Source organism: Megalobrama amblycephala, linkage group LG4 (genome assembly GCF_018812025.1).
Source record: "Megalobrama amblycephala isolate DHTTF-2021 linkage group LG4, ASM1881202v1, whole genome shotgun sequence".
Classification (NCBI taxonomy): Eukaryota; Metazoa; Chordata; class Actinopteri; order Cypriniformes; family Xenocyprididae; genus Megalobrama; species Megalobrama amblycephala.
In genome coordinates this window covers 44,483,706-44,555,794 of record NC_063047.1, presented here as the reverse complement: position 1 = coordinate 44,555,794, position 72,089 = coordinate 44,483,706, and the positions used below count along the sequence as shown (strand labels likewise).

Here is a 72,089-nt window from a genome sequence, read left to right as displayed (position 1 = left end):
GGAGAAGCAGCGGTGATGGTGGATGCGGAAGCAGCCGCGGCGGTGGATACAATGTGACGGTGACGGTGACGGTGGTTGTGGAGTGAGTGCTCGTCGCAATGCGTCCACGAGCTCTTGGAACGGGTCGTGATGGCTCATGCTGATCGATAGCTGTTAGGGTCCGGTCTTCTGTTATGACAGAGACACCGGAGGCAGAGATAAAAGCAATGATGCAGTTTATTGAAAGGATCAGCAGAGAAACAGGTGAGTAGACTGGTGAATACGATGATCTTGAAGGTGAATGAGAGGTAATACTGTCCTTTTCTTTATGATGCAGATGATACTGGAAGGAGACGCTGGAGCTGGCAGACGAACACACTCACACACAGGCAGGTAAGCACACGAGGAGGTCAGGATACGATGGAGACGAAGGAGACAATGGAGACAGGTAAGTATCACTTTGGAATCCTTGAAGGTAAGCGTACAACAGGTTGTATCACAAACGAGACCGGACAATGAGTGTGTGTGAGTGTGTGGTATTTATCCTGGTGCTGATGACTGCGGTGATGATGTGCAGGTGGCGGTGATTAGTAGGCTGGTGATTGAGTGCGTGGGTAAGGGAGTGAGGTGGAACCTGATGTGTCTGTGACATATATATATATATATTATATATATATATATATATATATATATATATATATATATATATATATATATATATATATATATATATATATATATATATATATATATATATATATATATATATATATATATATATATATATATATATATAAATAACTATCTTGTTAGGAAAATATATTTTTTTGTTATCATATTTTGTTTGTATCATTTTTAAATCTGGACATTTTTTTTCAAATGACTCATATATATATATATAAGTCAATTAATATTATTATTAATAATAATTAATAATTATTAATTAATTAATAAATCTTGCCTTGAATATAGCAGGCCTAAATACTTACAATTGTCCAGTACACAGAGTATGGCACATAATCGCTACACTGATCTGGGCCACACACCTCACATCCACAATCGGCCCAAATGTTGTCTGCCATCACGCATGCAGTAGACAGAGTATGGCCCATAATCGTTACACTGATCTGGGCCACACACCTCACATCCACAATTGGCCCAAATGTTGTCTGCCGTCACGCATGCAGTACACAGAGTATGGCCCATAATCGTTACACTGATCTGGGCCACACACCTCACATCCACAATCGGCCCAAATGTTGTCTGCCGTCATGCATGCAGTGCCATCATTGCCACACATGGCCCATGGTTGGCTGACATGATGCATGCCAATGCCGGCAACACGCCAGCATTGCCATTATGAGGCCACATTTGGGCCAAGTCTGTTTGCTATGTGGGTAGTTACTGACTGATACAGACACATATGTGAAACGGACTGATGTTGTCTTGACCTGGAGCGAGGTTTACGTGACATAACGTCACTTGGAAGTAAGCGGGGCAGTCAGAAATCTGCTCAAATGGCTGCTCAAATTGGTGCTGCAGTTCCATTTTTCACCACAGGTTTACATCATAGGTTTACATTGGAAATTTGTGGGTCGCTGTAGAGCTGGGAGGGCTCTGAGACAGGCTGCCCCGCTTATCATGATTCATGCCTGCCGAATCCTTGCGCTATATTTTAATATACCCTGCTCACTTTACGACTAGAAAATCTGAAAAATATTTGTTGCAGAATGCTGGACACATTTACAATATATTATTATTTCAGTCTGGATGAATATTTTGTTGGGCTATGCCCCACCCAGACGAGCCGCGGCTGAATACTGCAGTAAAAATTTAAAGTTTTTATATTTATGACATATGATACAGTTAAGCAACATCACACGACCAAGAGTGCCGAATAATACCATCACGACTGAAAATGTGACACTGATTTCATATGGCAGTTCTATCAACAAGTAATTAATATGAATTTACTTACATTTTAGACGCAATATTGACTGTTTTTGTTCTGTTTTAGCAGCGAAAATAGTTCAGACAAATATCACAGCAGAAGCGCGTCAGTCTCTGCGGCTGCAGTTCTGAAACTGTGGTGCTGCGGGTCTGCAGCTGGATATGTCTCAGTCTCACAGCAACACTCGGGCTTTTGCCTAGCATTACCTCGCTGATCTCTCCTGCAAACTTTGGTGGTCTTTGATTAAAGAAACGCCGTATATCCTCAGACACTGTCACACGAGATAGTTCAGCAGTTGTTTAAAAAATGACCGCTGACATTAAGCGGCAGCACTATGCTTAGCACACAACCAAACATTTCCGCGCTCAATATTTACAAACCAATCAAATCCGTTTATTTTATTTTATTTTATTTTTTTAAATCAGATCAAACACATTTTTATCCAGTAGTTATGATACAAAACTATAACTTTTGATGACAGTAGCCTATTGATAAAAAAAGCAAGGACTGGTGGATGGTGGGATGTGGAGTTGTTGACTCGTCCAGGGTGGGCACTAGTGACTCACAGGGCAGGCCAGGCCCCCCAGTGCCCGCCCATGTCGCCGGGACTGGACTCACTTCCTGCACTCCTTGTCTGATTTATTGTTAGTTTATGTGTGATTGTTATATCTTTACTCCTTCGTTGATTAAAATACCCGTTATTGTGGAAGTCCGTGTTTGCCTCGTCTCTTCAGCAAGGGGCGGGGGCGGGGGGGGGGGGGGGGGGGGGGTATGTACCCGTGGGTGGGGAACTCATGTACCTGTGGGTGGGGAACTCATGGACCCGTGGGTGGGGAACGTCTCGGTTACAGAGGTAACCCTCGTTCCCTGAAGGAGGGAACGGAGACGTACGTCGGACAGACCGACGAATAGGAATCTTGCTAGAGAGGCCAATCTACTTCGAGTGTAACTAAAACGAGCCAATGCACATTGGCATGCAATCATATGCATCAGCTGCTCGCCTCGCAGCGCGGGTATATAATGAGCAGGAGGTGCGTTGCATCTTCAGGTTTTCGCTGAGGAGCCGAACCGGATAGGCAGCAGCATCAGCGGGGTACAGCGACTGTGGCGACGGGACGTACGTCTCCGTTCCCTGAAGGAGGGAACGGAGACGTACGTCCCGTCGCCACAGTCGCTGTACCCCGCTGATGAGGGTTACCTCTGTAACCGAGACGTTCCCATTCAGTCGGTCACGTTCGACGTACGTCGGACAGACCGACGAATAGGAATCCCTACCAAAGCGCCACAGGAGCTGCCCCCTTCCAGCGCTCTGTAGTAAGCCACCTGAACCCCCTTGCCTGAGGATGGTGGGACAGGGCTAACACAGAGAGAGTCGATCACTGCTGTTCCCCAAAACCCATTCAGTGAGACTATTGGATAACGCTGGGAAAGCGTACCCTTTCGCTGGGAAAGGAACGCTGCGGAAGCCACATCCTTCCCCGAAGGAGTTATGTGGAGAAGTACATATGGACTAACCCTGTAGGGCTGTGCTACATATGGAAGAGCTGGGGTGACTCCAACCCGATGAAGGGTAGGTTCTCCCAGAGGGAAAGACACGGGCTTCGTTTAGGAGCAACCGTGGAACCAACCATATGGGATCCCCGTAGGGTCACACATATGGGACCCAGCCTAAACCCGGTTCTCAAGGATACAACGGAGTATAGGCCTGGCGCCAGACGCTCCGCCACGTCGGCTGCCGAAGGGATATCGGAGGACTCGACAGGGTCTGCCTTGTAGGGACTCTCTGGAGAAAAGAAGCGCATGTAGCGCAGCAAGCCGACACTAAGCCGGGGCCTCTCCATGCCTCTGACCTGTGGCGAGAACACGGGAGGAGACCGGCTCGACACGAAGGCTATAGTATCTAGCGAACGTGTAGGTGTCGCCCAGCCCGCAGCTCTACAAATGTCTGTCAGCGAGGCGCCACGAGCCAGCGCCCAGGAGGATGCGACACCTCTCGTGGAGTGAGCATGCAACCTGAGCGGGCAGGGCACGCCCTGAGCTTGGTAAGCCAGGGCGATGGCATCCACTATCCAGTGGGCCATCCTCTGCTTGGAGACAGCCTTTCCCTTCTGCTGGCCTCCATAACAGACAAAGAGCTGGTCTGAGGTCCTGAGGCTTTGGTTTTGTCTATGTACTGTCGCAAAGCGCGAACTGGACAGAGCAAAGCCAGGGCTGGGTCTGCCTCCTCCGAGGGCAGCGCTTGCAGGCTCACCACCTGGTCCCTGAAGGGAGTGGTAGGAACCTTGGGCACATAGCCAGGCCGGGGTCTTAGTACCACGTGGCTATCACCCGGCCCGAACTCCAGGCACGATACGTCGACCGAAAATGACTGCAGGTCCCCTACCCTCTTGATGGAGGCCAATGCAACCAGCAGCAAAGTCTTCATAGACAGAATCTTTAAGTCTGCCGATTGCAAAGGCTCAAAGGGAGCAATCTGAAGTGCTCTTAGCACCAGAGTGAGGTCCCAAGAGGGTATGGAGGGGGGACGAGGAGGATTTAACCGTCTCGCCCCCCTAAGGAACCTGACGACCAGGTCGTGCTGACCAACAGATTTGCCATCTATGTGGTCGTGGTAAGCGGAGATAGCAGCAGTATGGACTTTGAGGGTGGAGGGGGACAGCCTACGCTCTAACCCTTGCTGCAAGAAGGAAAGCACGACTCCGATCGAGCATCCTCGGGGGTCTTCTCGGCGAGAAGAGCACCACTCGACGAACAGGTTCCAGTTCGAGGCGTAAGCACGTCTCGTAGACAGTGCAAGTGCCGAAGTGATGGTGTTAAGTACCTCAGGGGGTAAGTCACCTAGAACCTCCGCGTCCCGTCCAGGGACCAGACATGGAGTTTCCAGAGGTCTGGATGCGGGTGCCAAAGAGTGCCCCGTCTCTGAGAAGAAGGTCCTTCCTCAGAGGAATGGGCCAGGGAGGGCTGTCGCAAGGAGTGAAAGTTCTGGGAACCAGGTCTGGTCGGGCCAATAGGGCGCAACTAAGAGGACCTGCTCCTCGTCCTCCCTGACTTTGCACAGGGTCTGTGCAAGTAGGCTCACTGGGGGAAACGCATATTTGCGAAGGCCCCGGGGCCAGCTGAGTGCCAGTGCGTCTGTCCCGAGTGTTCCCTCGGACAGGGGGTAAAACAACTGGCAGTGGGAGGTTTCCGGTGAGGCAAACAGGTCTACCTGAGCCTCTCCAAACTCTCTCCAGATCAGCTGGACCACCTGGGGGTGGAGTCGCCACTCTCCTGGCAGCTCAGCTCGTGATAGCTCGTCGGCCACATGGCTGAGCACACCAGGGACAAGAATGGCATGAAGCGACCTCAGACGCTTCTGACTCCAGAGGAGGAGATGGCGGGCGAGTTGCGACATGCGACGGGAGCGTAGACCACCTTGATGGTTGATGTACGCAACGGTCGCAGTGTTGTCCGTACGGACCAGTACATGCTTGCCCCGTAGCGGCCCTTTGAGGCGGCTCAGAGCAAGACGTACTGCTAGCAACTCGAGGCAATTGATGTGCCAATGCAGATGGGGTCCCGTCCAAACCCCTGACACTGCATGCCCGTTGTACGTGGCACCCCAGCCGGTGGCAGGAGCATCTGTGAATACCACAGCATGCCGGGACACTTGTTCTAGGGGCACTCCTGCCCGGAGAACAAAGGGTCCGACCACGGACTGAAGGCTTGGCGGCACTCCTGAGTGATTAGCACCCGGAACGTGCCGCGTTGCCACGCCCATCTCGGGACTCGGCCGTGAAGCCAGTGTTGAAGCAGTCTCATATGAAGCAGACCAAGCGGGGTTACTGCCGCCGCGGCCGCCATATGCCCCAGGAGCCTCTGAAAGAATTTCAGTGGGACCGCTGTCCTGCCATTGAACGTATTCAGGCAGTTCAACACCGACTGAGCACGTTCCTCTGTGAGGCGTGCTATCTGTTCGACCGAATCCAGCTCCATACCGAGAAAAGAGATCCTCTGCACAGGGGAGAGTTTGCTCTTTTCCCAGTTGACCTGAAGACCCAACTGGCTGAGGTGTCTGAGCACCAAATCCTTGTGTTCGCACAACTAACCCCGGGACTGTGCTAGAATGAGCCAGTCGAGGTAGTTGAGAATGCGAACACCCTGTTCTCTCATGGGAACAAGGGCTCCCCCTACGACTTTCGTAAAGACGCGGGGAGACAGGGCCAGCCCGAAGGGTAGGACTCTGTACTGATATGCTCGACCTTCGAACGCAAAGCGCAGGAATGGCCTGTGTTGCGGAAGAAACGAGACATGGAAGTACGCGTCCTTCAGGTCGATCGCTGCAAACCAATCTCGGGGACGGATGCACTCAAAAATGCGCTTCTGCGTCAGCATTTTGAACGGTAGCTTGTACAGGCTCCGATTCAAAACTCGCAGGTCCAAGATCGGTCGTAACCCACCGCTCTTTTTGGGTACAATGAAGTAGGGACTGTAGAACCCTGACCTCATATCGGCTGGAGGGGCCGGCTCCATCGCGTCCTCCGCCAGTAGGACTGCGATCTCCGCACGCAAGACAGGGGCAACGACATCTTTCACTGTAGTGAAGAGGACGTCCCTGAACTTGGGGGATGCCGGGCGAACTGAATCGCATAGCCGAGCCTGATGGTCCGAATGAGCCAGCGAGACGGACTGGGGAGCGCTAACCAGGCTCGCAGAGACCGTACAAGCGGGACCAAAGAGACCACCGGCGTACCCACAGCGGGGCAGCGAGGTGGAACACAGGGACACGGCTCGGGGGCTCTCTTTGTGAGGCGGCCCGAAGCGGCGTCACAGTGTGCTAGGCAACACTTACCTGGTTCCACGGATGGACAGAGGGAGCAGTCGAGGCTTTGGCTGCCCGCTGCTCACTGCTGTCCGCTGGCGACAGAAGAGGGGGATGAGAGTGGTGAGGTTTTTCTCCTCCCACTGCTCTCCAAACCCTCTTCAGACCTGGAAATGGAGGAACTGCTCTTTTAATTTTGGGTACCACTGCCTCTTGGGTCAGTGGCGGAACAGAAACAAACCCAATAAAAGGATTTACCACCCGGCCCTCCTCCAGGGGTGGAAGAGCAGCCCCACCCATCTCTGGGTCGCCCGTCTCAGGGGTGATTCTCACCAACCACTTAAACAGCTGCAGAGACGGGAGGCGTCATCTCCCCGCAATGGACACAGCAGAGCCTGCTGGGCCAGAGTTTCTTGCAGGGGACGACACCCTTGGCGACGAGCAGACCGAGGGGCGGCCCAAGAGGAACTCAATGGTTTGTCATGGGAAGCTCCCCGATCCGCTACTAACTGAGGAGAACCGCTGTGCTCAGTCCTCGACAGTGTCACCGAAAAGGCCACCTCGTAAGATAGGAGCATTGAGAAAGCATTTAGCTTGACAACCTCTCGCACCTCACAAGGTAAGCCAGGAGGCACTTCTGGACCACTGAGGTGGACATCGTCTGGCTGAGGGCCTGCGCCGTGACTTTGATCACGGTTAGTCAACAAGCGCAGCTCAACCCCAGCACAGAACTACCCTCATGCAAAAAGAGTGCCTTGGCCTCACATGCAGGGTGGGTGTGGTCTGTGTACAGCCACCCCAACCAAGAGGGTAGTGAGAGAGGAAAAACTTATGCAGATTTTGGCACTTTTGGCATTCCATATTTATGGCACCAACACACCCCCATACTGCCAAGTTTTCCATGCACATCTGGAAGACCCAGGAAAGCATGGCTGTAAACTCCGAATCTGAGTCAGCATAAGCACACACCATTACAGTGGGCAGCGTCACCCTCATTTCCAGAGCATAACAGCACTCTCTCCGATGCTGCAATCGACGTCTGTCCCTCAGCTGGAGCTCTGAATGAAATGCTAGGTTCCCCTATGAGAAGGACCAGCAATCCACTCCAGAAACTGCACAGCTTGCAATGCGCTAGAGGGAGGGGCCCTAGGGGGTTGGTTCCCCGAAGGAACCCCTCAACCTCATGTCACCCAAGCCATATCAACAAAGTAGACCTCTTCTGGTGCACCAGAGAGGGCGCTACAATGGAGATTATGCAAGGGAACCGCGCATCTAGAGCGCCGAGCGAGCGCTGGGTTGCCGTGACAACCCGCGCTGCAGCCCGGCAGCTCGACGGCACACGACACGCAGAGGAGCGAGAGGTTTGCTCTCGCTGATCTCCACGGTCTTCCCAGAGTGTCGGGCAGACCCGCGGCTGTGCTTTTACACACAAGCGGCAGCTGGCCAACAACAGAGGGGACTCAAGCTTCCCGGAGAAAGAAGAGTCACGACCGGCGTGTCGACGTGATCATGTTCTCATATGAAAACATGAAACACCCACGAACATCATTTCAACACGCGCCCAGACATGTGAAACAGTGATCATGGCCGTCAGTGAGGACAGGAACGACCGCATCCAGAAACACAAGTAGGATGTCATCTTTAAAAAGACGCGAATCTACTTGTGTAAGCTCTTTCAGGGACTTTACTCTTTTAAAAGTGCTGAAGCTCTCTCTCTCTCTCTTTGAAGGCGCTCACTCTTACCAGCCGTAAAAACGGCTTTTCAGCGCTCAAAAGCGTACCGTACCGGCCGTGAGAACAGCCTTCCGACGCGGTCAAAACAGCTATTTGCTCAAAAACGGCAAACGAAACAAAAACAGAAAAAGAGAGGACTTCAACCCCAATGCTGTGCTGTTCACCTGCACTCGGAAAAAAAAGAGAAGTTCAACCAAAAAGCTTGACTCTTCTTCTAGCAGACACTCGCTTGCAGAGAACAGGAACAAACACCGTTCGGCTCCGAAGTGAAAAGCTGAAGATGCAACGCACCTGCTGCTCATTATATACCCGCGCTGCGAGGCGAGCAGCTGATGCATATGATTGCATGCCAATGTGCATTGGCTCGTTTTAGTTACACTCGAAGTAGATTGGCCTCTCTAGCGAGATTCCTATTCGTCGGTCTGTCCGACGTACGTCGAACGTGACTGACGTACGTCGAACGTGACCGACTGAATGGGAACAATAGCTTTAAAACCATGTCAACATATATACATGCACGCACAGTTTTGAGGCAGCTTTAATCACATGTTTGGCAATTTCATGACTTCACTTACAACAGAACAACGACCATCATTGCTCGTAGTTTCTTTTGCGCTTTATTTAAGCTATAATAAAGTCATTATGCAGCACGCGCCGGCGCATTTGCGCATGCAATTCTTGAGTGCGCTCCATAGCACAGTATAACGGCTGATTGTTCATTTTTCTGAGTTTTACAGACATAGCCTGACAACATCTCATCTGACCGCAGTTCACTGTTGTTCAACTGAAGCTCCCTCGTCGTCACCTGCACCTTTTCCGCGCTCGTTTGACTTGAGCCTGGCGCTGAGACGGAATGCGCCTCTGAAAAGAGTCCCGTTTGTTGTGGTGGTAAAGAGACAGTTCTATATAAACGCAGCGTTTTACTTGGTGATGTTTATAAAAAAGATTTTTATTTTGTGGTGTTTTTATATTTATAACATTTGAATACAGTTCAGCAACATACATCACACGACCTGACGACCAAGAGAGCTGACAATTGACCATCACTTAATTGACCATCACCTTGCGATTGAAAATGTGACACTGATATGACAGTTCAACAAACAAGTTAATAATATTAAGTCACTTACATTTTAGACGAAATAATTTTAGCAGCGAAAATAGATCCGATGAATCCAACCAAAGATCACAACATAGCGCATCTCACAGCAACACTCAACCATGTTTTGAATGATTCAGTGTTTTGAACAAATCGTTTGAGTCAAAGATTCAATGACCCATTCACAAACATCTGTCTCATTCTTGATGAATCGACCGTTTGAACGAATCATGAATGAACGACTCAATGACTCGCTTAATAAAACCGCTCATCACCTCATCATTTTACTCAGTCCAAACACATTTTAATTTTTATTCAGGAGTTATGTATATACAAAACTATAACTTTTCATGACAGTAGTTTAGTGATAAAACAGGTTTTTTCCCTCTCATCCTGTAGCCACTCACGCCCCCCCGGGAGAGTGTCCGCACCGGTTGAGAACCACTGGCCTAGATCATGTTTATACAAACATAAAAGATGCTTATAAAGCTATAGCACACCCCCACCTGGGACAGTCAGACCATCTTTCTTTATTACTTGCTCCTGCTTACAATGCCTTGGTTAACAGTGCTAAATCAAGTTACAGGATTGTTAAAGTTTGGCCTGAAACTGCCATTAACCAACTCCAGGACTGTTTTGAAAACACAGATTGAAACATATTCTCCCATCAGTCAGACCTAGAGACATTTACTTCATCTGTGATGTCATATATTGGTTACTGTGTGGATAATGTCACTGTTAATAAAAAGATCAGAGTGTATCCAAATGAGAAACCATGGATGGATAATGAAGTCAAACAGCTGACACAGCCTTTAAATCAGGAGATCTCTCTGCTTACAAAGTTGCCCGAGCTAGCCTTAAGAGTGGCATCAGGTCTGCAAAATTAAAGTATAAACAGCGGATTGAAGAGGATTTCAGCAATAACTCTAATCCAGGGCGAATGTGGCAAGGCATTTGGGTAATCACCGATTATGATAAGAAGAATGAAATACAACATATATCATCAAATAATAATGCTTATCTTGCAGAGTTCAAACTGACAGGAAATTCACACCCCCTTGTTCTCCATACACAGGAGGTACGTCAAGCGCTTAACAACATCAACATGGTCCTGATGGTGTGCATGGACGTGTGTTACAGGCCTGCGCCTAACAACTGACAGAGGTGTTTACAAACATTTTCAACCTCTCCCTCTCCTTGTGTAAAGTTCCTACAGGCCTAAAAACCACGACCATTGTGCCTGATCCAAAAAAAACATGGTAACATGCCTCAACGATTATCGACCGATTGCTCTCACTCCTGTTACTGCAAAATGTTTTGAAAGGCTAGTAATCACTCACATCAAAGACTCTGTACCAGCTGATCTAGACAGGGTTCCCACTGTTTTCCAGCCATCATTTTCCAGGACATTTTCAACTTTACCACAACGGAAATAAAAAACTGGGATCACGTACAAAAGTAGCCTAATATATTGCTCTCTAAGTCTGTAAAAGGTGTAGTTACAGTTTATTGCCATGACTTAACTATGAAATCAGTTTTAATAAGAGCTCTTAATCATACATTACGACTGTGGGAGCTTGTTTCAGCTAACAGAATAAAATATTAAAAAAAGGTAACAGACTTACTTTAAATTTTTATCTCGCAATTCTGACTTTTTTGAGTTTACATCTCACAATTCTAAGAAAAGAATTAAGAATTGCAAGATATAAACTGCAGAAAAAGGTCAGAATCGCGTGATATACACTCGCAATTGTGAGAAAAAATGTATTAATCATATATTATGACAAATTGTTCTCGTTGCCAGTGTCAATCATTGGAACTATTTTAATGTTTTGTTTCACCATTTGAAAATAAAAATATTAGTCAAAGACAAAGTCAGTGAACAACAAAGAAATCCATAACATGTAATAAAATATGTGGCAGTTCTATTAGACGTGTGCATTAAGTGTAAATGCAGACTATTTTTTGGCAGTAGGTTTTGGAAGATTATTATGTCTGCAAGACTTTTCAGGATAAGAGATGGACTAAAAGTGAACTGACACACCTTACTGCCAGATTCTGGAAGATAAATTCTTCAAACAGTGGTTCAAGAGGATGTGGTGCTGGTCCTTCAAGAGTCACTCTCAATCTGTCTGTCTATAAAGCCTATAAAAACAATCTATCGTCTTGTATTTTACTACAATTCAGTTTGTGATTCTTAAATGGGGGCATTTTTAGGATTCTTTACCTAACCTAAGTCTCTGAGATCCTGACACCTTGCACTTCTGGAGACTCCAGGTAGGTTGCAGTTCTGGAAAATGGTGGCGCCGGAGACTAAAGGGTTCCCGATGGTTTCACACTTAATTCTTCACCTTAATTCTTAATTCTTCTGCAGTTAACATGTGTTTTTACTTCTCCGCCAGTTTTTGTCTGACCCTGACCCAATGAGCGTTTTGCTGTCCATTGGTCATGAAATTTCTAGTATTGCATTAGTATTGCATCCTTCTCATGGGCATTTATTAATTTTTGACCTTTCAATCTGAGTTAAATCTCTTTTTGGCTCATTTTATCTGTAAAAGAAAACATACCTAATAATTATACACACCTGAATATAAGGCATTTTTCATTTCCAGCCTTCATGAACAATTATATATCACTTATATATGATTAAATACAAAATTAATAGTAGTTATTATTAGTGATTGGTTTGGAAATGGTAAAATCTGCAACTAAAGGTGATTGTTTTAGGCCAGTAATAAACTCTTTGTTCTCGACTAAAGAAAAATCCAAGAATTAAAAAAAAAAAAATAATTCCAGGACAACAACAAGATTTTCCAGGACATTTTACATTTTCTCTAATTTTCCATGTGTTTTCCAGGACTGGAAAATTTGTCATCAATTTTCCAGGTTTTCAAGGTTTTCCAGGATGAGTGGGAACCCTGCTAGATAAACATCAGTTTGCCTATCGGGCAAATAGATCGACTGAGGATGCCATCTGTACAGCCATGCATGCTGCCCTTTCACATCTGGAAAAGTCCAACACTTATGTCAGGATGCTCTTTGTTGATTACAGTTGATCAACAAACTCCATGTATTAGGACTAACCCCTTCCATATGTAGCTGGTTACTGGATTTAGTCAGGGCGGTTGGACAAGCACACATCTTCTGCCTTAACTTTGAGCACTGGTGTGCCACAAGGATGTGTGCTGAGCCCCCTTCTTTATGCACTTTTCACCCGTGACTGTCAAGCTATCCACGAATCGAACATTCTAGTTAAATTTGCAGATGATACGACTGTCATTGGGCTTATATCAAACAATAATGAAGTTGCATATAGGGAGGAGGTTCAGAACCTGACAGCGTGGTGTGACATCAACAACCTGGTCTTAAACATCAAAAAGACCAAAGAAATTACTGTGGATTTTAGGACCACTAAAAAGATCACAGATGTACCACAGAGAGCATCTCGACTAACTGAATGACAGCCTGGTATGACAGCTGTACTAAAGCTGCCAAAAAAGCCCTGCAGCAGGTTGTGAAAACAGCACAGGATATTGTTGGCACTGATTTACCATCTCTTGAACATCTTTATAAAACTCACTGTTTAAAAAGGGCCAATAATGTCGATAAGGATATCACTCATCCCTGTCACAATTTGTTTCAGCTCCTCCCATCTGGAAGATGCTTTCAATCAATCCGTGTCGCACGAACAGACTGAAAAACAGTTTTCCCCTCAGCAATAACTTTGTTGAACTCTATCTCCCAGACCAAGTAAAATGAGTTACTGCTCAATAAGTTCAACAAGAACATTTATGCTGCTATATTTTAAATTACTGTCTTAATTAATGGCTTATTTTTTATAGCATTATCTATTGTATGATGTCAATTATTTATTAGTAACTATGTCATGTTTTTAACTATTGTAATTAGATGTTGTTAGTCATTTGTATTGTCTACTTAATGCACTTTGGGGTTGGCACAAGATAAATTTCGTTGTGTTACACAATGACAATAAAGTACTTGACTTGATGTAAAGTGGGACAACAACAATCATCAGGCCATTGGCGCCCTCTGCAGGCATTTATTATAATACATAATATAATTGTTTATACAATGTATATTATATTATGTATTTTAAAAGTGTTGTTATATCAGACCATATGATTACTTGCTTTTGATCCAGATATTATTGCCCCATTGTTATTATATATGTATTTTAAATCATGTTAAAAGGCAATTGTTTGCTTAGGTCTATTTTTATTATCACAAAAAATATCCGATTACTTGATTAATTGTGAAAATAATCGACCGATTACTTGATCATCAAGATAAGCATTAGTGACAGCCCTAAATGTAATAACAGTTTAATTCCCCTATTCCATTTTGTTACTTTATGAATAAATGAAATTATAAAATTCAGTGACTCCTTTTCATGTGAGAGTCACATATGATCTTACCACAGTGTCTCCAGTTTACAGTGAGGATTCTCCAGTACAGCAGAGACTATCTTCACTCCCGAGTCTCCTAGATTATTCCAAGACAGATCCAGTACTCTCAGGTGTGAGGGGTTTGATCTCAGAGCTGAAGCCAGAGCAGCACAACCTTCATCTGTGACACCACAATCCATCAACCTGTAGAGAACAATGACACACTCTTCACTCTCTCAGATCAACAGAGACTTCATTATCACAGAGAAACCAATAACATAAACTCAAATCACCATTTTAGATGATCTTGGTCTGTGTCACAGAGAACAAAACATTATCATAACACACCTGCAGTCAAATTCAAGCAGAAATAATACATATTTTTAAATGTATGATCATAATTTGTGCAATATCTCTTTTTTAAAACAATTAATTAAATATGTCAGTGAGTTTTACTGTTACTGTAAGAGATTATATAAAAACTGATATAACAAATTAAATCTGATTATCACATAAAAATCTAGAAAAATTTTAACAGGAGAGGTTAATGTAATGAACATTAAAGAGTCATCAAACCCCCTCTTTCAGCTCAAGTCTACCTCACAATCATCTTAAATGTGTGTGATCAGAGAGAGATAAAAAGAGCAGGAAATCTGGCCACACCCCCAGAACTTATTTTTAAATATACATTTTATCACATTAAAAGATATATCTTATATTGTAATAATACATACTATTGTCCTGCAGCATTTAATAATCATAATAATTAACATATTATATAATATAATAAAAGTATTAATATAATTGCTATTATTAAAGTATTAATTATTTTGAAATAAATCTCTTTTGCTCACCAGGGCTGCATTTATTTGATCAAAAACACAGAAAAACAGTAATATTGTGAAATATTGTTACAATTTTAAAACAAGTTTTCTATTTTAATATATGATAAAATGTAATTTATTCCTGTGATCAAAGCAGAATTTCAGCATCATTACTCCAGTTTTCAGAGTCACATGATCTTTCAGAAATCATTAAAATTCAATTTGATGCTCAAGAAACATTTCTGATTATTATCAATGTTGAAAACTGTTGTGCTGCTTCAGATTTTTCTGGAAATGGTGATATTTTATTTTTCAGTATTCTTTGAAAAAGAGAAAGTTCAATGAACAACATTTACTGTATGTGCATTTATCAAATATATTACATTTATTAAAGCATTTATTAAATAGAAATATTTTGTAACATTTTAAATGTCTTCACTCTTCTCACTTTTTATCACTTTATTGTATGATGAATTATAGTATCAAATTCTCTCTTTTTTTAAATCTTTCCACAAATGTTTGAATAGTATCATTGTTTCCACAAAAATGTTTGGCAGCAAAAAAAACATTGATAATAATAAAGAGTGAATGTTTCTTGAGCAGCAAATCAGCATTTCTGAAGGATCATGTGACACTGAAACTTCTCCGTGTAAACAACAGAATTATAAACGATTCTAATGACGAATGTTGCGTTCTCAAATGCAAACGAAAGCGTCACAAACGCAGCAGCATTTACAGTGAATCGACACTGAAAACACAGCACTGTTACAGCAAACATGCAGCGCGTCACACTATAGCCTATATTTATGTAATTACATCACAACCGCTGGTAATTTTATGACAGTACTATGTAATCTCATATTCTCACCAACATTCATAAAGTTACCGGCGAGTAACAAGTTTCAGCGCTGATTCTACTCGCATTTGGTGCTTTGAACCATTTGAACCCTTTTGGAACCGTTGTCGCGTCTAAAAACGCATGGAAAACGCGTCCGCGCCGCTTTCTTCTTTCCAAAGCGCTCCGGTGGCGTCTGCTGTTACTAAGCAACCATGAGCTGCGCTCTTCAGCAAAGGATATGAGGATTTCCAGCAAAAATCACTTGCAGTAGCTCTGATACTAGATTTATTTAATAATGTGTATCCGTGCACAGCTCTGATCAGATATTCCTCCATCTTGGCTGATGTTTGTCCTGCAGATGGCGCCATTCTGTCCCTGAAGTATTAGTAAACATAACCTTTTCACAGTTTATTTAGTGAATTGTTTAAGGCATTTCGTGATTTGAATCATCAAGCAGTAACCAGCATAACCCTGAACTGTGATGAGACTGAGAGTGTTTAAAGAGTGTTAAATGTTGATCGTGAGTAAAAGTGTGTTTTTCAGTGACTATCAGTCCTGCATTTTCAGCTTCATGAGGAGCAGGTCATGTGATCAGTCATTTACAGATCAATCACATGATCTCACAGCAGCAGGAGAAAAAGAGCAAACGCTTCAAACAGAAACATTCATTCTCTTACATCATATGAACAGACGTGATATAAAACTGATGAATGGTGATTTGATCATGTTGTTTCAATAGATTTTCTTATAATGAATGTAATAGGGGTTATGTTACTTTATGAATGATTGAAATTGCATAAGATTAATTTTATCAATATAAATGTGAATTAAATGAGATTCCTCTTCAGTTATCAGAAATTAATATTCTTAGTTTTGCTGATCTCTCTGCACCTCTTTTTCCATGATCATGTTTATTGTTAGTGTTTGTTTATTTGTGTTCTATTTTTTGTTCCATTAGTTTAGTTTTGTTGTGTGTAAATCAGTCTCCAACAAAGGTGTCATGTGATGCAGTGGAGAGGTCAGAAATGTTAAAGTGAGGGACTATTCTGTCCTCTGCAGGCGTGTGTTGGGCAGCATATACAGATTGATGAACATTTTAACGTGATGAAGAGGCTTCACTGCTTTGTGTGCTTGACGCTATGAGTCATTAACAAATAAAGTTTTTCGAATGGTAGTTTAATTAAACCTATGGCAAACAGCGCCTTCTAGCGGGGAGGAAGGATTACGTCAGATATGACCTGATACTGACCTTGGTGAAATATGGCCGACCTCAAGGCCTACTCTAAAATTACATCATTTTACAATACATGGGATAAAAATAATGACAATTAAGATTAGTGAAATCTGATTTATTGTCAGCCAACAGTTTCATGAAAACAACAAAATCCATTCATTAATAAAATAACCAATGAAAAAAAAGAATAATAAACAAAATAATAATAAACAAAGATAAATAATCATAGGCGGAGCGTCAACGTGTTTTACAGCATTGAGCAATGTAGCCAATCACAGACATGTCTGTTGATTTCTGAAACACAACGGCCAATCAGAGGTGTTTAAGTGAGAATCCACTCACTGCTTTTTTGAGTTTTTGTCCAGTGTTGAGTTCTGCACGCTCGTAAATCCTCTCATTATAACAGTGTATATAGCGGGCCGGAAGGTCCAGAGATAAGATACAGATCCACTGCTGGCATATCAGTGGGAAACGCAGTAGACACTGGCAATAGTACAGTGACTTCCCACAACAAATCATTAGTCTTATTTTTGGACCTTCCGGCCCGCCATACGTGTAGACATTATGTAAATAAGAGATTTATTGAGCAGTGTGGACAGCTTCATGGATTATAACTGAACTTCATGAGATTGAATCATCGTGATGAACTAAGATGAGTGACAGCTTTTTAGTGATTATAAAGGGATCGCTCTAGAGTATATATATTACATTCAGAATTTGAGAGAATCTTTTGTTTTTCATGCTTAAGTGACATCTGCTAAATTCATGTATTTGAGCAATACTTATTGTCTTTTATGTGTGATTTTTCTCCTTATTATTATTTGGGGTCATGTGATTGGGTGGAGCAGCCGTCAGTCTGAGTGTGTCAGTGTCACCTGACCTTATGTAGCCTCACCACTGATGTGATGAGATGAGAGTGAAGATGAATGAAACCAGCTTTAGCTTCAGATATCAAACACATTAACTCTGATTTTTTATTATTATTTTTTTTATTAAATCATTAATTTATAATGTCTAAGTTAGAAATGTGATAATGTTTTAACAGTGATGATTGTTCTCAGTGTCACTTACCAAGCTGATCTAGTTGCTGTAACCACAGGCAGCAGCTTCTGAAGAACTTCATCTGCTGTGTTTACTGCGTCACTATTTGAATAAAAAACAATTATTAATGCTTATTATAATATCATAAGTAAATAATGCATTACATTCCTTGCTAAATATCCTCATATATATTTTAATTAAACACTGCTTTATAAAGGACATGTGAAAACGTTTTTTAGTATTAACTGTAGAAGCTACTAAACATATTCAGCAACACAGATTTGTTTTTTCTTTTTCTTGTCAATGTTGCAGGTCTTCATTAGTCTTCATTTACACTACAACACTTAGTGCACAGATCTATTTTGACATCAGATTTTTTTGTCCCGTCCGTTGCTATGGTTATCACTGTGTCAATCATCCTTCAGTTCCAGAATTCTCCCACATATTGATATTGGGATCTTCTCAAACAGAAGGCTGCATCCTAGTGAGGTTGTGTCTTTCCTAGTCCAGTTCTTCTGAGGCTTGTAGACTCGAGTCCTCCTCAGCATTAAACACTAGAATGAGACGCTCTAGTAAGTGTGCATGGCTACGTCACACATGTTCCCGCCCCATGATCACAGCACCAAAATACTATTAAAACTTAATTTTGGAAACATACTTTGTATTAAAAATCTTTATATTAACTGGCTTGTTTATTAATGCAGTACAGTGAATGACAGCCGTCTGTGTCTCCCAGTGGATTACATTATTGTCAGTTTAGTGTTCAGTGATTAATTTACACCAAAACAAAAGATAACATGTGTGACTTCATCTCTGAAAACATTATTGTTGTCTTACATTTCATAATAAACTCATAAGCTCAGTGCCGACTCGTTTTTCATCAGCTCTTTTTCCTGAATTGGAATGTGTGCAAAGGATTGTGGGAGATTGAAGGACATGAAGGATACACTTGATGCATCCTTCAAAATGAGCTGAATTAAGGACATGAAACGAAGTCTGCCTTCAAAGGATCCTTCAAATTGAGACGGTCTTCAGAGGCGCTTGATAACGTGTCAGTCGAGATATGCAGCCTTACTAGGACACAGCCTCCGTTTGAGACGCACCCGCAAATTATGTACAATGTCCCAGAAATCAGTCTGTGCCCCGTGATTTAAACACCTCTGATCTCTTTGTTTCTCTTTGTTCATAATGTTTTAGACTGTAATGATTGAACTCAGTGTTACTTACTGATCATTTCTGGCTCCAATTAAGCTCCTCAGGTTAAACTGACGCATTGTCTTCTCTGAGCTCAACAACACAAAAACTAAAGCTGACCACTGAGATGAGGAGAGTTTCACATCACGTAATCCTCCATAAGTATGAGGTTCAGCTTCGTTCACTAGTGAAAGATCACCCAGTTCATTCAGACAGTGAAACAGATTGATGTATTTATCTGGAGAGGGATTTTCACTGATCTTCTCTTTAATATAGTCAACTGTTTTCTCAATGTTGTGAGATCTGTTTCCTGTCTGTGTCTTTAGTTCTTGTAAGAGACTCTGATTAGACTTCACTGACAGACCCAGAAGGAAACGAAGGAAAAGGTCCAGATGCCCATTTTTACTGTCTAAAGCCTCATCCACAGCTCTCTGATGGAGATCAGATAGTGAAACTTTGTCTCCATTAGTTGGTTTGGTAATCTGGTCAAACACATTGATGTTCTTGTTTATGAAGGAGAGATGCACATATAGAGCTGCTAGATGTTCCTGAATGCTCAGATGAACAAAGCAGAAGACTTTCCCCTGATACAAGCCCAACTCCTCTCTGAAGATCTGAGTGCACAATCCTGAGTACACTGATGCTTCTGTCACATCAATGCCACACTCTCTCAGGTCTTCCTCATAGAAGATCAGGTTTCCTTTCACAAGCTGCTGATAAGCCAGTTTCCCCAGTTTGAGGATCACGTCTTCATCTTTCACTTTCTTCTCATAGTCCTTCTCATGTTTGATGTTGGTCTGAATGAGCAGGAAGTGTGTGTACATTTGAGTGAGAGTCTTGGGGAGCTTTCTTTTCCATGATTTCCTCAACATCTTCTCTAGAACAGTGGCTGAGATCCAGCAGAACACTGGGATGTGACACATAATAAAGAGGCTCCTTGATGACTTCAGGTGTGAGATGATCCCGTCGGCCAGACTTTGATCACTGATTCTCTTCCTGAAGTATTCCTCCTTCTGTGGGTCACTGAATCCTCGTACCTCTGTCACTCGATGGACACACTCAGAGGGGACGAGATCAGCTGCTGCTGGTCTGGAGGTGATCCAGATGAGAGCAGAGGGAAGCAGATTCCCCACAATGAGGTTCATCAGCAGCTCGTCCACTGAGGCTGATTCAGTCACATCACACAACCTCACATCGCTCTGAAAATCCAGAGACAGACGACACTCGTCCAGACCATCAAAGATGAACAACACTTTATATTTGTCACTGGATATTTCCATTTCTTTTGTTTCAGGGAAAAAGACATGAAGAAGATCTGAAAGACTGAGTGTTTTGTCCTTCATCAAGTTGAGCTCTCTGAAAGGAAGTGGAAATATGAGCTGGACGTCCTGATTCTCTTTCCCTTCAGCCCAGTCCAGGATGAACTTCTGCACAGAGACTGTTTTTCCAATGCCAGCGACTCCCTTTGTCAGCACAGTTCTGATGAGTTTGTCTTGTCCAGGTAAAGGTCTAAAGATGTCACTGCATTTGATCGGTGTGTCCTCTGTTTCTGCTCTCCTGGACTGTGTCTCAATCTGTCTCACCTCATGCTCATTACTGATCTCTCCACTTTCACTCTCTGTGATGTAGAGCTCTGTGTAGATCTCATTCAGGAGTGTTGGGTTTCCCTGCTTTGATATTCCCTCATACAAACACTCAAACTTCTTCCTCAGATTTGATCTCAATGTGTTGAGGACTTCAGCAGGTTTAGACTCATGACTGTAAAATTAAAATACCACATTATTAGACAAGTTAATGTAAAATAAACAGCCATACATCACAATATTTTTATGGGACACATTACATCATTAGGTTTCTAAAATGTTTCAATTATTAATCATGTGTTTGAGTGATGTGCATTGCAGTGCCTAAAATTAAACAACAAATTTTCAGTTTTGTTTTCAACTTGTCTGGATAGAAGATTTAACCTTAAATCAGAATGAGGAGTGTAAATAATGAGACACTTGCAGGATTGTAACTCAGTATTTTTTGTTCAAATCCAGATCTTTACACTGCTGTATATTAATAACAATTTCATAAAAATAAAATACTGTAAGCATAACTTATATAGAAATGATATACCTGAGATCAGGCTGTGTGTTTCCACTCTTTAACATTGGTGGCTTCATCATAGAGCAGTTACTCTTCATAGACACACAGCTGGACTCTGGTTTTGATCTCTTCTGCTGGACTGAACTGCTTTCAAAACTAAGTAAAATAAAAAGCATACAGACTTATACATGTTGTGCACATTTACTGGAATATTCTGTCTCAAACTTTGATTACAATTATTTTAAGAAATTAACTTACTGGTTTGCAAATGTTAAGCATGATTAAAAAAAATGTAACAAAGCAACAGAAAAAAAATGTAATATTAGGAATTAGGGATTCAACACAACTATAGAATTACAGAATGAATTCAACTCAGGTGAACATCAACCATGATCACATGACTCTTTTAAATGGCATACTTTTTCCTAGGGGTGACCCTGAATAGTCGATGATTCGATGCTTTGATAGGAGGAGCCTGATTCGACTACCAATCTCACAGTCGAATCTTCACAGAGGTGTTATGAGACGAGATACGGGGGCGCTCAATATCTGATTTTACATAGATGTACCGGTTCTCACCAATCAAGTTATTATACAGCCTATTATGATAATGCTGTAAATAAAAATATGAAAAGAAAGAAGCTTTTAATGAATATTTTAATATGTGTGAATAAATCCAACCAGCCCTGTGACAGATTTAAGTTTCACTTTCCATGATACGTGACCGACAGAGGAGCATCTTGGCGGCAGGGATTAAAAATTTAACAGTGTCTGGGATAAGAAATCTGAAGTGTGGAATTGGATGTACTTTGAAATGGTAAATGATGATCCAAAAAAGGAAGATGCAAGTTGTGCCAAAAGTTCAAGTCCTACCACTCAAAAATGACAGACACTGCGGTGCACTTCTGCCGACCAACGTTAACGAGTTGACTAGCGCAGTGTTTCTCAACCAGGGGTCCGTGGACCCCTAGTGGTCCTTGACGTAATGCCAGGTGGTCCTTAAAAAAATATGTGAATATGAATATTTGTATATTTTGACATTTGACATGTCCAATATTCAGTCATATTGTCAGTTATATTATACATACATTATTTTCTTTTATGGGAACAAGTCAACTAATGTAGTATAAAATTATACATTTGGTAGTCACAAAAGACATGATACCGATGAGCCAATATTGTTCAAGGGTCCTTGAGGACAGTTCTAGATATGACAGGGGTCCATTACTCAAGAAAGGTTGAGATTCACACTGTTTGAAGACTCAAACGGACACAGACAGAGCCTGTGAAAGACTGGATTCCTCATTTCAAAACATTTCAGCCGGTTCTAATTTGATTTTTGGATGCTGTGAATGTTTAGCTAAAAACACTGTTTAACGTTTATTGTCTCTGCAGTTAAAAAGAGAAAGTTGACAATTCTGGCTATAGGATACTTTTGTTATTTTAATAATTTATTTAATTTTAATATATTTTTGATTACTCTGGTTTATCTAATTTAACTATTTGTGGCTTGTGTTTTGAATATATGATCCCCTGCACTTCAGGCATTTTGCACTTGTGACTTGATTATGACTATTTCATTTCATTTCATTTCATTTTTTTTTTTTAGAATGGTATATTCTGTTCTAATTCAATTCTGTAAATTATTTTTTTTTATTGTTTTTCGGTGCATTGATGCGCCCCACCTGCACAAGTGGGATTTAAACCCGGCCAGTGTCTTCTGCTGATTATATCAGAATTAAAGAACTCCAAACTGCTAGATTAAAATAATAGCTGATCTGTCTCTAAAATGATTTCCAAAATGATGGAAAAATTGAATTCAGTGAGAAATTTACTTTTGCTATGGTTAAATAAATGTTAGGCAATATCTTCCAAAGATTTTTAAATTTTGGTGCATTTTTTTCTCTATATAATGTTGATATGGCAACTAGTAAATACACTAACACTACGCTTTAGCACGTGTGCTAAAAAAAAAGTATAATAAAAATAAAATATAGTAATAAAAGTACTTATAAAAAGTGTGTTACAACTAGCCACGCATTAGGTTGTGCCCCTATACCTGAGATCAGGCCGTTTGTCTCCACTCTTAAACGTTATTGGCAGCTCCATAGAGCGGTCACTCTTCATAGACACACAGCTGGACTCTGGGTTTGATCTGTAACAGAGAAAAGATTCAGTTTAATCCTTTAGGGCCTGTTTAATAATAATAATAATAATAATAATAATAAACTTTATTTTATATAGCGCCTTTAAAAGTAGCATCTCAAAGCGCTTTACATACAAAATGAAATTAAAAAGATACACATAACAGTGCAGACAGTAAAAACTAATCAAACAAAAAATACAAAAAATAAAATAAAATAGAAAGGCAATATAATAACAAATAAGTAATCACAAGAATCACATAAAGGCTATCCTAAAATAATACGTTTTAAGAGACGATTTAAAAACACTAAGGGATTCTGCATTCCTAATCTCAGAGGGCAGGGAATTCCACAACTTAGGAGCCAAAGAAGAGAAAGCCCGATCACCCAAAGATTTTAGCCGTGTTGTTTGGACAGTTAAAAGACCAGCTTCAGAAGAGTGTAGAACACGTGTAGGAGTGTAGGGGGTTAAAAGCTCACGCAGATATTGAGGGGCCAAATTATTCAAGGCCTTATAAGTGAGCATAAGATTTTTAAAATCAATACGAAAACTAACAGGAAGCCAGTGCAATTTTTCCAGGATAGGTGTAATGTGCTCCCTTGCACTGGTCCTAGTCAGAATTCTAGCAGCTGAATTTTGTACCAACTGTAATTTACTTAGGGTAGCTTTAGAAACTCCAGCCAGCAGTGCATTACAATAATCAATGCGTGAAAAAACAAAAGTGTTGATTAACTTTTCAGCCACAGAGAAAGTCAACATGGGACGTAATTTGGCAATGTTTCTGAGATGAAAAAATGATGCTTTAACTGTGTTACGAACATGATGGTCAAATGTTAAATTGGCGTCAAATATCACCCCCAGATTTTTTTGTTTAGTTTGGCTGTAAGATTAAAATATTACATTATTACACAAGTTAATGTAAAGTGAACAGCCATAAATCACAAAAACTGATTTTTTGTTTCCTGCATTAGTGTTTCACAGATCATCATTAGGTTTCTGAAATGTTTCAGTGATTAATCATGTGTTTGAGTGATGTGTGATGTGATGCAGCCACACTTAACAAAAACAACAACACAAGTCCTACATTTTACCTGAAACCAGGACTCATGCTTTCATTAAAGTCTTGTGGTTGAATCACAGGTGTGAAGCAGTGTCTGCCGTTAATGTTGATAAAACAACAAAGACAGCTTTAATTGTCAGGAATCAGGATTAGTAGCCTATCCATTTAATTTATACAGGACTAAAAGACTATCCAGTGTTATTTTACATTTGATTACTTTATTCAGTGTGAATAATAGTGTTAGACCTACCCAAAAAACTTCTCTTTATCTCATTTGTATCTTTATTCTATTGTATTTATTTGCACTACTTAAAAAATAAATAAATAAATAAATAAAGGGTTAGTTCACCCAAAAATGAAACTTCTGTCATTAATTCAGGGTTCATACACATTACAAATCATACAAATCCATGTTTAAATGTCAAATCAAACATCAAACAAAAATCAAACATATCTTAACTAATTAATGACAAGCAATGTAGTTTGATACAAAATAAACGCAGACACACCAGTAAGACTGTTAGATAAAATACTGTGTCTGACCCTAGCAAGAGATTAACATACATCAATGCTGTTAAAAATGGTGTACAGTAACACTGACAGTAACGTTACAAGTTTGCAGAGGTAATAAAAAACTTTTGGAATACCAAATTTGGTAAGAAGAATTTAAAAAAAATATTTAAAAACAGCTTTGCCTCCTAGTCCTATTTACTATTAATCTCAATGAAAAACCTTCAGTCGTCAACAAGATAACATGCCCATTTAAATTTCCCAAAAACAGTCTTTTTTTATTAATTTCTGCAATTTTCACCTATACAAACTGCAACTGCCAGACATTACCCTATGTCAGGGTCAGAAATAACATTTTCCAATATGGGGCCCCTTGAAATTGATTTCCTGGGGCATTTTATTTATTTATAAGTGCAATTTTTTAATGATTATCTGTGTTGTCATTTGTTAAATACTTAACTTAACCAAGTCAGTCAGAACACTATATAAACTGTAACCAATAAAATCTTAGCATTAGCAAAAGTCATCTTTACACTGCAAAGGTGGAACAGAAGCTGCACCTGAAATAGGCATACATGTTTATTTACACAGACTGTTTAATTTAACTCAAATGATAAACTCATCAGAAACTCTTTACAGAGTAATTTTTGTCAATTAATGCTCTTCATATTGTAATAATGATTATTAATGTCAATTAATAGATAGATAAAATGTTTTTGTGTTTGGGGAAACTGAAAGTCATATTCTGGCTACAAAGATAAAACAATCTTAGAACCATTTATGAATTATTTTAATGCTTTTTACGCATTAGAAAATGAAGACTTCATTTGATCTTACCAGCATGATGAATAAATTATATTAACTGGAATAAACTTTATTCAGAAGGCATACATGAACATCTTAGATGACATTTGGGCGAGTAAATTATCAGGAAATTTTAATTTGAAAGTGGACTAATCCTTTAAAACAGTCATGTGACTGCAGTGGTTCAACCTTCATGTTATGAAGAGACGAGAATACTTGTTGTGCTCAAAAACAAAACAACAACAACTTTATAACAATCTCTTCTCTTCCCTGTCATTATCTTACGCAGGTGACGCAGTAACACAGTGAAGTCTTGCGTGTTTACATCCAAATGTCGGCTCAGTATTGGACAAAGCTGATCATGTGATGCTGACACACGAGCCGGCCAATAATAAACTGGCGTTCTAGAACCTGGAAGCGCTGGATGTAAACAACATACGAGAATGACACAGAAGAGAAGAGATTGTTGAATAAAGTCACTATTTTTGTTTTATTTTTGTGCACAAAAAGTATTTCCGTCTCTTCATAACATTAATTTTGAACCACTGCAGTCACATGACTGTTTTTACCTCTCGGATTTCATCAAAAATATCTTAATTTGTGTTCTGAAGATGACTGAAGGTCTTACGGGTGTGAAACGACATGAGGGTGAGGAATTAATGACAGAAATTTCATTTTTGGGTGAACTAACCTTTCTTGTGTTGTGTAAACTCCTCAGCAACAAAACAACATCATTTTAAAAACATAAAAACAATGAGTGAGCAAAAATTTAGGTGAGAAATGCAATTAAAAAAAATGCAGGCAACCATACAGGATTTTTTCCCGTAAAATAAGTTTGCTGTAAAATAAAATATCATTATTATTTTCTTATTCCTGTATATTTATATTTATGCTTAAATATTTTAAATTTTTAATAATGACAGTGTTAATTCAATAGTATTATTTGTGTAGTATTTTAATTTTGAAATAATAATCGTAATTATTATCAGACATTAATATATATTATTGTGCAGCCCAACAAACAACATACTGTATGTATATTTATTTGTTTCAAAAAATAAAAAATAAAATAAATTTCACAATTACATTTTATAACTAAATCGTGCAGCCATAGTTGTGACACTTTGCTTCTGTAACTCAGTGGTGTTTTGCTGCGTTTCAAACTTTGTTTACAATTATTTTGAGAAATTAACTCACTGCTTTGCAAATGTTAAGCATGATTCAAGAAAAATGTTAGAAAAATGTGCTCAATTTTACACTTATTCTATTATATAAAAGTGGAAAAAAAATCTCAGCTACCATTAACTTGATGTCATTGCTAGGATTACACTAAACGATTGATAAATTTGGCTTCCAAATTTATCCAAATACAACTTGGAAATGATATACCTGAGATTAGGCCGTTTGTCTCCACTTTTAAACACAGTTTGTGGCGGATCCATAGATCTGTTACTCTTCATAGACACACAGCTGGACTCTGGGTTTGAGCTCTTCTGCTGGACTGAACTGGAACAGAGAACACATTCAGTTTAATTCTTGGTTTAGTCCAAGTTCCCGCTGACTTGCATTATACCACTGACAGACAGCAGCGGTTGCAGTTAAAAATCATCATTTGTGTTCTACTGAAGAAACAAAGTCACCTACATCTTGGATGCTCTGGGGGTAAGCAGATAAACATCACATTTTCATTTTTGGGTGAACTATCCCTTTAAGCTCTATGGCGTAGTGAGTTGCCCTGCATTACTCTTAAGGCAACGGAAAGTAATGTCAGATGACATACTGTAGGTTTGGGGTGGGGCAAGTGCATTAAAAATTTAAATTTTAAATCGACAGTAGGGTTAGGGGATAGAGTACAGAGTGGCAAGAAAATTGAAAAATGTGAGAAAAACCTCTGCAATAATAACTGATCATATCATCAATTGCTCAATGTCATATTCATCAAAGTCACAAGTAGATAACACAATGTAGTTAACATAATAACATACAAAAATATAATCATGTCACAGTGTTTACTTTTACAGTGTACATTTTCCACAGCACTGTGAATGCTTAATGTGTTCTTATCAATAAAGGCATTAAAGAAAATTATTGTTTGTGTTGTAGTGTGTCACATTGTATTTTGTCTATACTTGTGACTTTGATGAAGATCAGATAACAATTTTATGACAAATTAATGCAGAAAACCAACCAAGTCAAAAATTCTATTCAATTCAATTCAATTCACATTTATTTGTGTAGCGCTTTTCACAATATGTTTCAAAGCAACTTTACAGAGAATGCAAGTCAACATAATTTAGAGAATGCAGTTAGCAAATAATGTAATAATTTAGGCAATTAATTTACAAATCACTGTTAGCAGTTTAAAAACGTTCACAAAGGTTCACATATGTTGTTTTGCTCCTGTACTACAGAATATATTATGTGTGTGCACTCTTAAAACAGATGTGTTAAAAACAACACAACTTGTGTTATATCTTAACACACCTGTGTGTCTAGTTAAGGACAAGACATTTTGTTTTACTTTTAACCCAACCATGTGTTATTCCTGCTTATTTTCTACACACTAATGTGTTATATTTACACAATTTGTGTCAATTATGTACACAAAATGACACAATAAATGTGTCGTATACTAGTGCCTGTAATATTAATTAATAAGTAATATAATTAATATATACGACTATTTATCTTTGTTTTTGTTTTGTTTGTTTGTTTGGTTTTTTTTTGGGGGGGGGGGGCACCAACCATGATCTTGCATACCCCTGGCGACAAAATGTAGGCGTGTCAAGCGACGGGAGACATGGGACAAAAGTTCAAAAATGTCGACTTTATGCAAATGAGAAGCGAATTTCGTGAGTGACAACCAATAATAGTAAAGACTCTCTGGAGCTTTCGTCAAGTCAAGTCACCTTTATTTATATAGCGCTTTTTACAATGCAGATTGTGTCAAAGCAGCTTTACATTGATAACTGGTACATAATTTTGGCTGCACAGCAGCTCTTAAAGAATAGTGTCAATGCAGGCAGATCAAAGCACTGTTGATTATCAAACGTCAAGTCACCGTCTCAAGTGCAGGCAAGACAAACAGGACATAGTTCTGGAGCAATTTTATATGGTTTGACTGTAACCACATACATGGACATAATAAAATGATGCGTGGAAAAGAAGTGGTCGGCAGTATTGGGAGTTTAATTCATACATTGATAGTTTGTGTGTTGTGAATTATGATGCTGTGAGCAGTTTAGCATTGCTGCAGTTCATAGCCTACTGTTTCCCCTGCATTATGTTGATTATTAGGGACAAGAAAATTGATTATTTGTCAAATTCGAATGATGTTTTAGTATTTTTTGACAGTATGAGTGAGTTTAACTTGTTGATAGATCAATCGTTAAACTAGTTAATGATTTAAAGTGATAGTTCACCCAGAAATGAAAATTTGATGTTTATCTGCTTACCCCCCCAAGGCATCCAAGATGTAGGTGACTTTGTTTGTTCAACAGAACACAAATGATGATTTCTTAGTTTCAGCGATGACTAATCTGAATGCTTCTGATTGGCCATCACACTCCACAGAAACACGTGTGATTGGTTATATGCGGCATTCGGGTGGATCAAATAAACCAAGTATGTTTACGAAGTTTCAAAGTTTAAGCAATATTATCACTTTAACATATATTCAATCACATAAATATTGTGAAACAAATTTCCATCACTTTTCCAAAACTTTCTGGTTTATTTTTCCAAAAAATTTCCAGGCCTGGAAATTGCCGTTTTAAAATTCCATGATGACTATTCCAGGTTCCCTTTCATGGGAACTGTCGACGCTGCGTCATTACACATTGGGAACGCTTCTGCGTGATTGCGTCGTGAAGCACGTGAAGAACAAAGAACATTAGCTTCTGTTGTCTTCAGCAAGCACTCTGTGTTATCGTGTGTCTTATTTGGTGTTGTCTGTCTTATTACATATAAACATATAAAGTCACAATCTCTTCGTCTGAGGACAAGAGTATCTCACACCAATCCATATATGAAAAAGACACCCATTAAGGTGAAAAACAGCAGTTGAATGGGAGTTGAGGGAGCCGTCTGTGTGCGCTGTGAAAAACTCACTCTCAGGACACTGAGATCACGCCGGGCACTCTTGATAAAGAGATGGGTTAGGGTCTGACAGAGGGGTTAGAGACGGGCGCCGCCTTTTCTCTGCCCTTGCCTGCCAGGTTCAGTGCCGTTTCCCAGGTGGAAGCAGTTTCTTCCCCCGGGTTGAGGCACCGGTACTTCACATGTCTAGCTCTGAGGAGGTGGATATTGTGATATCGCCACCTCACACACATAGTGTTTCAAAATCACACGTTTATTATTCTATCATCAAAACAAATCAATAGTGAACAGCAGTTTGAATCGTGTTCCTCCCTACAAAGCGAGTGGGGATGTGCATGATTTATGTGTTGTTTGCTGGGAGTGGAGCTCACAACTGACAGTGTTCATTCATAAAAATGTCCCGAAGAGAAGTATGCACTAGCAGGAGTTTTTTAGCTCCACACCTGTTGGCTTTATTCTCGAGTAGTTTATTCTCTGTGTAAAAAGGTAGGTCTTAAGACAGGATTTGAAAGTATGCAGACTGTCAATATCATGGATATCGAGAGGAAGAGTGTGCCATAGGCAAGGGGCAGCATGGCTAAAAGTTCTAGCTCCCATGGCAGTTAAGCGTATACGTGGTAAGACGAGATATTGTGAGTGAGGATCTTAAAGTGCGTGAAGGGGTGTAAATATGAAGAAGATCAGTAAGATATGGAGGAGCGAGACTGTGCAGTGCCTTGAATGTGAGAAGCAGGATTTTAAAGTCAATTCGATATTTCACTGGTAGCCAGTGAAGTCGCTGGAGAGTTGGTGAAATGTGCCTGGTAGAAGGGGTTCTCGTAAGAACACGAGCCGCAGAGTTCTGAACCAACTGAAGTCTATAGAGAAGTTTGGAAGGAAGACCAGTAAGAAGAGCGTTGCAGTAATCAATACATGAAGTGACCAGTGCATGAATGAGAATTGCAGTATTGTTCATTGAAAGGAGAGATGAAGGCGATTAATATTACGCAGATGAAAGTATGCAGTACGTGTAATATTATTAAAATGTGCTTCAAATGAAAGTGTACTATCCAGAATAACACCCAAACGCTTAACCTGTGAAGAGGGATAAATGGGATGTTGATCGATATCCACAGAAATACAGTCAGATTTTGTCAAAGCGGATTTTGTCCCTACAAGCAGGACCTCGGTTTTATTACTATTAAGCTTAAGAAAGTTAGCTGAGAGCCAGTCATTAATTTCAGCTAAACAACAGGACAAAGAAGGCGGTGGAAAAGAGTCCGAGGGTTTAAAAGACAGGTAGAGCTGGGTGTCATCGGCGTAGCAGTAAAAGTGAATATTTCCTGAAATGACTGTAGATGATCTCGATCTGAAATGCTTTAATTGGACAAACTGAGTGCGACCAGAGAGATACGATGTAAACCAGGACAGGGGTGTGGTTAGATGGATCAACCCCTGGTTTCTTAAAGTGCATATTGCAGGTTAAACATGTTTTCGAGATGAATATATAAGCTTGTACAAAAATACCATATAAAAAGGTACTGCAGGGTTTAAAATGTTTTGCAGGATATAAGGGCATGAATTTAGTAGACAAAGTGACGGTATCTGTAAAAAACGCTTTTTTTTCAGCGTCGCGTCATTTTACGTCATGAGAGGGAGTCGCTCGCAGAGCTCAGTGTTGACTCAGTGCAGAGCAGGACGGTATTCAGTGACAGCAGTCGTGAATTAGTGTGTTTTCGGTAGTTTTTGTATTCTATTTATCATCGTAATGGTAAATTATTGTGTTTGTGGAGGTTGCACAAACTCCAGCCTGTCAGGACATCGAGTCCAGAGGTTTACTAACAAGAAAAAGGACGCTGCTATCTTCTGTGACGGGGTGAAGAGACGGGACTTCTGCATCTGCTTCGAAAAACGCATTAATTCGTTATTTTATGCTTCGATAAATGCATTCACTTTAGACCAGAGGATTATCATCCTGGTGATATGATGGAGTTCAACATTGTAATACTACTGTAAATGATTATATTTAATGAATAAACTTACACACGCGATGCTTCTTCATCGTTTTTACTTGAATCAATTTCAACACTGATGATGAATACAAATTATGTACACATGCATTCAGTCTCACACAAAACAGTTTTGAATTATGTGCTGGTAATGTAAATACTCCAATTTCATGCATGCCATGTATGTAAACTTGACTGTAAACGTATATATACATTCAAGTTCACACAACTACATAATCACGGCGTCATATACATCCTCACACTATCAGTGAATGGGCACGGAATAAACTCATAACACAGAATTAAAGGTGATAAAGAGGATCTTTTCATCGACTGAGAAACCAAAGACTGTTACTTAGTTTTTGAAATGAGCGCATGCGTAAGAACAACCCCCCTCCTTCAAGGGAACGCCTCCCAAAACTCGTGCACGAGTATCTGAACACGAGTGTTTACCACCGGCATTCGCTGTGTCGTGTTAGTGGATTCATTATGTCGGACTCACCGCAGGTAACTCATAATCTGCAGTTGTTACTCCTGTCTCCTGACAAAAACATTGCATGCGGCGCCTGTAGAGTGTGGAAAGTTACTGGAGCGCAGCCGCGCTCGTCTCTCACAAGGAACGTCACGGCAGTGATTGACAAGCCAGAGGGCCAATCGTTTACACAATGATCGCGTAAACGATTGGCTGATGCCCTACCTCGTGCACAGATGATGTATATTAATATTATTCCTTTCAGTGCACCTAATAAATAGTCTTTTATCACTTAGTAAAGACAGTTTCAAGTAATATTGCAAAAATGTATAAAACAAAACATCCTCTTTAGCACCTTTAAAACAGCAATAAAACAACTACTAAAAGTAAAACTTTCCAGGAGCAGCGGCAGCAAGTAGTGCCAGCGTTCACCCGAAAAAAACAAACGCAGGCAACCATACAGGTTTTTTTCCTGAAAAATACGTTTTCTGTTAAATAAAATATCATTATTATTTTCTTATTCCTATGTTCCTAGAGAATACTCTATTTTTATTTTTAATAATAAAAGTGTCAATTCAATAGTTATTTTTTGTGTTAGTTATAATAGTTATTAACTTTTATATAAATGATATACCTGAGATCAGGCCGTTTGTCTCCACTCTTAAACATAATTGGCGGATCCATAGATACGTCACTCTTCACAGACACACAGCTGGACTCTGGGTTTGATCTCTTCTGCTGGACTGAACTGGAACAGAGAACACATTCAGTTTAATCCTTGGTTTTACCTTTAAGTGGTTCCAAAAAACCTCACACACCGGATGCTCAACGCAGTTGGACATAGTGGTGTATTAGAGGAAATAATGATACCTACATCTTGGATGCCCTGGGGGTAAGCAGATAAACATCAATTTTTATTTTTGGGTAAACTATCCCTTTAATGCACTGAGCTCTGCAGTCACAACACTACAAAAGCAGAATGTTATCTTTAATTCTTATAAACCTAATCTCTAATCAAATGAGAATGAATTCTTAGTTTTAAATATCATTTGTGATTGCATTTTCTATAGATATGAACAGACGTGCAGTCTACCAATGACATTAGAGCAACAGCGAGCATTCGCGATGCGAAAAAGCGAGGATTTTTTTCCGACCTGTCTGCTTATTTTTTCCCGCCACTCCATGATGAAACGGGCCGTCCAATTAGAGCTGCGCTTTAGATCACATGCCCGGAGCAGCTGATGTTGCACAGAAGGGCAGCTTCGAAAACTAGTGTAAACAAACACCAAGAGTATCCAGGAGGAGATTATCATTGGTGTCTGAGAACAGATTTATTCTCATGTGCTCTTTATACAGAATATAATTTCTACTCATTTTCCACTGTATTCCACTGTCTGTTCCATGTGCGCGAGTGTTATGATTATGAGCGCGTTCTAGATCTGTCAATCATGTAATCATATCTCCTGCTCTTCCGTATATATAAAATGACAGAAACATTTTCTACAGATGAAATATAAAGGCAAATAGACATAATTATGACGATATGTTTTCTTTGTGTTTTTTATGCAGCTCATGGTATTTTTTATAACAATAAAGGATGTTTATGACAAATAAGCAGATTTAGCGTTCAATCCATTAGAAAACATACAAAGAATGCATATCTGTCCATAATCTAATCAGAAACCACTTTAGATCATATCAGAAGTTATTACAATAACTCAATGATGGTTTAAAGTGTGTTAATAATTAATAATCAAAACATTATGAAATGTAGCTTGATGCTAATTGTACCTATAATTATATTTTATGATGCATTCTTGTAAACATTATAGATAGTTTGTGTTTCTAATGTATCACCAAACTTTATTCATCTTAATTTAATGCTGTATATTATGCGAGACACATACATGAGGACAAATGCATTGTTGATCGGCGCCACCTAGCGTGCAGGAGTGAATTAGCAGAAGATGATCAGTCGTTTCGCATTCGGTGTGAAAGGTTCGTTCTTCCGCGATTCGCCTCGCTTTTTCTCATCACGTTCAGTGTGAAAGGGCCTTTACTAGCATGAAGAAATAGTGCACAGAAGATGAATAAAGATCATGTAATATTCCAGCTTGATACAAACACATACCTTTTGTGAGTTTCTGTTTTTAATGCATCCACATGATTGCAAATGTCACACTGATTTCATTGCGATAAACCTTCTGGGAGTTTTGGCTCCATACTGACAAAATCTGAACCAGCGGTTAGAAAAATCCACTCAATTTCACACTAATTCTATTATATAAGGATGGAAAAACCTCAGCTTACATTTACTTGATGTCATTGCTAGTATTAGACTGACTGATGAATTTTGCTGCTAATTCAAAAATGTCATGCATAACTTTTATAGAAATGATATACCTGAGATCAGGCCGTTTGTCTCCACTCTTAAACTTTAGTGGTGGGTGACCCATAGATACGTCACTCTTCACAGACACACAGCTGGACTCTGGGTTTGAGCTCTTCTGCTGGACTGAACTGAAACACATTCAGTTTAATCCTTTAGATTACTGTGTTCATTCTTTATGAGAGGAACCATATCAATATAAAATGTAATTTTTTCATCAAAAACACTGAGGAAACTTTATGGTCTTTTTATTTAATATTCCATGTTAGTTTTAAAACAATATCAGGCAAACATTTTTTTTCTGTAAACTTTTTCTTTGATCTGTGTGTTTGTTGAAAGTACCTGCATCCTGGAGAAAAATCTCCATCTCTGGATCCTTGTGAATTACCCATGATGAAGCTGCAGGAGAATCTGATGAGTTTGATCTCCTCCACTGACTCTGAATCAACAAAACATTCAGACACTAAATTACATGATTAAATTAATATAATTTAATCTTGCACAATTCAGCTGAAAATATCTCAAGTGTGAGAGAAAAAGGATCATGTGACTGTGTTAACTCAAGCTTAAACATGTTTATGCTGTTAAACTTCTGAAGAATCACAGACATCACCAAACACAAAAGAAACCTTGAGGTGAAAGAAACCCTTTATTAAAGATTTTCTATCAAACAATCACTTAAATGTCCTCCAGAGATTCATATTAATATGAGGAAGACACCACACATGAACACTCACCTCGATCAAACTTTTACAAGATACAGCTTCTCAAATCCTCCAGCTTTGACATCAGGAAGATATTTGTTCTAATTTTCTTTATTTTTATTTGACAGCTGTTTTATTTTCCCTGAAAACAGCACATACTGAACCGTACCAAAACCGTGACCCTAAAACTGTGATAAAACCGAACCGTGAGTAACAATTACACTCTTACTGCATTCCTACACACTCTTTACTCCACGTCCTGTTAGAGGATTAGTTCACTTTAAAATGAAAATTATCCCAAGCTTTTCTCACCCTTAAACCATTCTATGTGTATATGACTTTCTTCTTTCTGATGAACACAATCAGAATTATATTAATAAATATCCAGACGCATCCGAGCTTTATAATGGCAGTGAATGAGGAAAAAACGAGTTTGAAGCTCAAGAAAGTTCATCCATCCAAAGCAAAACACACTCCACACGGCTCCAGGGGTTAATAAAGTCCTTCTGAAGTGAAGCAATGTGTTAATGTAAGAAAAATATCCTTATTTAACAAGCTATAAAGTAAAATAACTAGCTTCCGCCAGACCGCCTTTCATATTCAACTTAGGAAGAAAGCGTAACTGATGCTGCGTTTAGCCCCCCCACCCCCCATAATCATCAACAGACAGTGACGTTCTCATGTATTCTGGTACTTTAACAAATACATCATTTGTCATAATATAAAATACTGTGGGACTTACAACACTCCCTTCAGTGTTCAGTTTTATACCACATTATTACGCCTCTTTTCTCCAAGAAACACATGAATCTCTCATTGACCGTTCTTTCCATCAGTTTACAATCAACGCTAGGCCTGAAGTTCATCTGAATAATTATGGCTTCCTTCCAGCTCTAATGGAGTTTGCCTTCTTCTCATACTTCATTAAATAACATTAACAACTTCTCCTTACCTTCTCTATACTTTAATGTTTCAAAATAATATAGCTTGTTTTCCTAGCTTTAACTAATGATCTTTTTAACTCTCTCATATTAATAACTGAGACATGTTGTTGTTGTTCATCCTTTCATTTGCCTTTCCTCTTAGCCTCCATTTTTTAATTTGATGTTCTGACTTTTCTTCCCTCCTCTGACATATTATAAATCATATTCTTTTACATGTGAATTTGTACATTATAGCTTTCTACAATGATGTTTATCTCATTTGTTAATGATGAAACGGGAGTATCCATGATTCATCACTTCTCTCGAGTGGATTTCTGACCAAAATACTCGATTATTTCTAGACACACAGATATCTAATGAATCCTAAACATGTAAGGAATGATACTGAACTCACTTTAGTCGAATGGACGCACACAGTCTGTGATAAACTCCTCAAACACTCGAACAATCCTGCAGTGCAGAGCTCAGCTGTTACATTATGACAGTATTCAGCTGCAGACACGCGTTTCAGGACATGAAATTACACGCAATTACGCCTTATATCGTCTGTACATGTAACGTCTAAATAAATAAATGTCTTTACGGTCTTCCATACAGGACACGCATTTTTGTTTCTGTTTTCCCGTATCGCATTCGTATTTTACTAACTTAAAATGGCGACAGGAGAACTCAACTTTCACTTTCTATTCGAGAGAGAGAGAGAGAGAGAGAGAGAGAGAGAGAGAGAGAGAGAGAGAGCTGCACACGTCACAGGCCGGAAATGAACAGAAATAGAGCGAGTCTTATCAGAGTCGCGCCACCTACAGTTTTTTTTAGCGTAATTTTCTTTTGTTTGATTTAATACCAGCTATTTTCGCATTGATTTGGTAGGATTTATACATGTACAATATTTAATAACAATAGGCCTACCTGTTTAGTAACTAAAAATACATCATCTGATCATTTTTTGATATTCATTTTGATCAATGTAGTTAGGCTAATGTGACATTACTGATTTCCACTTGACTATGAGATAATTATTCACTTCATGTTCGTTTTGTAACAAATTATTAAAAGACAGAGTATGGATATTCATTGTCAAATATATATTAAATAAACATTCAATTTAAAAAAAAAAAGTGCAACATGTACTTCTCATATAAAAACACATTGGTAACACTTTCCTATAAGGTTTCATTTGTTAACATTAGGTACATTACTTCAAAAGGTGAGAAGATTGCGCGGGGCAGTTTTTTAGTTATTTGCTTTACATGCTCATTTGTAGTTATTTTTTATTACCCTATATGTCCAAAACAGTCATTTTTCACGAAAAAAATAATATATTGTTGCAACATTTTACCAAAATCAACATTTGGTTAAAATCTCATGTTATAAAAATATTGTCTTATATATTTAAGACAATATTGGCTGATTAGATGGCAATACTGTTTGCCACATCTCAGACCTCAAATACATAAAATATTACCCATTATAGACATAGTAATTTTAAAGTAAAGAGTAAAGGAAACACTGTACAGTACTTACTGAAACAACCAGTTCTTTATTTAGCCTTGTAAGTTCACAAATACCCTTGTAAGACCCCCCCTCCTCCCCATAAAAACACTTTCTCATTGGATCTATGCAAATCCCATTGGTGACCTATTTTGAGCTCAAAAAGGTGAGGAGTTTGCATCTATGTTAAAGGGATAGTGCACCCAAAAATGAAAATTCTCTCATCATTTTCTCACCCAAAGTTGTTCTAAATCTTTTGAGTGACATCCTCTACTTACATATAAAGTGACACGTTTAGTTTGGAGCTTAAAATCATTTTTCAATTAAATGTCCTTTTTTTAGTCTTGCATTACTGCCCTTTGTAGGCCTATTATTATGTAACTGGACTTCCAGCCCTATTGTTTCATTTAGCCTCTTCTTTTCTAGTTTTTGGTCCCTACCTAGATCACGTATAATTATACAACACTCACTTAAACTTACAAGAGTACAGATTCTCCACTCCTGTCACCAATCACCTTGGATTTGCACATATATCTCCATACTTACCCACAGGAAGTTGTCTGATCTCGCTCCATTATGTGCAGGATATCGCAGGTTAGAGCCCACATGACTCAGTTTATAGGAAACTAATGTAGGAACTAGAATTAGGAACAGCTGAGGAGAGTCAGAGCTGCAGGAGGTGGATCATACTGGACATTGGTGGAGAATGTCACCCCAGACTTGATGTGCAGTTCCTGACTCTGACCCAGGCTTTCTGAACCCATCTGTGCTCCAGATAGCCTATATGCTCTTCAGACAGGAGCATGGACCTCTCCAGGCCAGCAGACATGAGTATGTTTAGGGCAGAGATCATTTATTACTCTGAGCTAAATACTTGTATGTATAAATAGTAAATTAAGGGTTTGAATATTAAAACAATCTGAATGTCACACTTTTTTGATGCCATTGGTGTAAGACGATCAATGTTGATATTTTGTCCCAATCTCCAGGCAATACCGCTACAGCATACAGGCCAGTTGTCCGCTGGGCCTATGGCATTCTGGGTAGGCACATCATGAAGCCCTTACCTGCATGTGTTGTGTCAGCCATTATGAGACAGTTTCCAGAGGAAGGAGGACTTTATAAAGGGTTTGAATGGCCCCATTTTGGTGACGATGTATAAAAACTTGTTATTTACTGTATATAGAACTAAATCATAACAAAAGTTATCTAGTAACAATTTAATGATAATATGGTTATGGTGAGGCCTGCATGCATGATGTTTAGGAACTGACTGAAACTGCTAACCGTATGATGGCTTTTCCTGAACAGGACGGACTACACAGCCACCTCTGAGGAATCTTGGGTAGTGAACCGCACAACACACCTGACCATCACTGGATCGAGCAACTTCTCTGCTGACATTGTGGTTGAAATGCAGAGCTGCCAAGAGAAGTCTGGAGAAAAAGTATAATTTGTACCCATCACAAGTTGTCCAAATATCTGAATAAACCCAGAAGTAAAAACAACATAGAGGAATAACAAATGTATTGTGTTTTACAAATATAAATAAACATTTCACAAATAAATACAAACCATCCTACAAACTGCATATAACCTGTGAACAAATACCAAACCTATAGCATATAAATGCATACCTGTCTGTTACGATTGTGAGACACTTGCCTTTTTATGAGATCTCTCGGCTCGATTCTCTCACATATGTGTCCAGGCAGATTTTATCAAAATGCAGTTGAGCAACTTCCTCTTCCAAAACAGCAGATGGCGCTATGCTAGGGGATTAATTTAGCGCCAGAGAGCAAGCGCAAATCCTGGAAGCAGAAGAAGGGTCGCAGCGCCATTTCCATTTTTAAAAAAACATTTTTTTTAATAAATTTTATTGAACAGAAAAACACATTCCATACAGTTACAACAATACAGAAATTTCAAATGCTAGGGGGATATACAAAAAAAAATTATAGGAATACATTAATATTTAATATTTCACTTCATTTTTAAATGCTATAAAACATGTTTTTTTACCTGAAAATTTAAATTTATGGATATGAAATTTGGCCATTAAAATAAAAAAATTAATAAAATAAGTGCAAGTCTGTGTGGCATCCCCAGATCTCTCCGCAGAACCGTTGATTCAGACACATGTATACTCTTTGACAGTTTACATTGTAATATTTTATATACATACAATATTTCAATAATAAGCTGCATGCAGGCGTTTCCAATCTGCAATAAATAATTAAATTAGTCACTCATTAGTGAATGTGTAAATACAAATATAGCTTTCCAAATGCAGACTGCTTACGTGGGAATCCATATCCCTCAGCAAACCCAAGCTCCAAAACTCCTCTCTAATGAGACACAATTTCCCCTCCTTGACAATAATTTCAGCTCCAGGCCGATTGACATCCAGCATGTAATCAAGCTATAAAAAAAAGGTTAAATAGTCAAACAATAGTGCTCGACTGCAAATGCATGCACATTAAATTTCAACAATAATAATTTTACCAGTTTTTCTTGCACTGGATGCCAGTCCCTTTCCCATGGCTTTACTGGTGAAAAATATTCCAACAGGGTTGTTGGTCCCAAAGCAGCGGCTTCTGGTGATGCAGTCTCGCTCACTGCAGGGATGGCAATGGTTGCTGGTGTTGCTGAGGGTTTTAAAATGGTGTCTGGCACTGCTACTGAAAAAAACAAGCTTAGAAATCATAAACTTTGTGTATGCTCTAAATTTCTAAGTTAGTGTGCCTGTTTGCACTTAGTGAGCAAGTAATTTGTGTAGCTCCACCTGAGGGAGGGGACTGGACACAACAATTTACTGACCTACTGACACATCCATGGATTCCTCAGATGTTATATGTTCTACAAAAACATAAGTGAACGGATCAGTCCAATGAGTAATAAAGTGTCACATTCATAACAAAAGTGCACAAGTACAGTGAAAAATGACCCAAAACAGCCTGGCTGTGGACATTCATTAGAATGTTTGTCTGAAACTCCTTTTTCATGTGGTCAAGTCGTTCTTCATTTTTGTGAATATTGTAATGGTGAATTATGTTTCGCATGAGGAACACATGAGTCGACGGCAAAGCCATGTTTAGGAAGTAGATGTTTTGTTGTTCCACGACTTGGCTATTAACTTTTCCAGCCAGTTGCGGGACCAGGCGAAGCTCCCGCAGTGAATCTCGAGCGTCCTTTGTGTTGTCCTCATGGAACCGGTCATACAGAACATTATGTTCTGCTGAACCAGTAATAGGGTGGCCATCAGGGTCAGGATTTTCCTTTTTGCATGTCAGCCAGGGTAGTGACACCTTTACGTTTCCAGCTTTGGCTTTCGCAATGTTTTCTGCTGTTGGGTCCATTAACCTCCCTTCAAATGGTGTGAAGGGGATTGTTTGTGTCGTAGATGACAATGTTCGGCGTACGCTTCCATGAAAGAAGCATGTCCGCAAAATCACGCGGGCTCTCTGCTCGGATGTTGCATTTCAAACTGTAGACGATGCCACACGGACACATAATCACAGCCCAACCACCTAAAATGCAAATGCTGAAAAGAAAAGCAGATTTTTAGAAACGGTAATCCTTTGTATACTCATGCAAGACCTAATCATGTTATCAATGTCACATTGTATATTTTAGAGCTACTGCTATTACTGTTCTCATTTGCAATATTGAGGTTTACCCGAGGCAGCCCAAATTTTCTCAAAAACTTTGTCATATGGCTCTCGTGACTTCATTTCTTGCGAAAGTCTTAAAAGGAGGTCCGTTCGAGATCCAGTGGCATCCAAACCACACTCTCTGCATAAATTTCTAATCACCTGCACCTATGAAAGGAAATGTGTGTCAGTGAATCCCTTAACCCTTAATAGGACAACAACATGAAATAATGGCAACATTGAATAGAGATTTTACCTTCTGTTAGCAGAGCTCATCTCTCAGACGATCCTCTGAGACAGTTATCTCAGAGACCTCTGCTGCTTTTGCTGGACGGATCTTCTCAAATTCTGTGTTAAGAACACAGTCTGAGCGGCGTGTTTTTCTCCCTATCCAGGGTGCCCAAAAGTGAAACCTTGGAGGAACACTGAATGGATTGTTTTTTGACCTTTGGGAAACAAAACATGTCAGTATATTGTAGAAATCAGCATTTTACCTTTTGTCTTATCTTATTAAATACAAATCTACATAGGTGTAACATTTAATAATTGCTTTCTTACTTGAAACAAATACACGGGCAATTCTTTCCTCTGTCAGTGCCTTCCAAAACTGTTCTGAATCCACATCTCCATTAAAATCTTCTGGAGGCTGTGCAAGGTCACTCACTAAAGGAAATGAAGAAAAGTTTGAATAAACCATGGTCTACCTTTGTGCAATCCGTAAACTAAAAGGTTCCCTTTCGAGGGAACTCGCACTGCGTCCCGAAGGGGGCGCTATGGGAACGCCCTCAGCGTGAATGCGTCTGATGCACGCGTGTCAACTAGCCCAATGGCGAGAGTGAACGTCACCGGCGGGTGACGTCACGACCAGGAAAGTATAAATACACATCCGGAAAGACCGGCTTCAGCTTTTGTGCCTCAGCAAAGCGCTCTGTGTTAAACTGTCTCTGTCTATTTATTGTTGTTTGTCCTCAAGCATTATATATTCTAGACAGGAGCTTATTGGCAAGCAAATAGCAACTTGAGTTGTGTGTGCTTCCCTGCCCTCGCTACTATACGAGTGGGGATACACGCGATTCATGTGTTGTTTGTTTGAGAGCAGAGCATGCACGTCAGTGGGATCTGACAGTGTTCATTCATATTTTTCCCGATGTGATGCACTATCGAGATTTTTAGCTCTGCTCCTCCTGGCTTTTTTCTCGAGGGAATAAAGTCTTAAGCAATAATTTAAGAATCTAGTTGCACGGATCTCGCGTTTGCCGAGGCGACGCGTAGATTTCGTGTCTGCAAACTGCAATAAAGATTCTAGTGGCTCTGATCTCGCGTCTGCCGAGGCGACGCGTAGATTTCGTGTCTGCAAACTGCATTACGATTCTAGTGGCTCTCATCTCGTGTCTGCTGAGGCGACGCTTAGATTTCGAGTCTGCAAACTGCAATAAAGAATCTAGTGGCACGGATCTCGCGTCTGCCGAGGCGACGCGTAGATTTCGTGTCTGCAAACTGCAATAAAGATTCTAGTGGCTCTGATCTCGCGTCTGCCGAGGCGACGCTTAGATTTCGAGTCTGCAAACTGCAATAAAGAATCTAGTGGCACGGATCTCGTGTCTGCCGAGGCGACGCGTAGATTTCGTGTCTGCAAACTGCAATAAAGATTCTAGTGGCTCTGATCTCGCGTCTGCCGAGGCGACGCATAGATTTCGAGTCTGCAAACTGCAATAAAGAATTTATGTGGCTCTAATCTCGTGTTTGTCGAGGCAACGCGTAGATTAGGGTGTGCAGATGGCAGTTATAAATATTCAACCAATTATTCAGACCGTGTACACTTGTCTGGTGGTTCATTGATGCATTTAATTTGAGGAATTAAGTGGGATATTGCCTGGTTTTTAAAAGCTATATGTCTGCACTAATATCTCTTTAATTTTGAGAGATTAAATGAAATTTGATGTGTATGGCTATATGCATATTTATACATAGCATTTCTTTCAGACCGTATTAACTTGTCTGATACATCATTTGCTGCATTTAATTTTGAGGAATTAAATGGACAGTTGGCTGTAATTTAATTTTGAGAAATTAAAATAATACATATTTATCTGACTTTAAGTAGTTAGATTCATGTATTAGTTCAGCCTTTCATTTAGATCCTGACGCCTGTGGTGTTAGGCTTCTTGGGGCAGCCCCCTGCGGGGCGGAGCGGTGTACACCTCAGTATACGGTGCCCGTGCCACTTCGTTGCCCTCAGGGGACCGATCTGCCAACCCCATCACTCTTAGTGCTCTGGGGTGCAGCGGTTTCCAGCAAGCTTTGATTCAGCGCTCACTCGACGCTGCATCAGGTTCGCACCCTCTGAGGAGGGTCGAAAAGCAGTCAAATGGGTTATTTCCTGCCAGTGTATTTCAGGTCACCAAAGTGGCTGCTCTAGGTATACCAGAGACCAGTCTTGAGAGGCTGGTTCCCTTTTGTGGATTTTCTGGCAGAGTTGAGGCTTCTGCCAAAGATGTATCTCAATGGGCAGGCTCTGGTAATGGAACAGAAAGTAAACTCTTTTGCGAAAGGAGCTACAAAATGGGTTCCTCCTCCCAGCAGAGAGTTAGGGTTTTTAGGGCCGCTACTATTTTGTTCCAAAGAAGGATGGAGGGTTGCATCCTATATTAGATCCTAATCATTTGAATCAGTCAGTCAGGAGACTTAGGTTCAAAATGTTGACTCTAAACCAGATCCGAGGACTGGTTTGTCTTGATAGTTCTAAAGGGTGCATACTTCCATGTCTCCATCCTTCTACAGCATAGGAAGTTCCTCGGTTTGCTTTCAGGGGCAAAGTATACCTATATTAGGTTCTTCCATTTGGTCTAGCTCCATCATCCCACACGTTCATGGAATGCGTAGATGCAGCTCTGGCCTTGCTCAGGCTGCAGGGCATACGCATTATGAACTGATAAGATGACTGGCTAATATTAGCGCAGTCGGTACAGATGGTCAGTTCAACATTGAGATGTTGTTCTTGCTCATAAAACATTGGGGTTGTGGCTGAACGCCAAGAAGAGTGTGCTTTCTCCATTACAGAGAACCACCTTCCTGGGCATGGTATGGATTCAGTGACGCTGCGGGCCGTTCTGTCGCCCACTCATATTGCTGCAATTTTTTCAGTCACACAGGAGATATAACTAGGCCAGTCACTCACTGTAAAACAGTTTTCTAAAACTGTTGGGTCTGATGACAGCTGTGTCCAACGGTGATACCTTTTGGCCTGCTGTTCATGAGACCCTTACAGTGGTGGTTCAGGACCAAGGGTTTTCCCTGAGGGGGAATCCACTTCCTATGATCAAGATCACGCAGCGGTGTCTCCGCGCCTTGGTTATATGGAAGAAAAGTTGGTTCCTGTCCCAGGGACCTGTGTTAGGAGCTTAATATCATTGAGTCACTCTCATGGTAGATGTTTCTCTCACAGGCTGGGGAGTGGTAATGGAAGGCCGCTCAGCTCAAGGGCTGTTGAGGAGTCATCATCTTTCGTGGCACTAATTGCCTGGAGATGATGGCGGGATTCAATGCGTTGAAGTTCTTCCTCCCAGACCTGAGAGGTCATCGAGCTGTCTGGAAAACAGACAATTCATCGATGGTCTCTTATATAAATCAACAGGGGGGTTTGCGTTTGCGCCCACTATCTGGCGCACCAGATCCTCCTGTGGTCCCTGGGGAAGATGCTCTCCTCGAGAACAATCTTATTTCAGTAACCTTCAGTATAGGAGCAGACATCCTGTCAAGACAGGGGCTGAGGCCAGGGGAATGGAGACTTCACCCCAAAGTGGTGAAGCTCATATGGGAGATTTATAGCTACGTGGAGGTGGATCTTTCGTGTCTCAGGATACGACGCACTGTCCACTGTGGTTATCCCTTACACATCCAGTTCCTCTTGGACTGGATGCCATGGTACAGACATGGCCGAGGCTACGTCTGTACGTTTTTTCCCCCCAATTGTTCTGCTCCCAGGAGTTCTGGACAAAATTCGCCGGGAAGGGATAAGTCTACTGCTAGTAGCGCCTTACTGGCCAAGTCGGATATGGTTCTTGGACCTCGTGTCTCTCCTTGACGGCTCTCCCTCGGAGATTCCAATCAGGAGAGACCTATCTCATGCGACGGGCTTGATTTTTCACCCCGCCCAGAAGTATTCAACCTGTGGGTTTGGCCCCTGAGGGGGCCCAACTCATAGTATCTGGTCTCTCAACCGAGGTTGTGGTGACCATACTTTACTCCAGAACTCCAACCACAAGGAAACTATCCTCGTATTTCTGTATACCATGTCCCTGTGGTTGGTACAATTGTGGGGAATAACCCTTTGAGGTATCGTTTCCTTCGTGGCACTCTGAGGCTGAGGCCTGCAACATGCACTAGGGTTCCTGCTTGGGAGTTGGCCTTTATGTTGGAAGGCTTATCTGCAGCTCCATTTGAGCCGCTTGATTCTGTTTATACTGTTTTCCTCCTTGCCATTTCTTCCCTAAAAGAGTAGGAGACCTTCAGGCCATATCTGTATCCCCTACGTGCCTTGAGTGCGCACCAGGGATGGTCAAAGTGTTCCTTTACCCTACCGGGTTATATACCTAAGGTTCTGACCAATATGACACGGCCTATAGTGCTGCAAGCTTTCTGTCCTCTGTTCTCAGATCCAGACCAGGAAAAGTGGATTCTTGTGTGTCCAGTGTGAGCACTGGACACCTGATATCCACAGAGCTGCCCCGTGGAGGACCTCAGATCAACTGTTTGTTTTGGACCGCGCAATTAGGGGTCTCCCTGCGTCCATACAATTGGTTAGCAAGTGGATAGTTGAGACTATATCACTTGCGTATGAGGTCTCCGGCCAGCAGTATCCACTGTCTGCCAGAGCTCGCTCTACTAGGAGTATGGCGGCCTCCAAGGCCTTGATGTTGGGGGTTTCCTCAAGGAAGTCTGTGATGTGGCGGGCTGATCCTCGCCACTCACGTTGTGAGATGATATATCTCGACCTGGATGCAGCTCCAGGCTCTTCAGTGCTCTTGTCTTAGTGTGCCACAGTTTCACACAGACAGGCATTTTGGAATTATGGCGTTTTGGGATATCGTTCCCATAGCGCCCCCTTCGGGACGCAGTGCGAGTTCCCTCGAAAGGGAACGTCTCAGGTTATGACTATAACCATAGTTCCCTGAGAGAGGGAACGAGACACTGCGTCGCGTTGCCATACTCCCTGCATCCCTGTGATCGATTTGCTTCGGCAGTTTAAGCTGAAGCCGGTCTTTCCGGATGTGTATTTATACTTTCCTGGTCGTGACGTCACCCGCCGGTGACGTTCACTCTCGCCATTGGGCTAGTGGACACGCGTGCATCAGACGCATTCACGCTGAGGGCGTTCCCATAGCGCCCCCTTCGGGACGCAGTGTCTCGTTCCCTCTCTCAGGGAACTATGGTTATAGTCATAACCTGAGATGGTTTTTTACCTGACAGATGAAAAGATGCCTACTTGTGAAGGTCCATTATGACCACAGGCGGATGGTCACCACAGGTCACACAAGAATACTGATATTCATGGTCTGTTAGAGCTTTAAAATGAAGATAACCATGAAAAACTGTATCGGCTGAGGGGAACTGGACACCTGTAGTTAACTCCAAATACTCAACTATTCTGCTGACTGCAGTGTGGACAATTACACACAATTAATTACTACTATTCATTGAAATGATAATAAAAACAGACAAATTAAAGAATAAAGAAAAAATATAAGCATCACCTGCAACAGGTTTCTAATAGTGAGGCAGAGAGGTAGATCAAGAAGGACATGGTCATTGAAATTATGCAGACCTTCGCTCCACTCTTGGTACCGGTACAGTACTCCACACTGAGGACAGCATGTGTAGTATGTGGAAATATCTGCAGACACAAAAGGTGTAAAAACAAGAGTGGTTCAGTTCAAAATGCAACATTATCAGAAGTACAAAATCATAACCATAAAAATAAATAAATAATACACCTTGGACAATTCCTGTGGGTGTAAGAATTTTAGCCTTTTGAGTAATGCAGATCGGGTCGCTCAGGACCATGCGGTTTGGGCAGTGGTAGCACAATGTCTCCTCAGGAATCAGGTGTCGTGGAAATTCCTTATCCACTGAAGAAAGTCTCAAATGGTTGGGAATAGTATCTTTTTGTTCATTAAGATGTATTGTACCATGCCTTGTATTGTTGGAGCATCCTTTGGTGGGTAAGTCAATACAAATTAAAACAAGGAACCCAAAAAAAAGACACATTCTAGCTCACATGTTAATACCATAGACTGGTTAATACATAGTGAAGGCAAAGTAAATTTGATTATTAGGCAATTGTATGAGTTGTAAATGGCTGGCAACAACTTCATATCACAGTTAAATTAATATTAATCCATTTTAATACTTATGTTTTTATAAGAACTAATTTAAGTAGTCTACATAAATTATATAAAGTAAAATAATTACTCCGGAATTAATTAATTCAATTTATAGTTTTAGGAGAAAAGGTCAGATAATTAAAAAAAGGTAAAACGTTAAATCTGATTAAATAATTAATGATGGCATTCTTTGATATTAACACACTTAATGTATTTAATTGGTCTACTTTAATGTCAACTAATTTTTATTCAAATTTTTACAACGGCTTGTCTACAAAAAGTCCAAGGTCTTAACTGCAAAAGAATGATTATTAGTTTATTTTATAAAAAGCCAAAAACAGTTTTAAAACTAGTAATGGTTTCAATTACAGCAGTATATTTAATATGTACATACAACAATTTGTTACAAACGAAAAAAAAGTTACAGGTCAAATAATAATTAAACAGTCTGCCTTCAAAACCTGACCACTGGTCGACAGATGAATTACAAAGAGCCATTAAAAAAACAAAATTAAACAAAGCAGGAAAGAGTGAGTGTTCTTAAAGTGCGCATGACACTGATTCAAATGTCTGTGTAAGTGAATGGAGGGAGATTGGACTCCCTTCTGAAGAATGTTCTCCATGTATGTCTTCTAGTCATAGTCTGCAGTTTCAGTTCAGAGTGTAAGAACCTTTTGAATAAGGGTGTCAAACTCAGGGATGGAGCTAAACTCTGCAGGACAGTGGCCCTTCAGAAACTAATTAAACACACCTGAACCAGCTAAACTAAAATCCATCTTTAATTCTACAACCAGATTTCCTCCAGCTTTCTCTGTCTCTGAACATGCTCTGTAAAGAGTTAGAAAAATCATGGTTATTTCAGATATCAGATTACACACAATCTCATGTGTCTGCTCCAGCACTTCCTAAAGAAACAGAAAACTTTTTTTATTATTAGTTTGGACACAAACAAAAATTAAAACCACAGCACCTCAAAGATCGTCTTCTACCTCGAATCAATAACAGACACCTGTGTAGAAGGTCACAGTTCTTTCCACCTTGACTTCTCCCTTGTATTCTGTCATAAAAGCTCCTAACTTCTCACTGTAACTCACATTGTCACTCTTTTCAACCCAGTCTGTAGTCTCAACACACAAGCAAACAGATTTTCTGACAAACAGGACCACTTCATTCTTATGTCTTGCCCAAAATTTAGCAGGTACCTCAGCCAATGCTGGGTGAAGCGCAATTGTTTACTGTGCAATGATTTTTGCAATGATGGTATCACAAATGATTTACTCTGTTTTTCAATTGGTATTACAATTCTTTCAGTCAGTCTACCCCCTCCAGTGAGGGTCAAAACTCATCTGCTTATACCAAATAGTTAGAGGACAGTAGCCCTGAAACCAACACTTCACATGCCATGGTCACAACTTATCCTTCGCTATTCCAGTCTGTTGTTTTGTCTCTGAAGACAGAGCCATCTACAAACAACACGTCATCCTCACAGTTATCAAATGGTTTATCTAGCAGGTCAAGTCATGGTGTACAGACTTGATCAAGGATAGTCAAACAACAGTGATGTTCCTTCTCATCATCCTTTGTTCTGTGAAGGTTACTGGGCTCTCTGGATAATCTTGATTGCCAGTGTGTCACTGTTTCTCTGCCGCCAAGTCTACATTTCACATTTAGCATTGTGATCACACATAGCTGACAGTGTTTAAATTCAGACCCCAAGTTAAATTTAGACAAGGGGTTTTAACTCGTGGACGGCAATCTTCAATTTCACAATTCCAATTTTCCATAAATACTTAAACTTACTGATCCAGAGAGTAATTCAAATCAACATCATAAATGACAAAAGTAGTCATAATTACCATTAGTAGACAGAGCTGGATAAACAATCCACTTAAAGCTCGTCCCATGTTCTGTATCGTCTTTTCATCAGATTCAATCAAAATATCTGCTCCTCCAAATTTCTCATTTCACTTAACCCATCTGTAACGATAAAACACTCATTCACACTAGTTAATGACATATACACTCTCTATGGGAACAGAATATTTCCCCAAACTAACACATATAAAACATAGAGTTCAGTCACTCTCACACTCACTCACACTAGACACACATGACTATAAACTGCTCACTTTCAAAGTTACTTTTGGTGTTAAATCTAAAAGCATATCTTTAAACTTCACATTTTTCTTCCCTGTATTTCTTTACTTGGTTTTTTACATGATCTTTTATTCAGTCTCAAAGCACATCTGTTCATTATAATTCTTTTTCACATAAGCTGGGTTGTTTTGGTTCTAGTTTCATTGCTTTGTTTTGTTTAAACTTTATTAGACTGATAACAGACAGACAGAGTATCCTTGCCTCTACCCCAGCCGTCTCTCTCTCTTACTGCACAAATAATCAATTCAGCAGCCTCTCAAGACTGTAACTTAGACTGAATTTAATATAAAATTACTATACATAACCCTTGGTCAAATGTAAATGTTTTAACTTTCAAATAAAGAAAACATTTCTACCATCTAAAATATGTTATGCTAGTAGCCATTTTTGAGGTTATCTTTAGTTTAAATGCTGGATGCACTTAACCTGTTAACCAGCACTGTCACGCCGACGCACCGAAGCTTCTTTGTTTAAATTAGCTCAAATTTACTGTTAGATTTAATATAATTACCTTGACAAACTATACATCATTAAAAAGATCTAAGACTCGAGCTTCAATTTTTAATCTTTATTTTACACTCAACATCGTATAGTGACCGTTATTTGTTAATATGCGTCGGGAGTTATGAATATGAGAAACGGAGTCGTTACCTTTTCATTGAAATATGAGCGTCAGCTTCAGCCATTGAGAAAAAAACTCTGTACGATCATCATGAAAAAACTCCACAAAATAACATCCCTCGGGGCTTTTAGCTTAAAAGCATGCACATTTGGAGAAATATTGATGGACTGTCATACGTTTATGTCAATTTTCTATACAGAGGAGTCATATTTATTAAATTTTACCAAAACGCGCTGTTGTTATTATATGAGCGCTGTATACACTGACTACTGTGTGTCCAAATCATACCGAAGCCGGAGGGCGCTCTGTGCACCTTTAGTCCACAAATTATACAGCATGAACAAGAGGCAATCATGTGACATACACAGAACTAACAGAGGCTACCAGATATCGCTATAATCATTGATGTAAACATACAGAACGTCACTTTGAAAGTAATAAATACACGATTGTGACGATATGTGGTTTATCTGTGTTCTTCACGCCATGTCAGGTATTCATAATAGTAGATTATATTTATAATGCAATGCTAATCGAGATAGCTTTTCTCATTGTGCAGAATAGCCTAAAATGGTATATTTTCTGTCTGATTTTTGATCCAAAGCCACATCACATCAAAGAAGGTTATTTAAAACAATCGACTAGTAAGTTTGGAGAAAAAACGTGGTTTTAATCTTATAAATTGTCGTGTTTTGTTGGTGTGCTAAGCTAATATGCTAACGAGCCCAGAGATGCACCTGTTCTAATCTAAAGCTAATGCAAATAAATAATTTTAATAGTAAAGCTCACTTTTTTCTCTTTTTTTTCCAAGAAGGGCATTAGATACAGTTTGAAAGAAGGTGAAGTGAGAAGTTTGGTGAATGAAATGAGGGATTAAATCTTGAATAGAACATCAGTAATTATAATAGAGACAAAAGAAAAGAATAATTAGAGCTATAAGATGGCTGGAGAGGTGTGAATGTGTTCAGGGGAGACTGAAACTGAATGGGGCACTTAGCACCACATACACAATATCGACAATACCCTTGAATAGATGACAATAAACATCAGTTAACATTTTAGAGTCCTTTCTAAATAAAGTCTCATGACATGGTCTTGAAAAACATTTAATAAAACTCAGAGTTTTAAACCTATCATCTTCAGATTTGAAATATAACATGGTCAGACATGTGGCTTTAGCTGCAGTACATTTCTAGATTGCCACAAGGCCAACTTCACTTTCATTTTCATAAATATATTTCATAAAAATACATTTCTAATAACTTTTCAAAATTTCAAAGCTATTTTAAACTATTTTCTTCTTTGTGACAATAATTAATTATGAGTTTACCATAAACTGCAAAGTGTCTGCTTTCAAATGAGACCTTACTTATGCTTTTAGTGCAAAGGGTTCATGAACTGTATCTGTTTTAGTTTGGGTATGTCATTTTTTGGGATTTTCCAAAAGCGGGGGGCTGGCTAACAGGTTAACTTTCTCTTGAATCTGCAAAATCAGTCTTCATCTTTAACACCACCATTGCCTTGGAATTATCCTCTGCCATGTCTAATGACCTGCAGGAGTAAAAACTATGATAGAGACACATTAGTTCAAAATCACACAGCCTCATGAATTCAGGGATTCGTAGTACTGCTGAATCTAAAACTTCTATACAGTTCTTGCCAATAGGGCAACCAACATCATGTTACTAAACTTCACTCTGGTCTCCCAGAAATTACGGACAACCACCTCATGGTCTCAGTCGACTCTTGAAAGCTCATTCCCAACAGCTCTTTATCAATAATCTTCTTCTCCTCAGGATCTTGTCCCCTGGCATAGTTGCTTGTCACAATGAAAAACAAGCCATCTTAGGAACGCGGTTTCTGGTGAGTGGTATAGAGGAGCATTTTTGGGTCAGACTGCTGTTCTTCTCACAGGTCATTCCCACTTTTGATGCTGCTGGCCTCACAGTCATCGCTCCACTCTCATACCATCTCACATAAACACCTCCCATCAGGGTAGATGCCCAGTGGCGGCGGTAACCCCCTGCCTTAGGTTGTCCTCTGTCTGGCCAAAGAGGATCTTACCCGTCATTGAGAAATCACCTTGTGCACACTGGTAACCGCTCTTTCCCATCATGAAATCTTTGACAGTTTTCTTCACCAGAATCGGGTGTTTCCTGGAGTTTAGGGAGGTTGCATTCAAGAGCCACCAGAGCCATTGGACTGCTTAATAGTGTTAAAACATGGAGACAGATTAATAACAGCAGTATTTAATCACTGAAATCATTTGACTGTGCTTTCATTTAATGGATGAATAAACAAAACTTTTTTTTTGTAAGTTACATTCAATCCTCCTTCCCTACATGCCAATTCTTTCTGCATTCACCTTCTTTTCCTTCTGTCTGCTTCCTTTAGCCTACAATCTCTAGTCTGCTTACATTTCACACACACACCGCTCTCACACAAACACAACATCCCCACATCGCAGTTCTCTTCAACTCATTCCCTTACGACCTTAAGTCTTATGACCACTCAACGTTCCCTCTTCTGGGAAATCATAATACTTAACTAACTTTTCTATATCTTACATGCATCTTTGGCCATACAATTTTCTCATTTGATAAAACACTGGTGCATCATATTTTGCAACACCCCCTATCACTTCACTTTTTGCAAGCTTGCTTTGGGATTCCCCATTTTGACCCTCTCGAGTCGTGTGGATTTAGTTCGGCGCGCACCTATAATCTGTGGACGTCTCCAGCAGATCCGATTGCCCCCCAAAATCGGTCACGGGTTCGAGCTTCAATGCCCACAATCCGCAGCCTCAAGCGCTCAGGCTGTCACTGCTATCACAATTTTATGAAACTACAGCATTCCACTGCTCAATCCCAGAATTTGTCACAAATTTATAACCTACAACATCCGGCTGTAGGTGGGCTCAATCCCAAAATTCTATGACAAATTCATAAACCACAGCATCCGGCTGTAGTTGGGCATAATCTCAAAATTTTGTTCCAGTATGACCCAGCCTAGATTCGTTCCACGAATCTCCCTCCCTGGAAAGCGCTCTTACTGCCAAACGCGGTCAGTTTCAGGAACGTCTTGATCACACTGCTTTTTTCTGTTTCTGCAGATTGCTCCAGCTCGCACGAGGCAACTCAAAATTTCTCTCTGGAGAACTATTATAGCAGCATAAAACCTTCCGGACCGCGACCACAGAGTCAGCCAGAGCAGTCAAAATGGTTCGTCCCGGTGCCTAATTGAACTTTTACCAAATCATAAATCCCCTCTTTTTTTTACTTCGTCTATTCCAACCTTTTTTTTTTTTTTTTTTTACACATTCAATTCCCAAATTTCCATTCTCATAAATATTTAAAATTTGTTTCTTACCCGCGAGCTGTGTTGCCACCTGGATTCTTTTGTAATTCCCGTGATGCTGCCCGGCGGGCTCAGCAGCGGCCGATCCCTCTCCCTGAACAGACGGGTAGGGCTGAGTATTTTTCTTCTCAGGCTGGCCAAACATCGAGCCAAAAAAGGCACCAGGGAATCCCACTTCTTGACACCAAATTGTTGTGGCAAAAATAAACAACTCACCAAACTCACCCTGTAAGAAACAAACTTAGACCCAAAGTCTTTTAAAGTTTTATTTCTTGCAAGAAAGATCAGACAGTCATGCGAACCTCTACAGAAGCTGGTAGAGTGTAAGATCAAGAACGAAAGCTTCCCCTCACTTTTATATCTCTAACCTCCAAGCCCGAAGCCTCTGTCCTTTCACCATATTAGGAACATCTCTTAGAGGCTGTAACTTTCCACACATTGTTAGCACAGACATGTTTTTGACATACATCTTGCATGTCCCCATACCATATCTTGCTCTTTCTATTTCTAACATCTATGTTAACACTATGTTAAACATTACCACTTTAGCCAACATCATACCATGTTCCATAAGCATCATATTTCACAAGAATACAGGTTAAAATCATATGAAAAATTAAAATTTCCACAACAGTTCAAACTGGAGTTGGACAATGATGGAGAGACTTAAGAAGAAGTGACAACATGCAAACATTTGTTTTTAGATCAATTTGATTTAAATACTGATAAATGCAGTAACCAGTCGTTTGGATCTCTCTTTGTTAATATCTCTTCTCCTCCATCATAAAATTGTTTGCGTTAGTATGTTTCCCTCATTTGTGTGGGAACCTTTTTGGGCAGTTCTTGGTCTGTATATAACAAATAAAACTAAATTTGTATCATTTAAAATTGTTGACAGAATATATCATGTGAAAGACACATTATAGCGTTTTCATTACAAATGCTCTTGTTGTAATTGTGAAAGAGAGTCTATTGTGCATTTATTTTTTTAATGTCTCTGATCATCTTTCTTTCTGCTTTTGTGTCATGTGACACGTATGAAAATGTATATAAACATTTAGTCATGATCGAATTATTTCAAGACTTGAAGGTGTCTGTTTTCTCCTCATGTTTATAACTTATTTGTCTCTCTCTGGTCTGTGCTTTAATCTGTTTCTTTCACAGATTTACATTCATAGTGATGATATCCTAATGTGTGTAACTAGATTTCTTAAAGTCCCCATGAAATCAAAATTTAAGTTTTTTGGCTTTTAGTGTGAATATGTTAGCCTTAATGTTATCAATAATCTCTCCAAAACAATTAGTCTCTCACTTCCGCCAATATGGATGAATGATTTTGATGACATCACTCTGCACTTCAGCTTCTCATCAGATTTTCTGTCCAATCAAATGCTCTCTAGAATCTGAAGCCCCGCCCCCTACATTATAAACAGACGCTGACGGCTGAAATTCACTTGTTCTCACATTTACTATTTTCTACATGGTGACTGGCACATAGTGCACTATATAGGGGATGTGGAACAATTACCTCCAACTGTGTTTTGTCCCTTAAAAACATTTCTACAGTAGTGCCCACGAGAATAAGGTGGATATCTTGTACATAATCCATCACCATAGAGAAAGTGTTACCAAAAAATCTATTATCTAACAAAAATATAAAAATAAAATAACATAAAACACCTAAATGCAAACGAGTCATTTGACAGCATTACTTAGACTATAAAGAAACAAAATGTATGTGCCATGATGGATAAATAAAATTAAATAGCCTCCAAACAGACAATAAGGAAATGATTTTAATCAAACCCCATATGTTGATGAAAATAATACAAGAACAATAGAAGTGCTAGTTATTAAAAATAATGCATTAATGTTTTTGAAAAAATATGAAACATTTTTATTATGACAGTAATGGTAAACATCTTTAATGACTGTTTGAAAGGGAAGTTGCACTTTTTTCTTCCCTATAGTGCCGTATAGAAACTGCTTCTCAAACAAGAACAAATGTAGAGCGGGGCTTGATTGTGTCTGTGGGGAATTGATTGGATGGTTGTGGTTTGCTATTGGTGGATCTCATGTGAGTGACAGGTTGCCCCGCCCTCGTCATCAGAGAAGAGAAGTCACTTTTATTCTGATTCAAGATGACCAGGATCATGAATTTAACACAATCACAGATAAATCATTCATAATAAACACTGCAATATTCCATTTTGATTTCATGGTGACCAACTTCAGTGTTTTACTGTAACTGGCCAAACATGCAGATGTGTCTCTCTGGTCTTTGAAACACTCAGCATCAGCGTGTGATCGTCTCGCCTGTCTGTCTCTCTGTTAATCTGCCGTGTGTCTGTCAGCAGTTTGCAGATGCAGACAGACGGATTGGACTTAAATCCCCCAGTATGACACAGATGGACAAACCACACAGACCTTAGGAGAAGGTGAACACACACACACACACACACACACACACACACACACACACACACACATTGTGTGTCTGTGGAAGCAGAGATGATGGTCAGATGATGTGTGTGTGTGTGTGTGTGTGTGAGTCTCAGGCCCGACCAGCGGTTCTGCAGTGAGTCTGTGTGTGAGTCCATTAGGAAGCGAGGGGGAGGGGTTTACAGACCACGCCCACAAACATGCACTAGTGATAAACAAACAGTGCAAGATGAATCGCACTTTGGTAATTGTGGTTTTTATGCTCATCTTTCGTCTGGGACAGCCCAAAATCATACAGTGTGTATCAGGCATTAGATAGAATAAATGTTTTTGTAGGAGACTTTGAGCTTTGTAACTTTGCAGATCTTATACATGCACAAACAGCTACATAACAGACTAAAGAAAGAGAAAACATGAAAACGCATCATATGAGCCCTTTAATACATTAATACAAATGTAATACAACTATTATTAAAAACATGATGTATACACTCAAGCTTCCTTTATTTGTTTTCTTAAAGTGAGCTTGAACTGTTTTTTTCCTCCATAATCAATAAAAATTAATCTTTCATTAGTCTTTGTCTCCCTCTGCTGGTACAACACAAACACAAACATATTCAGGCTCTATATTTTCTCTGTAACAAAACCCTGAGTTTATACTGTGCCTTTATACACATAAAATGGTTAATCTCTGAATGAGAAACTGTAATTTGCTGCTGTGAAATAAAAGGTGTTTCTCTGCCGCCTCATCATGTCTGTCAGAGGATCATTGAAATCTAAATGAAGTCTTAATTTATAACAGTGAAGTCACTGTATCTTCAGTCTCTGATTCTGTTGACTGTGAGTCTCTGTAGTGGATCCTTATTCACCATCAGATGATCATCAGAAGATCAGACTGTCATCTAAATCCTAAAATAAATCACACAAACAGTCACATATGCAGTATGAGACATTACATCTGACACATCTTTTCATGAGAAAACTGAGCACTGACTAGATAAGCTATATTAATTCATTCTCAAACATGATAATATTGCTTCAGTCTGATGCTCAAAGTCACTTTACAAAATCAAAAGGACATGAAAGGTCACTTCCACACGGTCAGCTGATCCAGAACCAGCAGAAATGATCATTACACTCCACTACAGATTTAATATTGTTAATATCAAACAACCCAAATCTCAGATTATCACACACACAGAGACAGTTAAAGGAGAAAAGCTGAAAATAACATTAATATTATTTATACAATAATTTACAACAATATAAGCAGAATTAAAGAGACCTACAGAAACACTGAATTTGAGACTCATTATCTGATGATCTCAGACTAAATGTACACACACACGTGGAGTTACTGAATCTGGTACAATTTCTTTAATTTCTAGTGAGTAAAACAGACATTTGAACTTCAAATGAAAATATGATGATGAAAATTTTTAAAAACTATTATTACCATAGTGTCTCCAGTTTATAATGTGGATCATCCTTCAGATCCTTCAGCAGCTTCACTCCTGACTGTGTTAGTTTATTATATGTCAGATCCAGTTCTCTCAGGTGTGAGGGGTTTGATCTCAGAGCTGAAGCCAGAGCAGCACAACCTTCATCTGTGACACCACAATCCCACAACCTGTAGAGAACAATGACACACTCTTCACTCTCTCAGATCAACAGAGTCTCAATATTCAATACCATTTTCGACACCACAGGGAAAAACACTTTATATACTGTCATATTTTTAATATTATTTCTTTTTTTTTGTACATCTATTGAAAGTCTATCCAATCAAAAACTCTTCTGAAGAGATCACTTTATATGATAAAGCTTTAAAGATTTTTTCATATATAAACGTTGATCAATTATTACAATTATCTCACAAATATTTGTAACTCAATGTATTTGTTTTTGGGGTAATTTTGTAGCAATATCGTACACACACAGCACAAGGAAGCTTGATTTCAAATGGTAAATTGAATTAAAACAGACAAGAATATAGTAATGAAATAAGAACAAATGAACAATAGCACAGATAAATACAATAGAATAAAGATGGAAATGAAATGGACTGCTTTATTTTTTCAGGTGGGTCTAACAGCAGTATTCAGGTCAGAAACTGACAACACTAGATTGAGTGTGTTTAAAGTAAAGAGTGTTAAATGTTGATCGTATCTCCTTACTGAGGAGCAGCTCATGTGTTCAATCATTTACAGATCAATCACTCGATCACCTCAACTCAACAAACACTTGAACACAGAAACATATGATTTCTACACTCTTTCTAAGTCCGTTTCGTCTGATGCCTTTGGTCTGAGGCTGTTTCGTTTGATGCCTATTTGTACGAGACCTGATGCCTACCTGACGCCGTTTTTCCTGAGACCTGAAGCCTTTCAGTCTGAGGCGCGATGCCGTTTTGTCCGATGACTGAAGCCTGTTCGTTGTATGACTGAGGTGTGAGGAAGTCCTAAAATGTACACCGTACATCATGACAAACAGGACATTTGGACAGCATTTCTCATGGAAAAGTGGATAAGTATTCATACACAGCGCAGATCATAATCAGAGAGCGTGTTTTTAAATAAAGTTGTTTATAAATACAGTTTGTTGGTGACGTTGATCCGCGACCATGGTGTGCTGTAGTCCGTTTATAGCCTACTGTTAGCTTTTTATATCTGACCACTTTATTTAGGCTTCAGAATGTATAAATGTTGTGTTAACTTGTGAAGATTATCTTGATAGACAAAACGTGTAAGTGTCATTAACCCTTTGTTAAACACAGAGCTTATTTTCTGCGATTTTCCAAAAGTCTATGGGAAAAATGCATTGGCTTTCGATCGAGGGAACCCGTGTGTCGCTAACTTCCGGGTTGGCCTACAAAAACACGTCATCCCTGAGGTACTCTATTGACGAGATCTCACAGAGACTCACGAGATCAAACGAGACTTGAGAAGAAAAACAAATGGAGGACAATCGACGTTGTCAGCTGACTCTCCTGCCACACGCTGTTTTAATGAATGTAATTAGGACTTTCATGATTCCTCGTTTAAATTTGAGTACTCGATTTAAAAAAATCCTCAATAGACCCTTTTCACATTTCTGTGTTTCTCAGTAGTGGAAGTCGTCATAGTTGGGTAAACTTTTATAGCGATGAATGAGAGACTACATTAAATATATTTTTTGTGTCATTTTTACCGTCACTCCCATAGAAACACCCTCACTGCAGCGTTAAATAGTTTTTTGTATATACTGTATCAAAATAATTAGTTTGCAAGAACAAATATTATCAAGGTTAACAAGGCACCTACATTCACTGAAAACACTTGAGCACTTAATTCCTAACTCCTGCAACCGTCAACACAAGACAGCATCAGCACGTCAGAGAATACTTCTGTCACGTGTCAAATCTCAGCGGTTCAGAACAAATCTCAGCTTTCTGCTACTAACGTTAATCTTTCGGAGCAACTGTAAACTGTTTTTCTTCATTGAACATTTTTTCCCTCATTTTTCATGTGTTTTTCATGACTGGAAAATTGGTCATTATTTTTCCAGGATTTCCAGGTTTTCCAGGATGCATGGGAACCCTGTGTTCCAATATCCACCTAAAACAGCATCCTTCACATGCACAAAAATGTGTGTGGTTGGGCGCTGATTTACAGCGGATCATTTCATTTGAGCAGTGTAACTTTTGTTTGGCTGACTGCATTTTAGTTTGATGATGAATGGCTGAAAAGTTAGTTAGAAACGACAGAACTGATGTTGTTCTGAGGCACCTGCGCGATCACTTGGATTTAATAAAGATATTATAAAAACAAATACAATGTGTTAGAGTGTATGTATATATGTCGTGTAGTCCTATTTATTTTATTTACCTATATGCGTCACGGCTTGACGCCTAGTCCTGTGTGCTAAAAAGAGAAATCTAAACCAAACTGGACCAAGTGATAAAAATATGAAAGCGCTGTGTTCATTCATCTAATTTTTTTTTACAATACATGCTTGTTTCACGTCATACTTTCAACAGGCTTATTTCTATCGCTAAAAATACACATCGGTACTTCCTCATCCTCAGTTAACATGAAATCATCCATTGTGTTTGAGTTCAGCAGATGACTTAAGGGACCTGTTTTGATCCCTTCATTTATTTAGGGCTAAATGATTACTAAGGACTTTGTTGCAATGCATAACAGATCTTAAGGGAACACTAAAGCAATTAGTTGCAAGCACTAGCTGCATGTAAGTTCACGCTAACTCAAACAAATTGATAGTAGACCGCTCACGTCCATATTGATAAATGCCAAGTTTTGCGTGGAAACGGCCATATGCACCGTTTTCTGTCGTACGTTCGCTTCATAAATGAGGCCCAATGTGTGCCATTTCATCAGATTTGTAAGGTAATCATTTATTAACCTACACCAACACAGGAGAATACGTCAATATCTTTGAAATATGTGAACTGTTCATCACTATTTCAAAATAAAAGTTTAATCTCTGAGTTGAGTTTGCATTACAGAAATTACAGTGGCTTTAGCATTTCTGTCATAAAGAAGTTGCCAAATATTAAACATTAAGTTAACATTTAAAATAATGTCATTTGACCAATATTAAATAGAGATTTGATCTGATGTAAAGTGGGACAACAACAATCATCAGGCCGTTGGCGCCCTCTGCAAGCATTTGTTATAATACATAATATAATTGTTTATACAATGTATATGATATTATGTATTTTAAAAGTGTTGTTATATCAAACCATATGATTACTTGCTTTTGATCCAGATATTATTGCCCCATTGTTATTATATTTGTATTTTAAATCATGTTAAAGGCCATTGTTTGCTTAGGTCTATTTTTATTATCACAAAAAATATCCGATTATTTGATTAATTGTGAAAATAATCGACCGATTACTTGATCATCAAGATAATCATTAGTGACAGCCCTAAATGTAATAACAGTTTATTTCCCCTATTCCATTTTGTTACTTCATGAATAAATGAAATTATAAAATTCAGTGACTCAGTTTCATGTGAGAGTAACATATGATCTTACCTCAGTTTCTCCAGTTTACAGTGAGGATTCTCCAGTACAGCAGAGACTATCTTCACTCCCGAGTCTCCTAGATTATTCTCAGACAGATCCAATTCTCTGAGGTGTGAAGGGTTTGATCTCAGAGCTGAAGCCAGAGCAGCACAACCGTCATCTGTGACACCACACTTCCTCAACCTGTAGAGAACAATGACACACTTTTCACTCTCTCAGATCAACAGAGACTTCATTATCAAAGAGAAACCAATAACATAAACTCAATTCACCATGTTAGATGATCTTGATCTGTGTCACAGAGCACAAAACATTATCATAACACACCTGCAGTCATATTCAAGCAGGAATAATACATATATTTTTAAATGTATGATCATAATTTGTGCAATATCTCTTTTTTAAACAATTAATTAAATATGTCAGTGAGTTTTACTGTTACTCTAAGAGATTATATAAAAACTGATAACAAATTAAAAATGTTTATCTCATAAAAATCTAGAAAAACTGTAACAGGAAAGGTTAATGTAATGAACATTAAAGAGTCATCAAACCCCCTCTTTCGGCTCAAGTCTGCCTCACAATCATCTTAAATGTGTGTGATCAGAGAGAGATAAAAAGAGCAGGAAATCTGGCCACGCCCCCAGAACTTATTTTTAAATATATATTTTATCACATTAAAAGATATATCTTATATTGTAATAATATATACTATTGTCCTGCAGCATTTAATAATCATGATAATAATTAATATATTATATAATATAATAAGAGTATTAATATAATTGTTATTATTAAAGTACCTGCCAAAAGTCTGGAAACAATTATTAATTATTTTGAAATAAATCTCTTTTGATCACCAGGGCTGCATTTATTTGATCAAAAATACAGAAAAACAGTAATATTGTGAAATACTGTTACAAATTAAAAAAAAAAAAGTTTTCTATTTTAATATATTATAAAATGTAATTTATTCCTGTGATCAAAGCAGAATTTCAGCATCATTACTCCAGTTTTCAGAGTCACATGATCTTTTGGAAATCATTTAAATTCGATTTGATGCTCAAGAAACATTTATGATTATTATCAATGTTGAAAACTGTTGTGCTGCTTCAGATTTTTATGGAAATGGTGATACATTTCATTTTTCAGTATTCTTTGAAAAAGAGAAAGTTCAATGAACAACATTTACTGTATGTGCATTTATCAAATATATTACATTTATTAAAGCATTTATTAAATATAAATATTTTGTAACATTTTAAATGTCTTCACTCTTCTCACTTTTTATCACTTTAATGTATGATGAATTATAGTATCAATTTCTCTCTTTTTTAAATCTTTCCACAAATGTTTGAATGGTATCATTGTTTCCACAAAAAAAGTTTGGCAGCAAAAACTGTTTTTAACATTGATAATAATAAATAGTGAATGTTTCTTGAGCAGCAAATCAGCATTTCTGAAGGATCATGTGACACTGAAACTTCTCTTTGTAAACAACAGAATTATGAATGATTCTAATGACGAATGTTGCGTTCTCAAATGCAAATTAAAGCGTCACAAACGCAGCAGCATTTACAGTGAATCGACACTGAAAACACAGCACTGTTACAGCAAACATGCAGCGCGTCAGACTATAGCCTATATTTATGTAATTACATCACAACCGTTGGTAATTTTATGATAGTACTATGTAATCTCATATTCTCACCAACATTCATAAAATTACCGGTGAGTAACAAGTTTCAGCGCTGATTCTACTCGCATTTGGTGCTTTGAACCATTTGAACCCTTTTGGAACCTTTGTTGCGTCTAAAAACGCATGGAAAACGCGTCCGCGGCGCTTTCTCCTTTCCAAAACGCTCTGGTGGCATTTGCTGTTACTAAGCAACCATGAACTGCACTCTTCAGCAAAGGATATGTGGATTTCCAGCAAAAATCACTTGCAGTAGCTCTGCTACTAGATTTCTTTAATGTATTTAATGTATTTAGATTTCTTTGTGTTTTTGTGCACAGCTCTGATAAGATATTCCTCCATCTTGGCTGATGTTTGTCCTGCAGATGGCGCCATGCGAGAAAAAACTCTTGGGTCCAATTATCAGTCATTGCGTCTGTCAGACTACTATTTTCATCAGTGTCAGCCAATGGCTCTTTTACAACGATCAGAGCCATATAGAGAGAGAGTTGCGACTCCAATGGAACGGGTTTTTACAGCAATGGCGGCTCATGGAGCCTCTCAATAGAGGGTATGCATCGACGTCACTTTCCCGCCGAAAGCGCGCTCCCTCAGCTGTACTGAGTGGCAAAAGAACCTGCTGCATGACTGGATTGAATAGAGGAAACTGAGAAAACGTGAGTAAAACAAACAAATTACACTAAAGGTTGGACTCGAAAGTGTTTCTTACAACTTGTCAAATAAACCTAATCCATGGATATTGACATGCAGACAGGAATTGTGTTTCCTGACATTTATATGTGCCTGATTTTGACAGCGGGGAAATACATAAAGCAAATCTGCCTGTGAATATTTTATATAACTACAATATAGGTAGGTTTAAATCTGAGTAATCACTTATATCAATGTTATATCGTCATATTGTCCAGCCCTAAAATATATGTAGTTTTATAGTATAGTTTTTGTCAGTGTTGTTTATTGAAAAACACCCAATTATGCAGAATATAAGATGGAAAATATTTAATTGATGATTTATCAACATAATATATAACAATACAATATATACGGTATGATTTTACCTCAAAATCCAACAATTTGACACAAAATGATAACTGCAAAACATGTTTCTTTGCCTGGAGTCCAGCTGTTTCTGTGAATTGCAGTGATCAATTTGCTTCTTTTTTCTGTAGCTTTCTGCAGTTTTTAAATATGTACCTCAGGTTTTGTGTCAAAGCTATTTGCAGTCAGTCGCAAAGCTCTTTCCCGTTTTGGATGTGTTTTGTGTGTTTTTCGCGACATTCATGCTGAAAACCAATACTGCCGCTCAGTCTTTTGACACTCAGTGGGCGTGGCCGCAGTTGTAACGGTCGGCGGTGACGTCACGTGCATACCCTCTATAGTTCCCGGAAGTAGCAGCTGCGCCGTAGAGTTACTGCAGAACAGACCGTTTGTGATGGACTCTTAAATTATAAGATTTTATATTATCAGTACATCTGAATCAAATTATTGCTGATATTGCTCACTAAATAAATAGTTTCAGGTGATGTTATCAGATAGTAGATTAGACAAGCTTTATTCATCGTTGTGTAACTGGAGGAAAAGGCTTCTAAACGGGGTTAAATATAACTTTGGTGCTTGTGGTGGGTGAAAGTGGTAAAATGAAAATATTCTTATTCCTTATTAAATGTACAACCCAGGTGAAAATAGTAATAGTAAATAGTATAGTGTTTTTGAACCATACTGTAGTAAATTGTAGAATACTGTATATATTTATGTTACAATAGGACCAGCCGGGAGACAGAAGATAGGTTAACAGGTAGTTTATTGAACACAAGCAGAGTAATGCTTGGCTGGTAATGGAACTGTAATTCTGGATGAATCTTCTGTAAAAGTTGGCAAAGCCGAGGAAACGCTGGAGCTCTTTGACGGTAGTGGGAGTTGACCAGTTCTTGATAGCTGCCACCTTCCCCTCGTCCATCCGGATGCCACTGTGATCGATGTTGTATCCAAGGAACTGCACTGAGGACTGGTGGAATGAGCATTTTTCAGCCTTGAGGAAGAGCTGGAAGTCTCTCAGGCGTTGCAGGACCTCCGCAACATGGCATTGATTGTCGGCCATACTCTGGGAGTATATCAGGATGTCGTCTATGTACACCAGCACAAACTTGTGGAGGAACTCCCGGAGCACCTCGTGGATAAATTCTTGGAAGACGGAGGGGGCGTTGACCAGGCCGTACGGCATGACCAGATATTCTTAATGGCCGGTGGGCGTGACAAAGGCGGTCTTCCACTCGTCCCCCTCACATATCCGGATCAGGTTATAGGCGCTGCAGAGGTCCAACTTGGTGAACACAGTGGCTCCGTGGAGGTGTTCCAGGGCTGCTGGGACGAGAGGAAGGGGATACCGGAATTTGACAGTGATGGCGTTGAGAGCTCGATAGTCGATACATGGCCGCAAGCCTCCGTCCTTTTTCGCCATGAAGAAGAAGCTGGATGCAGCAGGGTAAGTAGATGGTCGGATGTATCCCTGAGCCAATGCCTCCTCGATGTAATCCACCATGGCCTTCTCCTCTGGGATGGATAAGGGGTAAATTTTACCCCTTGGCACTGAATCACCTGGAAGCAGGTCGATGGCGTAGTCCCATGGCCTGTGTGGAGGCAGCTTGGAGGCTCTCTTGGGGCAGAATACGTCGCTGAAGGGGGCATAGCAGGACGGGATGTCCACAGATCGTTTCTCGAGGGGACTCTCAACGGATGTGGCACAGACTGGAAGAACGTTGGAGCAAGGAGACTTGGGAACAGGCAGGTCGGAGAAACACTTGGGAAAGCAGGTTTCACCCCACTTCAGGACTTCTCCAGTTTTCCAAGAGAGGATGGGATCATGTTGCTGCAACCACGGGCGCCCTAGTATCACGTCAGCGGTGGAACCCTCCAGAACCAGCAGTTGAATGTACTCGAGATGCAGCACTCCGACTTGTAGTTGAACTGGTTCCGTGATGCGGCTGACTCGTCTATTACTCACAGGTCTGCCTGTTATGGAGTGGATCTGGTAGGTGGTTGGCGTGCTCTTGGTCTTGATGTTGAGCTGATGGCAGAGGGCGCCAGAGATGAAATTTCCCGCTGACCCAGAATCGTGGAGGGCAGATACTGGAAGAGAAACATCGGCAGCAGTAAGAGTTATAGTAGTGGTGAGTGGCTTTTGCGTCTGGAGAGTAGAGATAATGGCACTCACCATGGGATGTGGAGGACGTGTAGGGCATGAGGAGAGTACATGCCCCGGTAATCCGCAATATAGACATAAATTCTGGGTCAGCCTTCTCTGTCTTTCCGTTGGAGTCAGCCGTGATGATTCTACTTGTATGGGTTCTTGGGCTGGTTCTGGAGTGCTGACGGATTCTGGCCGGCAGAGGAAGGTGTTGTGAAGGCTCTGACACTGGTGCTCTTCGAGACACGACTGCATATGAGTGGCATCTCCAGGGTCAGGGAAACTTGCAGGAGGAAACCATTGCAGTCCTCCGCCGAACCAGATGGTATGGCCATGGGACTGGCGTACACAGGTGGTGAGGAAGAGGTGACGGTGGATGCGGAAGTGATGGCGGGAGTTGGAGCTGGCGGTGGCGTTTGTGATGGTGGTTGCACATTGAAAGTGCGACGAAACACATCCACCAAATCCTGGAAGGAAGTAGATGACTTCAAACAACACTTCACACCAGATCGAAGACGAGGAGAGGAGCTTGGGTACATAGAGTACAGGTAAGTAGCAAGAGGAGTCCTTGAGGTAAGCATTTAGGTAAGTCCTTAGATGCAAACGAGACCAGACAATGTGACTGTGTGTGTAAGCGTCTTAAGTAGTGCTGGTGATGATCGTGCTGATGAGGTGCAGGTGACGGTGATTAGTATTCCGGGGATGGTGTGCGCTGTGATTGGAGGGTGCTGGAGCCTGGCATGTCTGTGACAATTATAGTATTTACAACACTTTGTTAATGAATGCTACAACATACTGCAGTATAGTGAACTGATACTGAAGGGGTGGATTCTGGAATCCACTGCCGCTTCAATATATATCTTTTAAGTTATTAATCAACATTTATATTTATGTTAAAATATTTGAATGACTTCTTCAATGTATGTTAAAGCATCTATTTTCCTCTGTACCTCTCACTGAGAGAAAAGAACATGTTATCAGTATGTTTTGGGAAAGTTTCCTGCTCAGAGCAGATCTCAGATCAACTTCAGCCTTGAAGAAGCTGTGAATCGTGTATGTGCGCTAAGTGTTTTGTGCAGGTCCCTTTGTACTGGACAGCTGGCATTCTGCTTGAGACCAGCAGACACCATGTCATGACCCCAAAAGGACATCCGGTACCTAAATCCAGGGTCCCCCTTGTCATCACCATGACAAAGGGAGATATGCTTCTTACTATCTGTCCACGTGTGGAAAATTTCTAATCTTGTCTATTTTTCTTAGCCAATCAGAATCATTCAACCTGAAGTAATGATGTAGTTAGTTGACTCTGTTAGAGTATAATTGTTGTGGAAATGTGAATGTACGCAGAGCGGCCTACGAACTCCTTGTGAGACTTGAAGCTGGCTTCTGCTAATGAAACTGCAAACTATTCTTCATTAAATTTTTCTTCAATTTATTAATTTTTTTTAAACTTTGACTCCGGGTCTTTATTCAACATATCTGGTCTCAAGGGTCCTAAACTGTTTATCCCCAACAGTTTATGGTGGAGGAATTGCGAGCAATCATTCTTTGGTGACATCCCTGACTAACCAACAAACAAGGTAGGAAGATTTATTTATTGGTTAGGGCTGTCTGGTTGAAAGAGTTGAGAGAATTGGGAAGTGAGAAGGTGGTTACGCCATAAGAGGCAGACAGTGTGGGGATACTACACTCCCCATTAAGGGGTTGTAAAGAAGTTACTACTAGTGTGTCTCATGAACCAAAGCTCTCTGACTCCCATTCCAGACAGGGGCGCCCCGAGCTTAGAGATTCAGGTAGTCAGGAATAGAATTAAGCTTTTAGTTAAATACGACGAGGATGGTCAAGGATGCATCAGGAACGATCCTGACGAAAATAAAATTGTGACCCTAATTGGCTTGGACCAGTATGTAACTGTGATTTTGGAGTATACTTTGCAGTTTCATCAAGCAGAAGCCAAAGCTGTGTTTTTCAAAGATCGCCGCCTCCATCTCTTTCAGGTGAGTATTAACTTTGACTAAAATATGGCTGATGAATTGAGAAACTTGATCAGTCCAGATAAAGTTAATGAGACAGAAGAGAGTAAACGCTGTAAGCAGCTCTGCTCTGAAGCTCTCACTTCAAAGAAATTTGTTGAACTAATTAAGAAAATGGTTAGCCAGGGGTTTGATTATGATTGGAAAGTTAAACAACAACTTGACTGGCTACAAACCAAGAAAGAACCAGAAAAATTCACATTTTGAGCTGTTTGTGCTTATTCATGGGATCAATTTGATTACCCAATGTGATAAAAATGACAAGGAGTGTTTTAATTGTGGTGAGAAGGGCCATCTCTCCCGTAATTGTAAATACCCACCTAAAAGGTGTAGACAGTGTGGGAAACTTGGCCATATTGGAAAATATTGTAAACAAAAGAAAGGAAAGAAACAACAACAACAAAAAAAGAGACTTCCACTCTGTCTGAGAGCTTGTGAAATTGAGAAAGAACAAGAGATAACAATAAGGTCATAAGATTGTAGTCTTAAGGAAGTCCTTTTGAAGGGAAATCTATAATAATATGTTTTATATTAAATGGACAAAAACAAGTTCATTCAAAATTATAATGAATTAATCCAAAACATGAGTTACAGAAATATATAAAAAGTAAGTAGAGGATGAAAATAGGGATGATTGAATGTTCTGAAATAATGTTTCACTTTATGGAGAAATATTTGAACAGTCTCAAGTATGTTTTCTTGTGATGAGCACATCACTATTGTGAATGTAAATAACTAAATGATGTGGGACCTCTAAGTTCTAAATATTTGGTTTTTGATGGTCAAAGTGACCGAAGGTTTAAATGGCAAAAATGAGACTGCCAGTGTCACATAGACTCGACTTGATCGGAAGTTTGTAATGTCTAAGTTCCCTGATATATGGGTGAAAGACAAATATGAAAATAATGCTTATTTGAAAATGAATGCCAATTCTGACAAAGTCTTAAGCTGGGCCAGAGTTACAAGAAATAGGTAAAGTTTGATGTTAAAAGTTATAAAAAGACAGTGTACCAGTCCTGAAATCCTCAGAGTCTCTCTCTCATTCAAAGTCAGCTAAAAACTGCTATCTGAGCTTGTGTCATAAGTGATAACAAGCTATTTATAGTGAAGCACAGTGTCTCAGCTGAAAATCATGGACACAGAGATGTTGAAAGAAATGATTGCCATAAAGAGGTTAAGTTGTTAAATTAGTTAAATTTTGTTGTTAAATGTGTCAAAGTAAAACTCAATGAGTATCAAAAGGTCTTTAAACTGGTAATACAGACCTTGAATGATAGAAGTGACTATTTTGATGAATTTTTTCTATGGCCAGTAACTTTTTGTCTGATCTTTGTCACCACCATGTGCAGGGCCGATGGCTCCGGTTACAGATGTGGCAAAATACTACACTGAATGGACAGTGATTATTAATTTCACTGAGAACAATCTCAGCACTGATATGTTACTGCTGAGAGAATGCACAGTCTAATGATTTTAGTGATTAAATGCTGCTGTTATTAACCTGTCTCCATGTTTTAACACTATTAGGCAGTCCAATGGCTCTGGTGGCTCTTGAATGCAACTTCCCGAAGCTGCAGAAAACACCTAATTATGTTTGAAGAAAACTGTCAAAGATTTCATGATGGAAAAGAGCGGTTACCAGTGTGCACGAGGTGATTTCTCAATGACGGGTAAGATCCTCTTTGGCCAGACAGAGGACAACCTAAGGCAAGAGGTTACCGCCGCCACTGGGCATCTACACTGATGGGAGGTGTTTATGTGAGATGGGTATGAGAGTGGAGCGGATGTCTGTGAGGCCAGCAGCATCATTAAGGGGGGATGACCTGTGAAAGGACAGCAGTCTGCCCCAAAAATGCTCCTCTATACCGCTCACCAGAAACCGCATTCCTAAGATGGCTTGTTTTTCATTGTGACAAGCCCACAGCTTGATGCAACTATGCCAGGGGAAAAGACCCTGAGGAGAAGAAGATTATTGATAAAGAACTGATGGGAATGAGCTTTCAAGAGCCGACTGAGACCATGAGGTGATTGTCCGTAATTTCTGGGGAGACCAGAGTAAAGTTTAGTAACATGATGTTGGTTGCTCTATTGGCAAGAACTGTATAGAAGTTTTAGATTCAACAGTACTATGATTCCCTGAATTCATGAGGCTGTGTGATTTTGAACTAATGTGTCTGTATTATAGTTTTTACTCCTGCAGGTCATTGGACATGGCAGAGGATAATTTGTAAACATGGTGGTGGTTAAAGATGAACACTGATTTTGAAGATTCAGGAGACAGATAAGTGCATTAAGCATTTAAATTAAAGATAACCTCAAAAATGGCTACTAGCATAACATATTTTAGATGGTGGTAATGGTCTTTATTTGAAAGTTGAACATTTACACTTTAACCTTTGTGAATGACCAAGGGTTCTATATAATAACTTAATATTAAATTCTGTCTAAGTTACAGACTTGTGATTCTGCTGAAAAGATTATTTGCGCAGAAAGAGAGAGAGACTGCTTGAGTGAGGAAAAGGATGGAGCTCTGTCTGTCTGTTATCAGCCTGATAAAGCTTAAATAAAACAATGAGATTAGAACCAAAACAACCCAGCTGACATTTCTAAAAACAAATTATAGTGAAGAGACATGCTTTAAGACTTAATAAGAGTAAAACCTACAGGAAAAATGTTAAGTTCAAATATGTTTTTAGATTTAAAACCAAAAGCAAACATTGACAATGAGCTGTTCATATTCATGTGTCTAGTGTGTGTGAGGGTGACTGAATTTGTGTTTTGTATGTGTTCGTTTGGGGAAATAATCTGTCCTCAGTGTGTGTATGTCATTAACCTCTGGAATGAGTGTTTTATTATTACAGATTAATGACGACAAATTATGAGAAGCCGATATTTCGGATTGAATCTTATAAACAGACGATGCAGAGCATGGGATGAGCTTTAAGTGGATTGGATATCCAGCTCTGTCCGCTAATGGTAATTATGACTTTTGTTATTTATGATGTTGATTTTAATTATTCTCTGGATTAGTATTTTTAAGAACATTTATATAAATTGGAATTGTGGAATTGAATATTGTCGTCCATGGGTTAAAAACCCTTGTCTAAATTCAACTGAGGGTCTAAATTTAAACACTGTCTTATTTGTTTGATCAGAATGATAAACGTAAATGTTATAAGATTTGACGGCTGAGACAAAGTGACACATTGGCTAAGTCACTAGTAAATTATCCAGAGAGACCCCTCAAATTTATGGAAGGCCGGTGGGCAAACAAACAAAGAAGGAGTATATATATATTTGATAAAAGTTTTATTTTTCATCCATTAAATGGATGCATGACATTAGATGTCTAGAGAAATATAATTTATGTAATAAGGGTTGAAGGTGAAAGAAGCTATAAGGCTATCCGTGTAACCTAGGGGTTGAGATATGAGTAAAATAATACTTTGGTTTGTGAAACACAGTAGAGATAAGTGGGACTGATACAGTAATGATAATATATATATATATATATATATATATATATATATATATATATATATTGATCTGCAGAATATTAATTTGATGGGATAGAGTGACAAAATTATAAACAGTTGAAATTATTGTGATTAAAAAAAATGTGAAACCGTTTCAAAAACAGCTTTAAAGAAACTGATAATGTCTTATAGGACAAATTTGTATAATTTATAAGTGATATGGAAGATTATGTATATATATAGACAAATCTG

General features: G+C 39.6%; 1 protein-coding gene and 1 long non-coding RNA gene across 15 annotated transcripts; both read right to left on the bottom strand.

Moving 5' to 3' along the window:
- Positions 1-13,809: 13,809 nt before the first annotated feature.
- Positions 13,810-36,980, bottom strand: LOC125267667 (protein NLRC3-like). Of its 14 annotated transcripts, none has more exons than XM_048189512.1 (11): positions 36,701-36,980; positions 35,001-35,121; positions 34,673-34,789; positions 32,904-33,017; positions 27,101-27,217; positions 24,429-24,491; positions 23,252-23,347; positions 21,223-21,348; positions 19,135-20,859; positions 17,938-18,009; positions 13,810-14,174 (listed from the first exon to the last, which is right to left on the bottom strand). In XM_048189512.1, coding segments are annotated over exons 1-11 (2,730 nt in total). In that variant the 5' UTR covers positions 36,702-36,980; the 3' UTR covers positions 13,810-13,996. The 14 variants fall into 14 exon arrangements, with proteins under 14 accessions (XP_048045469.1, XP_048045473.1, XP_048045474.1 ...); XM_048189516.1 differs by lacking the exon at positions 36,701-36,980 and adding an exon at positions 35,396-35,665 and having other exon boundaries at positions 13,812-14,174; positions 35,001-35,097; XM_048189515.1 differs by having other exon boundaries at positions 13,813-14,174; positions 35,001-35,097.
- Positions 36,981-56,823: 19,843 nt separating this feature from the next.
- On the bottom strand, positions 56,824-61,680 carry LOC125267669. Its single transcript, XR_007184706.1, has 3 exons — positions 61,458-61,680; positions 57,868-58,041; positions 56,824-57,320 (listed from the first exon to the last, which is right to left on the bottom strand). It is a non-coding gene; the product is annotated as an uncharacterized LOC125267669 (long non-coding RNA).
- Between the last annotated feature and the right edge of the window lie 10,409 nt (positions 61,681-72,089).

Bases quoted from the DNA above. Each gene is read 5' to 3' on its own strand.
- LOC125267667 (XM_048189512.1), bottom strand. The intron at 21,349-23,251 runs GTATAGGGGCAC...TATTTTACTTAG, and splicing joins GACAAACGGCCTGATCTCAG to TTTTGAAAGCAGTTCAGTCC. The intron at 14,175-17,937 runs GTAAGTGACACT...TGTTCTCTACAG, and splicing joins ACAGCAACTAGATCAGCTTG to GTTGATGGATTGTGGTGTCA.